The sequence below is a fragment of the Triticum dicoccoides genome, chromosome 1B (genome assembly GCF_002162155.2).
Source record: "Triticum dicoccoides isolate Atlit2015 ecotype Zavitan chromosome 1B, WEW_v2.0, whole genome shotgun sequence".
NCBI lineage: Eukaryota > Viridiplantae > Streptophyta > Magnoliopsida > Poales > Poaceae > Triticum > Triticum dicoccoides.
Window position 1 is genome coordinate 245590812 of NC_041381.1, and position 72089 is coordinate 245662900.

General features: G+C 49.5%; 1 pseudogene; it reads left to right on the forward strand.

Annotated features, from left to right (window-relative positions):
- The first annotated feature begins 29955 nt into the window (after positions 1 to 29955).
- On the forward strand, positions 29956 to 42038 carry LOC119350320 (annotated as a pseudogene).
- The last annotated feature ends 30051 nt before the right edge of the window (positions 42039 to 72089 follow it).

Genomic DNA, 72089 nt, shown 5'->3' on the forward strand with positions numbered 1-72089 from the left:
AACCTTGCGATATCCCAAATAAATGGAGACTTTGATGCCAAGGATCCAAAAATGGCAGCCTATCGCAACGCCGTCCTAAAAATTTCAGCTCGGTTCGAGGGGCTCGAATTTCACCATATAGCCCGGGATAACAACCAGGCAGCAGACGTATTGGCACGCATTGGCGCGAAGCGCGTGCCGTCCCTCCCAACATCTTCCTAGAGAGGCTGTTTAAGCCATCCGTACTATGGGAGGGGGACTCTAGAAATAACAACCCGGACCCAACCGCACTGCCCGACACCGAACATTCTGACACAATTGGTGGTTCTGCTAACGAAGTAACACCCTCAGCCCACGTAATAATGGCAGTCATCGCCCCGTGGATGAAACCATTCCTAGCCTACCTAACTAGGCAGGAACTTCCCGAGGACCAAAATGAGGCCCGCTGCATAGTGCAGCGATCTAAAGCCTACGAGGTCCACGAGGGAGAGCTTTATAAGAAAAGCACAACCGGAGTCCTTCAAAGGTGTATCTCCGAAGAGGAAGGGCGGAATCTTCTGGCCGGAATTCATGCCAGACTCGACGGGCACCAAGCCGCAGCCCGGGCCCTTATAGGCAAGGCCTTCCGTACAGGATTTTATTGGCCGACGGCCCGGGCGGACGCTTAGGACTTAGTCCAACGATGCGTCGGTTGCCAGATCTTTGCTAATCAAAGCCACATGCCACCCACCGCCCTCAAAACTATACCCATCACCTGGCCCTTCGCGGTCTGGGGGCTTGACATGGTTGGACCCCTTAAAGGAGGAACCCACAAGAAAAAATACCTACTGGTCATGGTGGATAAATTCACCAAATGTATAGAGGCCAAACCTGTTAAGACGGCCGAATCCGGACCAGTGATAGATTTCATATCAGGGGTCGTACACCGTTACGGCGTCCCCCACAGCATCATCACTGATAACGGCACGAACTTCACGGCCGATGAGGTCAAACTCTGGTGCAAAAACATGGGCATCAAGCTCGACTATGCTTCAGTCTATCACCCTCAAACTAACGGTCAAGTCGAGCGAGCAAATGGTCTAATCATGAGCGGCATCAAACCCAGAGTAGTGCGGTCCCTCAAGGAATCTAACACGCACTGGGTAGAGGAGCTCGACTCCGTACTCTGGGGGCTGCGGACCACGCCGAATCGCACTACCGGATTCACACCATTCTTTATGGTATACGGCGCAGAGGCAGTTTTGCCCTGCGATATAATTCATGACTCACCTCGTGTGTGCATGTACGAAGAAAGAGAAGCCAAGCTCGATCGGTAGGACAGTTTGGACGCCTTGGAGGAGGAGCGTGACGTGGCAAAAACCCGTTCCGCATTCTATCAACAGCAGGCTCGAAGATATCAAAGCAGAGAAGTACGGGCCAAAACTTACAATGTTGGTGAGTTAGTTCTACGCCTGCCGGACAAGAAAAAGGACAAACTCAATCCCAAATGGGAAGGTCCCTTCATCATCGACCAAGTCCTGACCGGCGGAGCGTACCGTCTGCGAAATGCATCGGATAACCGACTCGAGCCGAACCCATGGAACGCAGCCCGTCTCCAAAGATTCTACGCCTAGCGCCGGATTCTGAGTTCGTCTCCTTCCTCCGTCTATATTTTATATAGTAGCTGTCTTATATTTCTCCCCTTCTCCCTCCTTTTCTCTTACAGCCTTTGAAGGCTCGTTCGTGCTTTGTTCGCACACACTTGACGCGCTATCCGTGATCATTATACCTGGGGGCTTCTTTAACAGAAGCTTATTTATACGGGCTTCATGCCCAACACATGTGTCACACTTCTGCATGTACCTTTTATTCACCATTATATGCATCGATATGACTTAAGTTTTGGCCAAGCTGGGTTGCCTGGCTCCTGTGCTTACCCCTACGTTCCCGATTGTTCGGCTAGGTGGTAAAGGGAGCACCTCTGTGATTGTTACTGCCGGCTCAGCCGGATGTGTACCTCAGACTGGGTGAAGCCGAAAGCTAGTGTTCTTAAGGGAATATTTGGTCGGTGAACTAAAAGACGATTTCTTACCTATTTATTTATCTGCCCCCAGATGTTTTTCTTCTTTTTTCGCAGTCCGGACATGCACTTTAGGGCATGCCTCCCAGGGAAAGGAACCCCTAACGAAACTATTCTCCCTGGAAGATGTTTCTTACTAACCATGTAATATAACATAGCTAGTTGGGCACTTGTCTGATAAAGCACTAATGACCCCTACGCCTGGTCTCCACGCATGCCCCGGTTCTTATATAGCCGCGAGGGTATTCGGACACACTCCGGACTATTGGGTCCCGAGGTTGAAGCTAAAAGGTCCGCTATGACAAATGATCTACAATCCGGCTAGAAGGCATTTTACATGTCATCTTAAATTACATAGTCAATTCGACTGACTGTATTCCTCTTCAATGCCATCTAATAGGCTGTCTAGTTTACAGTCCTACTGGCAATACTTTGCGGCCAACTCTACTTGGCCGTACACTAAGCTCACAGGGATCTCCTTCCCATCGGGCCCCACAGGTCCGACCTCGGCCATGTGGTTTGGGTCAGCCTTCGTGTATCGCGTCTTATCCATGGCCTAGGCCTCCCTGGCGCCTTGATGGCAAGCCGATATCTTCCATAATCGGAAGCGCCGCCGCGCTCCCTGAAGCCTCTCTGCAAGCTCTCCTAGGCCTTCGGGCAGGGAGACAGATGGCCACAAGGCCTGGGCGACGCCTTTCATCACCTGCTGAACTCGTTCGTGCAGTTGTAAGAGCTCGGGAAGAAGGTCACCTGTAGAACCGGGCATTTCCTCTGCAGGACGACCTGTGAGCATATCTACAGACATAACTCTGTTAGTTGACTTCCTCACCGAACTCTTTTTTCAAAGTTCGTTCAAGCACTTACTAAACATGCCACGTCGAAGCCGCTGATTCTCCTTAACGGAGTCAGACAGATGGGCACGAACATCCCTTAGTTCCTCACCCAGCTGGGTGTTGGCATCTTGGAGATTATTTTTCTCCTGCCTCACCCTCGTAAGCACGTTCTTGCCGGCCTTTAACCAGCGCAAGAGCTGTTGCTTGTCCGGATCTATCCCGGCGCCATCTGCAATGCTATTGTCAGATTTATACACACGCTGCACCTCACAACAGACTTATCCTTTGAAACGTATATTACCAAAGGGGGTCTCTTTGGCTTCCCCTGTCGCGGCTAGTGCGGCCCCAAGTTGGGCTTTGCACTCTTCAAGCTCCTGGGACAGTTGGGTATTCTTTTCTGTAAGATCCTGCATAACAAATGATCCTTAAATCAGTTATTCTAACTATTTCAAGTCTTGGGGGCTACTGGCATACATAACTGTCAAATTTTCTCACCCGTATGTCTTTTACATACTGCTCCGTGGCTCTGGCTAGACCATCTTGAGCGGCACGGAGGTGCACATCTCCCGAAGTGAAGGCATTCAATGCCTCTTGGGAGAAAGATGTGTCACGAAGAACTGTCCGGCAGCGCCTATGATTCATGGCACTCTCCACCTCGGAGTTGGTGGCGGACAATCTTTCGGCATCCTCTGTCGGAGGAGCATCTGACGCACGCCTCGTGTTCGCCTCCTCTTCTAGGCCTGGCTTTGGAGCCTGGCTGGCAGATGCTCGATCGGCAACCTCTCCAGGTATAGTCCGGCGAGTGCTCTTTTTCCTGAAGAGAGCACGAGCGTTAGTATGCCTTACGGGAATCAAACCTGGGAATATGGTGACACGCCATACCGTTGCGCCGGTGTTTCGATCCGGACCACACTTCTTTTTAGCCCGCTGGGCCGTGCTGCCCCTTGTTGGCTAGCCGCCGCGGGCTCGGCCTTCCGCCTCAAGGGCACCCCCTGCGAAACACCATTGGTATACGGTGATCAAAAATAAGCACGGATGGGTCATTTTCAAAGTGTTGGGACTTCGGTCTCAATTACCTGTGAGGCTGGAAGTATTCCGGGGTAATCGGCCGTAATGGCGACCAAGGCATTATCGATGCTCAGTTGGTGAAATACCCCATCAATCAGCTCCACCGATATGTCTAGATCCTCTTGGGAGGCCGGATCGAGGAACCGTTCCGGATCCTCGGGTTGTGGAGGCAGGCTGTTTATATCCCTTATGGCCTGGCGAAGTTCCTGCGTCGAAATCGCAAAATGAGATACTTAACTATGGGAATATGGATTGTATGGGCAAAAAGAAATGTACGCTTACCCAGCTTGGAGGATTGTACATAGAAAATCTGTCCTGTGGATTGACGCGGAGAAATTCCTCCTCTTCTCCTTTGTACAATGCGGACAAGATCTTCGTCAGATCGGCAACCGATCCCGGCCCCTTACGGCCATGGCGGGTGCCATCATCCTCCCTGTTGAAATCCCACATGGGGTGGCCTCTATACTGGAGCGGCTGCACCCCCCGCATAATGCATGTGGCCATGACCCCGATCATGGTCAGTCCGGAATGAGCTAACAACCTTATTCGGCTCATCAGGTAAAGGACGTCCCTGTCATTTTCCCTCTAAGGGCTCCGTGGACGCCAGCTTAGGCGTTTCTTCAAAGGAGCATCATTGAACTCAGGGAGGCCGATCCGAACAGGGTCCGGCAGGGGGACATCTTCTATATAAAACCATTCCAAAGGCCAGTCTTCGGATGCCTTCTTCCGGGTTCCGGATAGATATCCGGTCCCAGCGATGCACCATAGTTCGGCTCCGCCCACTTGATATATTGACCCCTCTTGAGAACGGGGCACAAGGCAGAACAACTTCTTCCACAACACAAAATGAGCCTCGATGCCCAAAAACAGCTCGCAAAGGGCCACGAAGCCCGCAATATGCAAAATGGAGGCAGGCGTAAGGTTGTGCAGATGGAGGCCGTAGGACTCCAGGAGCCCCAGGAGAAAAGGACGAATTGGAAATCCGAGCCCTCTTAACAAATAAGGGTCAAGGCATACCCGCTCTCCTTTGGAGGGGCTGGGGACGCTCTCCGCCTGCTTTCCGCCCTTATAGGTGGCGAGTCCGGCTCGAACCGGAACCATGAAGGCTGGGGGAAGAAATCCCTTGGTTTGGAGCGTCACTAACTCGCTGTGCGGGACGGAGCATCTCTCCCAATCTCCAGTACGAGGGCTGGGAAGGCGAGAGGAGGAGCCGCGTCGACTGTCCATGATGGAATGGATTTCTGTCAGATGCGCTCTGATGAATGCTCGCGAAGGGAGGATGGTGTGATTCAGATCTAGATCCTCGTCTCTTTTATAGGCAGCTCATTTGCGTAGCTAGGGGGGTAAATGTAAAAATACCCTGGCTTTTCACATTCGTTCAACACGTGGAAGATGGCCATTATTGGGCGTGAAGCCAAGGAGCGCAATATTTACGAGAAGCCGGACGCTATTCAACAGGTACACAGGATTTGGAGAAGAACCCGCCTTGCAATGCCGAAGACAATCTACGAGCCGGACTCATCGCCATTGAAGCCTGGTTCGGGGGCTACTGAGGGAGTCCCGGATTAGGGGGTGTTCAGGTAGCCGAACTATCACCTTTGGCCGGACTCCTGGACTATGAAGATACAAGATTGAAGACTTCATCCCGTGTCCGGATGGGACTTTCCTTGGCGTGGAAGGCAAGCTTGGCGATACGGATATGTAGATCTCCTACCATTGTAACCGACTCGGTGTAACCCTAACCCTCTTCGGTGCCTATATAAACCGGAGGGTTTTAGTCCGTAGGACGAACAACAATCATACCATAGGCTAGCTTCTAGGGTTTAGCCTCTTTGATCTCGTGGTAGATCTACTCTTGTACTACCCATATCATCAATATTAATCAAGAAGGAGTAGGGTTTTACCTCCATCGAGAGGGCCCGAACCTGGGTAAAAACATTAGGTCCCTTGTCTCCTGTTACCATCCGCCTAGACGCACAGTTCGGGACCCCCTACCCGAGATCCGTCGTTTTTGACACCGACAACCACCCTCACCACGCCGAAGAAAAGAGCAACTCCGGACGCGTAGCCCACATGCACATGGCCGCCAGCGAGGCCCAAACCGCCACCGCCACAGTAGAATGGATCTCGGCAGGGGACGCCCCAATCTGCTCCGACCGGGAGCCACGACTGTCCACCACGCTGCCCCCACAACCATAGCGGCACAACAACCACCGATAGCCTATGGGGCCGCTGCCCTAGATTACTGGCTCCGCTGACACACATGGCGCCCAGGGTTGCCGGTGCGCATCAACCGAAGGCCAAACAAGAGAGAAGAGACGAGGCGATACCGCCACCACCGCACGCTGGACAAGCTTTGCTCGCCAGGTTCCTCCTGCAGCGGTCTGGGATGGGCGATGAAGATGGGTCGGGGGCGGCGGTGGCTAGGGTTCGCCCAAGCCGCCCCACTGGAGGCAGCGCGAGCGAGCGAAGGGAAAACTGATCTCTTTCATAGCATTGTCATCATAACCTTGCGAAATCACATATTTTGATAGGAACTATGGATCTTGTCCTTAACTTCATCGTGATCAACACACACCAGCCATCAACCTTATGTAAAGAGATGATCTTATTAATACTCTTCCTTTGCGACGCACGGGTGTGGAAAAAATTTGTATTCTGATCGCCTGCTCGAATAACTTGGACTCTAGATCTTGGTTTCGTCCATATCTCTTGTTGTCGAAGTGTCTCCTGTAGCTAAGCCGCAACAAATATTTCTTCTGTAGACGACCCTTACCAATGGGAATTATCCGATGCATCGGTGTTTTTGGTGCTACCGATGCACTGGTGTTTGTGGTGCTACCGGTGCACCGAACCTCCTAGCACATTTTAAAATGTTTCAAAACATGAAAAAAAATTGATCACACGCACACAACATTAATGTTTGTTGTCGCAAAATTTTAAATCAAAATTCAAAACATTGCTTGATATAGAAAAATGATAAATTTGGGTAATGGACCAAATCTAAAGCCACCTATTTAGTATTAATGTCACACCCTAGCTAGTCATGCATTAGAGTGTTGCATCATGTTTACTCTTTCATCAGAAACTTGAAATGGGGATGACAGAACCCCCAGTCCCCTCTGAAACCAACTAGGGTTACTAAAATAATTTTTCAATGAACCTGAAATGCCCTTCTAAAATGCCCATCATTTTTGCCTTGGTTCAGAACCTCTGCCAAAAGTGGTGCACATTTTCCTAGGCCATCCTAGGGTTTTTGATTTAAATCATAAATATTTGAATTTGGGCATTTAAAATAATATAAAATATTTAAATGCTCAAATATCTCCAAACTAAAGTGTTTCATGTTGGAAATAATCCAACTATGGGCCAGGAATAGTTTGGTGAATTTTTGAAGTTGCCTAGGTATTTTATTAAATTCAACAAAGTTGCAGATATATTAAATAAAAACAGAAACAGAAAAAAAGGGGAAAAACTTCCCTGTGCGGCCCAGCCAGCTGGCCGGCCCAGCAAGCCAGCCCAGCCCACCACCGCCGTCGTCCTCCTGGCGCCAGTCGGCCAGGCGTGTGGCCGGCGCGCGCGCACGGCCGGAGCGCCACGCCACCAGCCCGTCTGCCTGCCTCCCCCGCCAGCGCGACGCCGCGGCGCTTCTTCTCGGTGCCGCCCCGATCCCCTGGCCTTATCCCCCTCTCTCTCCCGTGCTGCTCTCTCCCTCTCTCTCTCACGGCCGAACACCACCGTCGCCGCCGTTCGCCATAGCCGCCGTCTCCGACCACCCCTCGCTCCCCCGACTAGCTCAGGAGCTCCGCCTCGACTCCCTCTTCCTCCCCACCGCTCCACAGCTCCCCGGAAGCCCTGCATCGCCGCCACGTCGCCGTTCCCCTCTTCGGGCTCCGACCACCGTCGCCGTCGATTCGCCGTCTCCAGCGCGTCCCCGAGCCCACTTCGACGCCCACTGCAACCGCGGTGAGCTACGCCACCGTTTCCCCCTCTCCTCCCCCTCGTTTCCCCACCGTAGCCTCCTCCCCACCACGGCTGAACCTCCGCCGTCGCCGAGCTCGTCGTCGACGCAGCTCCGGTGACCATTTGGTCACCCCGGCGAGTCCAACGAGTTCGCAAGACCCCGTAGAGCATCCCTAGCGCCTCGCTTCGCTCGACTTCGAGCTCCAACCCCGTTCCCGTGCACGACCGAACCCCGGCGGCCGCAGCCGAGCTCGCCGCCGTCGACTCCGGCCACCCCGACCCCAACGGACTCCGCCAAGAGCTGCGGTTTGTCCTCAGCTCCACTCTGGTGGTCTCCGCGGCCCCTCTGGTGGCCGAAATGGCCAAAACCACTCCCGCCGCCGCGTCGGGCTCGCCGGCGGCTAAACGCCGGCAGCCGACTTTGACTTTGACCACGGGTGGGCCCTGGTTGACTCCCCTGAGTCAATGACAGGTGGGGCCCAGCCCTGTTAATTAAACAGGATTAGTTTTAATTAAATTTTAATTAAAATAATCACCCTGACATGCGGGACCCACTGTCAGGTTTGACCCAGACCTGTTCCGTTGACCTGCTGACGTCACACTGACGTCAGGCTGACGCAGTAATTGATTTTCTGAATTTAAATTAAATCAGGAAATTCCAGAATATTATTTAAACTTCAAAAATTCATAACTTTTATTCTGTAACTCCAAATTGGACAAATTATATATGAAAAATGATCAGAAAAATCCAATCTATCCATCTGTACTATTTGCATGCATGATCAAACAAGTTAAATTGATGTTTTAAGCAGAACAAGGAAAAGCACTTTAAAAGACCATATTTGAACTTAAAATTTGAATCCTTGATTCAAATTTGTTCAAACCCCTCTGTTCTTAGTTGCATTAGCCCAACACACTCATATTGCCATGTTTCATGCATGCATCATATTGTTGCACATTGTTTGGTGATGGTTGTGTATCGATGTCCTTTGCGACAGGTTCTGCCCCCGAGGAGTACCGTGATTACCCTAACGAAGAACCATATCAGTGCATCGAACCATCAGGCAAGCAACCAACCATTTGATCATATCGATACAATCCCATGTTCTCGCTCCTGCTCTCTTTTACTGCATTAAGACAACGCGATTCAAACTGCTGTGTGCTACGGTAGTTGAACCCATTTCCTCTGCATGACCTGTCATTGCCACAGTAACTAGATGAAACCCACTAGCATGTGTAGGAGTTGCTTGAGCCATATGTATGTGTTGTTCCTACCTTGCTATGCCTGCTATGCTTAGAGTCGTGTCAGGTCTGGTTCATCGGGGTGATGGGCTGGAGTGAAATGATTATGTCGGTAATGAGAGTGGTGTGGTGAACACGATTTGGTAAAGGTATCGATGAGAGGCCATGTAGGAGTACATGGTGGGTTGTTTCATTGAAGCCGACCTTAAGTACTGAGATCTGTATGTGTGATTTAAGAATCAGCTACTACCATGCATTGGGCCCGAAACCAATGGACCCTCTCGGCTTCTTATTCACCCTAGTTCTCCGTCCAGGAGTTGCAAGTAGTTTCTGGTGTTTGTAGCCTACTGGAGGCCGTGGACAGCGCTGACCGTAGGGGTGGGCTGTGATGCGGTAGGTACGTGGCCGGGTGTACCGAATACCCGTTAGGTATCTCGGGAACCCTGTTCACATCGTTCGGGGCCGTATGGGAAACCTCGGCCGGACTCCCTGCGGATGGAACCTGAATAGGCGATAAACCTGGACTGGAGACTTAGGTGATTAGGTAGGTCGTGGCCGACACCCACGTTGGGCTTCCGCTTGAAGGTTGCCGAGTACATGTCGTGTAAACGACGGTAAGTGGTGAGAGCGTGTATGAAGAGGTACACCCCTGCAGGGTTAACATGATCTATTCGAATAGCCGCATCCGCGGTAAAGGACTACTTGGTTGCCTATACAGTTCATAGACAAGTAAATGGAAACTACTAAAAGCCTCAAGATAAGTGTGAGTGCCGAGGATGGCTCTTCCGTAGGAAGACGGAGGTGGATCCTCGGTAGTGTATTGAAGTGGTGAGTAGTGGACTCGTGTGCGCAAAACCATTTCAGTTGGAGTATCGTAGGATAGCCTAGCCAAGAGTCAAAGCTGGCTTGCTGCAATAACTCCACCAACCCTTCTTGATAATATGCATGTATGTAGGATCTGATGTAAGTCTTGCTGAGTACCTTTGTACTCATGTTGCTATAATCTACATTTTTACAGAAGACGCTGCAACCCCTTCTGATGGGTTCTATGTAGACGTTGACATCAACGAGTAGGCTAAAGACCCAGGTGGTGACCCTGAGCTTGCGAAGGACCACGTAGTATAGCTAGGCTTTCCAAGCCTCTTTTATTTTACTAGTTGTCTGTACTCAGACAAGTTACTTCCGCTGCTGGTTTGTATGACTGTATGACTTGTATGTGGGGTCGTGAGACCCGTACCTTTGTGTATGTTATGTATGGCTCACTGAGCCTTAAATAAAGTACTTGTGTCATATAGTCATGTTGTGATGCTTCGTTGTATTTGCACATATCGAGCATATTGTGTGTATGATTGAAATGCTTGGTATGTGTGGGATCTGACTATCTAGTTGTTTATCTTTAGTAGCCTCTCTTACCGGGAAATGTCTCCTAGTGTTACCGCTGAGCCATGGTAGCTTGCTACTGCTCTGGAACACTTAGGCTGGCCGGCATGTGTCCTTCTTCGTTCCTGTGTCTGTCCCTTCGGGGAAATGTCACGCTTTGAGTACCGGAGTCCTGTTAGCCCGCTACAGCCCGGTTTACCGGAGTCCTGCTAGCCCAGTGCTACAGCCCGGACCCACTTGCTGATGACCGACACGTTCGAAGCTGGGTCATGGATGCCTGTCCCTGTAAGTCTGTGCCACTTTGGGTTTACGACTAGTCATGTCAGCCCGGGCTCTTTATCATATGGATGCTAGCGACACTATCATATACGTGAGCCAAAAGGCGCAAACGGTCCCGGGCAAAGGTAAGGCGACAACCGTGGGGATACCGTGCGTGAGGCCGCAAAGTGATATGAGGTGTTACCGGCTAGATCGATGTGACATCGAGTCGGGTTCCTGACAGCGTTGGCATCAGAGCCGGACTGCCTGTAGGTTCTCCAAGCCAAACTGGTCGATGTTGAGTCTAGAAATTCTTTAGTTATATGTAGGGGAATTGTTTGTGGGTTGGAACGTAAGGCTCTTTTTACTCCTTTATCTTATGACATTCTGATCTGAGTCAGTCCATTCTTCCACCGGGGGTTAAGGAATTAGGATCTATTCTCTCTATCAGGATCACGTGTTACCAATCAGTAGTACCTTATAAGTTTGATGGATACAAGCCTAGTTCAGTTCTACTACCACATTATGTTGTTAGAATGGATTCAGAACTTTGATATGATGATGTTGAGTGGGTATGTAATCCTTTGTCAAATGTCTCAAAATCCTTCTTGAGCATTTACAGCTGTTATGCTGCCGAAATTTTGCTAGAAATTCTAATGCCCTTGCATTATGATTGTGCTTTCAGATGGCCACTCGCGACCTCAATCAAGTGGTTCGCCTGACTCGATGCCTAGATGTACCCGGCCATACTGCCAAGTTGGTCAGGGTAATGACTGAGGCTGGATACCGCTGGTATCCTGAGTACATGGTTGAAGAGCAATTCCGAGACTTTAATCAAAGCCAGTATCTCTGCACTGTCAGGATATTTCCATCTTATCCTGGATCCACCGAGCCTCTTCACTGCTCCTATGGACTCGGGGTTACTATTGAGATGGCTGTGCAGGACGCCGCCTACTCTATGATGACCATTATGCGAGTCAGATCTGGTATATTTCGGGACTCTGATTTCCGGTATATGCCAGGATCACTTCCGGGAGCACAAGGGTATCTCCAGGCTATCTATGCTGACCCCACTCAGGAGGATTCACGGACTCGCACCACTGCTGAGATGCTCGAGGATAAGGACCGTGAAAATCGGGCCTTAAGGTTAGAGCTCTTCAATACCCGTGCTGACCACTGGGCCACTTTGACTCGGTTCGCACCGGCGGTGCAAGCTGGATATTCAGATATGCGCGATCTCTATCCTGTGAGATCTGCTCTGCCAGACGTGATGGTTTGGCGTGATGTAGGAGGCATCACCCCACCTCGCGGTCCCCGCGGGCCACCGTTTGTTGGTCCAAGACCCCATCCTAGCCCCTATGGTCCACAAGCTCCGCGAGATCGTCTGTTTCCGGATGATCATGTTGAGCTTCCAGGCTATGGAGGTGACTTCTACGAGGACTACTACGGATCGGTCTGAGTTAGTGGTAGTATCACTAGTTCGCACTAGCTGTGTCGTCTATCGTCCCGCGTGACTCGTGGGATATGACCTAGTTTGTACTCCTTCCGGAGGTGTAGAAAAATAATGTATAGGAGCTTGGAATGCCTCCGATGAGATGTAATCCTCTTTTCACCGTAATAGTACTTTGTTTGGTCTTGTACTAAACCCTGTATGGTGTGTATGACGATGGAATAAAAGAAGCAGTTTCTGTATCTACCATGTCATACGGATGATCATCTTGCATTCCGAGTTATTCCTTACATTATGAATCCTATGTCGGAATTTTACCATCCTGACTAAATCATTGTCTTGTTTACCTAGGATGGTCAACACGCGCGCTAACCCTGCTTCCCAAGAGCAGGCCGAAGGCAGTGAAGCCAGGAATGAAAATCTGCCTCATCCTCCTTCACTAGCCGAGGTGATGATGGAAGCTGAGAGAAACAAGCGGGAGACAAACCGTTTGTTGGAGCGTATTGAACAGAATACCGCACACCATCAGAGGGCTAACGTGGTGTCACTCAGTGATTTCATCAAATTGCATCCACCCACGTTCCACCACTCCGTCGAGCCTCTCGACGCTGATGACTGGCTTCGCAGTATCTCTCACAAACTGCGTTCCGCGCTGGTAGCGGAGGCTGACAAGGTCACCTTTGCTGCATATCATCTTGAAGGCCCCGCTAGTCTATGGTGGGAGAATTATGGAGCTATGCGCCCAGCGGGCCATGTCACTACTTGGGCTGAGTTCAGCGAGGCTTTCCGTGAACATCACATTCCGGAGGGTCTCATGGACCGTAAACGTGAAGAATTTTGCAGTTTCACCCAAGGCCGACTTTCTGTGGATGCCTATAGCAGGGAGTTTGGTAATCTCGCTCGATATGCAACTGAGGAAGTGTCTACTGACGCCAAGAAGCAAGCAAGGTTCCGTAAGGGCCTTAGTCCTGAGCTTCGCCGCGACCTCCGTCTGCATGAGTGCACATCTTTTTCGAAACTTGTCAACAAAGCCATCAGTGCTGAAACTGGTCAGACTGACTATGACGCAACACGCAAGCATGGACGTGACACGGGTTCCTCATCCGGTGCTGGTCCTCAGAAGCACCGCGTGTGGGTGCCCAACACCGCCCTGCCACCCAGGTTCACACCGAGGCCATCTTTCCAGGCGCCTCGCCCTGTACAACAGTCTGCTCCAGCCAAGCCCTATGGGGGTCCAACCAATAATGTTCCTCCACGTACCAGTTCCGTGACTTGTTTCAAGTGTGGGGAATCTGGTCACTATATGCGTGAATGCCCCCAGACCAACCCCAATCAATCTGCTAAAGCTGTTGGCCGTGGCAAGCCGACAGGAAAAGTATTCCACGCCAAGCCGGTCACCGCTTCACGTGGCCATGTCAACTGTGTCTCTGCCGAAGAAGCTCAAGAGGATCCCAACGTCGTTCTCGGTACGCTTCTTGTTAATTGCCACCCGGCATCTGTCCTTTTCGATACAGGAGCCTCTCATTCCTTTATATCTGAAAATTATGCTCGTTTGCATAACATTGCATTCTGTGACATGCCATCCACTATGGAAATCTCTACCCCTGGGTCTAGATGGCAGACCTCTAGGGTAAGTTATGGAAATGAGATCCAAGTCGACAGACTTGTTTTCCTTGCGTCTTTGATAGCCCTTAAATCTTCAGATATTAATATCATTCTGGGTATGGACTGGATGTCAGCTCATCATGCCCAAATTGATTGCTTCTCTAGGACTGTTCAACTCACCCATCCTTCGGGGAAGATAGTCAATGTCTTGACCCGAATAGCCAAGCGACAATTATATTCTCTTAACGCCAGCCCTTTGCCAGACCTTGAGGACGTTCCGGTAGTCCGTGACTTCCCGGATGTCTTTCCAGAGGAATTGCCAGGTGTTCCACCTGACAGGGATGTTGAGTTCGTAATAGATCTCATTCCAGGAACCGTTCCGATTGCTAGAAGACCCTATAAGATGGCACCCTTAGAACTAGCCGAGCTTAAGAAACAACTCGATGAATCCTTGAAAAAGGGTTTCATCCGCCCTAGTTCATCTCCGTGGGCTTGCCCCGTCCTATTCGTTAAGAAAAAGGATGGTACGGACCGGATGGTTGTAGATTACCGACCTGTCAATTTGGTCACAATCAAGAACAAATATCCACTTCCCAGGATCAACGACCTGTATGATCAGCTCGCTGGATCCTCAGTCTTCTCCAAGATGGATTTGAGGTTGGGCTACCATCAAATCAAAATCAGAAACGGGGACATTCCTAAAACGGCCTTTGTTACTCGCTATGGCCAATACGAGTACACCGTTATGTCCTTCGGATTAACCAACGCTCCAGCCACCTTTTCTCGGTTAATGAACTCAATCTTCATGGAGTATTTGGATAAATTCGTCGTGGTTTATCTCGATGATATACTCATCTACTCCAAGAACGAGGAAGAACATGCCGAACATCTAAGGCTAGTATTGAAGAAACTTCGAGAGCATCGCCTTTATGCCAAATTCTCTAAATGTGAATTCTGGTTGTCAGAAGTGACCTATCTGGGTCATGTAATATCTGGTAAAGGTATTGCTGTTAACCCTGAGCGAGTTCAAGCCGTCCTTGATTGGACTCCGCCCGAATCAGTCAAGCAAGTTCGGAGTTTTCTAGGCTTAGCGAGCTATTGCCGTCGCTTTGTCGAGAACTTCTCCAAGGTTGCTAAACCTCTAACTGAACTTCTCAAGAAAGATAAGAAGTTCGAATGGACTCCACAATGTGAGCACAGCTTTCAGGAACTGAAAAGACGCCTGACCTCTGCTCCCGTACTGGTACCGCCAGACTTCTCCAAGGACTTTGTTATCTACTGCGACGCCTCGCGACAAGGACTAGGTTGCATTCTCATGCAAGATCGACACGTAATTGCTTACGCTTCACGGCAATTGCACCCACATGAGGAGAATTATCCCACTCATGACCTAGAGCTTGCAGCCGTAGTCTATGCACTTAAGACCTGGCGACATTATCTCCTCGGTAATCGTTGCGAAATATTCACTGATCACCAAAGTCTGAAGTATATTTTCACCCAACCGGATCTGAATCTCAGGCAGAGACGTTGGGTTGAATTGATCACAGACTTCGACTTAGGGATAACCTATACCCCAGGGAAAGCCAACGTCATGGCTGATGCGCTAAGTCGTAAATCTTATTGTAACAACCTGATGTTACAACAAAGTCAACCGCTTCTCCATGAGGAATTTCGGAAGCTTAACCTTCACATTGTACCTCAAGGTTTTCTCTCCACCTTGGTGGCAAAACCTACCCTTACGGATCAAATTATCAACGCACAGAAGGTGATTAGGTAGGTCGTGGACTGGAGGCTTAGGTGATTAGGTAGGTCGTGGCCGACACCCACGTTGGGCTTCCGCTTGAAGGTTGCCGAGTACATGTCGTGTAAACGACGGTAAGTGGTGAGAGCGTGTATGAAGAAGTACCCCCTGCAGGGTTAACATGATCTATTCGAATAGCCGCGTCCGCGGTAAAGGACTACTTGGTTGCCTATACAGTTCATAGACAAGTAAATGGAAACTACTAAAAGCCTCAAGATAAGTGTGAGTGCCGAGGATGGCTCCTCCGTAGGAGGACGGAGGTGGATCCTCGGTAGTGTATTGAATTGGTGAGTAGTGGACTCGTGTGCGCAAAACCATTTCAGTTGGAGTATCGTAGGATAGCCTAGCCAAGAGTCAAAGCTGGCTTGCTGCAATAACTCCACCAACCCTTCTTGATACTATGCATGTATGTAGGATCTGATGTAAGTCTTGCTGAGTACCTTTGTACTCATGTTGCTATAATCTACATTTTTACAGAAGACGCTGCAACCCCTTCTGATGGGTTCTATGTAGACGTTGACATCAACGAGTAGGCTAAAGACCCAGGTGGTGACCCTGAGCTTGTGAAGGACCACATAGTATAGCCAGAGGCTTTCCAAGCCTCTTTTATTTTACTAGTTGTCTGTACTCAGACAAGTTACTTCCGCTGCTGGCTTGTATGATTGTATGACTTGTATGTTGGGTCGTGAGACCCGTACCTTTGTGTGTATGTTATGTATGGCTCACTGAGCCTTAAATAAAGTACTTGTGTCATAGAGTCATGTTGTGATGCTTCGTTGTATCTGCACATATCGAGCATATTGTGTGTATGATTGAAATGCTTGGTATGTGTGGGATCTGACTATCTAGTTGTTTATCTTTAGTAGCCTCTCTTACCGGGAAATGTCTCCTAGTGTTACCGCTAAGCCATGGTAGCTTGCTACTGCTCTGGAACACTTAGGCTGGCCGGCATGTGTCCTTCTTCGTTCCTGTGTCTGTCCCTTCGGGGAAATGTCACGCTTTGAGTACCGGAGTCCTGTTAGCCCGCTACAGCCCGGTTTACCGGAGTCCTGCTAGCCCAGTGCTACAGCCCGGACCCACTTGCTGATGACCGACACGTTCGAAGCTGGGTCATGGATGCCTGTCCCTGTAAGTCTGTGCCACTTTGGGTTTACGACTAGTCATGTCAGCCCGGGCTCTTTATCATATGGATGCTAGCGACACTATCATATACGTGAGCCAAAAGGCGCAAACGGTCCCGGGAAAAGGTAAGACGACACCCGTGGGGATACCGTGCGTGAGGCCGCAAAGTGATATGAGGCGTTACCAGCTAGATCGATGTGACATCGAGTCGGGGTCCTGACAGCGTTGGCATCAGAGCCGGGCTGCCTGTAGGTTCTCCAAGCCAAACTGGTCGATGTTGAGTCTAGAAATTCTTTAGTTATATGTAGGGGAATTGTTTGTGGGTTGGAACGTAAGGCTCTTTTTACTCCTTATACCTTATGACTTTCTGATCTGAGTCAGTCCATTCTTCCACCGGGGGTTAAGGAATTAGGATCTGTTCTCTCTATCAGGATCACGAGTTACTAATCAGTAGTACCTTATAAGTTTGATGGTTACCAGCCTAGTTCAGTTCTACTACCACATTATGTTGCCAGAATGGTTTCAGAACTTTGATATGGTGATGTTGAGTGTGTACGAAATCCTTTGTCAAATGTCTCAAATCCTTTTTGAGCATTTACAGCTGTTATGCTGCCGAAATTTTGCTAGAAATTCTAATGCCTTTGCATTATGATTGTGCTTTCAGATGTCCACTCGCGACCTCAATCAAGTGGTTCGCCTGACTCGATGCCTAGATGTACCCGGCCATACTGCTAAGTTGGTCAGGGTAATGACTGAGGCTGGATATCGCTGGTATCTCGAGTACACGGTCGAAGAGCAATTCCGAGACTTTAATCAAAGCCAGTATCTCTGCACTGTCAGGATATTTCCATCTTATCCTGGATCCACCGAGCCTCTTCACTGCTCTTATGGACTCGGGGTTACCATTGAGATGGCTGTGCAGGACGCCGCCTACTCTATGATGACCATTATGCGGGTCAGATCTGGCCTATTTCGGGACTCTGATTTCCGGTATATGCCAGGATCACTTCCGGGAGCACAAGGGTATCTCCAGGCTATCTATGCTGACCCCACCCAGGAGGATTCACGGACTCGCACCACTGCTGAGATGCTCGAGGATAAGGACCGTGAAAATCGGGCCTTGAGGTTAGAGCTCTTCAATACCCGTGCTGACCACTGGGCCACTTTGACTCGGTTCGCACCGGCGGTGCAAGCTGGATATTCAGATATGCGCGATCTCTATCCTGTGAGATCCGCTCTGCTAGACGTGATGGTTTGGCGTGATGTAGGAGGCATCACCCCACCTCGCGGTCCCCGCAGGCCACCGTTTGTTGGTCCAAGGCCTCATCCTAGCCCCTATGGTCCACAAGCTTCGCGAGATCGTCTGTTTCCGGATGATCATGTTGAACTTCCAGGCTATGGAGGTGACTTCTACGAGGACTACTACGGATCGGTCTGAATTAGTGGTAGTATCACTAGTTCGCACTAGCTGTGTCGTCTATCGTCCCGCGTGACTTGTGGGATATGACCTAGTTTGTACTCTTCCGGAGGTGTAGAAAAATAATGTATAGGAGCTTGGAATGCCTCCGATGAGATGTAATCCTCTTTTCACCGTAATAGTACTTTGTTTGGTCTTGTACTAAACCCTGTATGGTGTGTATGACGATGGAATAAAAGAAGCAGTTTCTGTATCTACCATGTCATACGGATGATCATCTTGCATTCCGAGTTATTCCTTACATTATGAATCCTATGTCGGAATTTTACCATCCTGACTAAATCATTGTCTTGTTTACCTAGGATGGTCAACACGCGCGCTAACCCTGCTTCCCAAGAGCAGGCCGAAGGCAGTGAAGCCAGGAATGAAAATCTGCCTCATCCTCCTTCACTAGCCGAGGTGATGATGGAAGCTGAGAGAAACAAGCGGGAGACAAACCGTTTGTTGGAGCGTATTGAACAGAATACAACACACCATCAGAGGGCTAACGTGGTGTCACTCAGTGATTTTATCAAATTGCATCCACCCACGTTCCACCACTCCGTCGAGCCTCTCGACGCTGATGACTGGCTTCGCAGTATCTCTCACAAACTGCGTTCCGCGCTGGTAGCGGAGGCTGACAAGGTCACCTTTGCTGCATATCATCTTGAAGGCCCCGCCAGTCTATGGTGGGAGAATTATGGAGCTATGCGCCCGGCGGGCCATGTCACTACTTGGGCTGAGTTCAGTGAGGCTTTCCGTGAACATCACATTCCGGAGGGTCTCATGGACCGTAAACGTGAAGAATTTTGCAGTTTCACCCAAGGCCGACTGTCTGTGGATGCTTACAGCAGGGAGTTTGGTAACCTCGCACGATATGCAACCGAGGAAGTTTCTACTGACGCCAAGAAGCAAGCAAGGTTCCGTAAGGGCCTTAGTCCTGAGCTTCGCCGCGACCTCCGTCTGCATGAGTGCACATCTTTTCGAAACTTGTCAACAAAGCCATCAGTGCTGAAACTGGTCAGACTGACTATGACGCAACACGCAAGCATGGACGTGACACGGGTTCCTCATCCGGTGCTGGTCCTCAGAAGCGCCGCGTGTGGGTGCCCAACACCGCCCTGCCACCCAGGTTCACACCGAGGCCATCTTTCCAGGCGCCTCGCCCTGTACAACAGTCTGCTCCAGCCAAGCCCTATGGGGGTCCAACCAATAATGTTCCTCCACGTACCAGTTCCGTGACTTGTTTCAAGTGTGGGGAATCTGGTCACTATATGCGTGAATGCCCCCAGACCAACCCCAATCAATCTGCTAAAGCTGTTGGCCGTGGCAAGCCGACAGGAAAAGTATTCCACGCCAAGCCGGTCACCGCTTCACGTGGCCATGTCAACTGTGTCTCTGCCGAAGAAGCTCAAGAGGATCCCAACGTCGTTCTCGGTACGCTTCTTGTTAATTGCCACCCGGCATCTGTCCTTTTCGATACAGGAGCCTCTCATTCCTTTATATCTGAAAATTATGCTCGTTTGCATAACATTGCATTCTGTGACATGCCATCCACTATGGAAATCTCTACCCCTGGGTCTAGATGGCAGACCTCTAGGGTAAGTTATGGAAATGAGATCCAAGTCGACAGACTTGTTTTCCTTGCGTCTTTGATAGCCCTTAAATCTTCAGATATTAATATCATTCTGGGTATGGACTGGATGTCAGCTCATCATGCCCAAATTGATTGCTTCTCTAGGACTGTTCAACTCACCCATCCTTCGGGGAAGATAGTCAATGTCTTGACCCGAATAGCCAAGCGACAATTATATTCTCTTAACGCCAGCCCTTTGCCAGACCTTGAGGACGTTCCGGTAGTCCGTGACTTCCCGGATGTCTTTCCAGAGGAATTGCCAGGTGTTCCACCTGACAGAGATGTTGAGTTCGTAATAGACCTCATTCCAGGAACCGTTCCGATTGCTAGAAGACCTTATAAGATGGCACCACTAGAACTAGCCGAGCTTAAGAAACAACTCAATGAGTCCTTGAAAAAGGGTTTCATCCGCCCTAGTTCATCTCCGTGGGCTTGCCCCGTCCTATTCGTCAAGAAGAAGGATGGTACGGACCGGATGGTTGTAGATTACCGACCTGTCAACTTGGTCACAATCAAGAACAAATACCCGCTTCCCAGGATCAACGACCTGTATGATCAGCTCGCTGGATCCTCAGTCTTCTCCAAGATGGATTTGAGGTTGGGCTACCATCAAATCAAAATCAGAAACGGGGACATTCCTAAAACGGCCTTTGTTACTCGTTATGGCCAATACGAGTACACCGTCATGTCCTTCGGTTTAACCAACGCTCCAGCCACCTTTTCTCGGTTAATGAACTCAATCTTCATGGAGTATTTGGATAAGTTCGTCGTAGTTTATCTCGATGATATACTCATCTACTCCAAGAACGAGGAAGAACATGCCGAACATCTAAGGCTAGTGTTGAAGAAACTTCGAGAGCATCGCCTTTATGCCATATTTTCTAAATGTGAATTCTGGTTGTCAGAAGTGACCTATCTGGGTCATGTAATATCTGGTAAAGGTATTGCTGTTAACCCTGAGCGAGTTCAAGCCGTTCTTAATTGGACTCCACCTGAATCAGTCAAGCAAGTTCGGAGTTTTCTAGGCTTAGCGAGCTATTGTCGTCGCTTTGTCGAGAACTTCTCCAAGGTTGCCAAACCTCTAACCGAACTCCTCAAGAAAGATAAGAAGTTCGAATGGACTCCACAATGTGAGCACAGCTTTCAGGAACTGAAAATACGCCTGACTTCTGCTCCCGTGCTGGTACCGCCAGACTTCTCCAAGGACTTTGTTATCTACTGCGACGCCTCGCGACAAGGACTAGGTTGCATTCTCATGCAAGATCGACACATAATTGCCTACGCTTCACGGCAATTGCACCCACATGAGGAGAATTATCCTACTCATGATCTAGAGCTTGCAGCCGTAGTCTATGCACTTAAGACCTGGCGACATTACCTCCTCGGTAATCGTTGCGAAATATTCACTGATCACCAAAGTCTGAAGTATATTTTCACCCAACCGGATTTGAATCTCAGGCAGAGACGTTGGGTTGAATTGATCACCGACTTTGACTTAGGAATAACCTACACCCCAGGGAAAGCCAACGTCATGGCTGACGCGCTAAGTCGTAAATCTTATTGTAACAACCTGATGTTACAACAAAGTCAACCGCTTCTCCATGAGGAATTTCGGAAGCTTAACCTTCATATTGTTCCTCAAGGTTTTCTCTCCACCTTGGTGGCAAAACCTACCCTTACGGATCAAATTATCAAAGCACAGAAGGTAGATCCGGGAATCTCCCGCATCAAGAGGAACATTCAGAAAGGAATTGCGAATTGTTTCTCCATTAATGATCAAGGAGTCGTATACTTCGGGAATCGACTAGTAGTTCCCAAAGTGCGCAACCTAAGGCGATTAATCCTTAAGGAAGCTCATGAATCTCCTCTCACCATTCATCCCGGTAGCACTAAAATGTATCAGGACCTACGCCAGAGGTTCTGGTGGACTAGGATGAAGAGAGAAATTGCTCAGTATATTGCTAACTGCGACGTCTGTCGTCGTGTAAAAGCAGAGCACCAATGGCCTGCTGGCACCCTTCAACCCTTAGCTATTCCTGAATGGAAATGGGATAAAATTGGTATGGATTTCATTACCGGTTTTCCCAGGACCAAGAGAGGGAATAATGCTATTTTCGTCGTGGTCGATCGTCTTTCCAAAGTAGCCCACTTCTTACCTGTTCGTGAGAGTATAACCGCTAGTCAGCTGGCAGATTTGTACATCTCCCGAATAGTGTCTCTTCATGGTGTTCCTTTGGAAATAAACTCGGATCGAGGAAGTCTTTTCACCTCTCGATTTTGGGAAAGTTTCCAAAATGCTATGGGAACCCGTCTCTCCTTTAGCACCGCCTTCCACCCTCAGTCGAGTGGTCAAGTGGAACGCGTCAACCAAATTCTAGAAGACATGCTTCGAGCCTCTGTTATCTCATTCGGAATGGACTGGGAGAAGTGCCTTCCATTTGCCGAATTCGCTTACAACAACAGCTATCAATCTAGCTTGGGTAAAGCCCCTTTTGAAGTTCTCTATGAACGACGGTGTCGAACACCCCTTAACTGGTCAGAGACCGGGGAAAGACAATTCTTTGGCCCGGACATGATTCAGGAAGCAGAAGAACAAGTTCGCATCGTTCGTGAAAAGTTGAAAACAGCCCAATCTCGTCAAAAGAGTCAATATGACCGAAAACATAAGGCTATGACTTTCGAGGTTGACGAGAAGGCTTATCTTCGGGTCACCCCTCTGAAGGGAACCCATCGTTTCGGTATCAAAGGCAAATTGGCTCCTCGTTACATTGGACCTTTTCGCATTCTTGCCAAACGAGGAGAAGTTGCCTACCAGTTGGAACTACCTCCGCAACTCTCCAGAGTTCACGATGTCTTCCACGTTTCTCAACTCAGGCGTTGCTTCTCGGATCCTATCCGTGAAGTGGACCACGAAACGCTTGATCTCCAGGATAATCTTACATATCGAGAGTACCCCATTCGTATCCTCGATCAGGCCGAGCGTACCACTCGACGCCAGAACATCAAGTTCCTCAAAGTTCAATGGTCGCACCATTCTGAGGATGAAGCAACTTGGGAAAGGGAGGATCGTCTTCGACTCGAGTATCCCGCCTTCTTCCTGAAGGAACCCAAATCTCGGGACGAGATTCTTTTGAGTGGGGGTGAGTTGTCACACCCTAGCTAGTCATGCATTAGAGTGTTGCATCATGTTTACTCTTTCATCAGAAACTTGAAATGGGGATGACAGAACCCCCAGTCCCCTCTGAAACCAACTAGGGTTACTAAAATAATTTTTCAATGTACCTGAAATGCCCTTCTAAAATGCCCATCATTTTTGCCTTGGTTCAGAACCTCTGCCAAAAGTGGTGCACATTTTCCTAGGCCATCCTAGGGTTTTTGATTTAAATCATAAATATTTGAATTTGGGCATTTAAAATAATATAAAATATTTAAATGCTCAAATATCTCCAAACTAAAGTGTTTCATGTTGGAAATAATCCAACTATGGGCCAGGAATAGTTTGGTGAATTTTTGAAGTTGCCTAGGTATTTTATTAAATTCAACAAAGTTGCAGATATATTAAATAAAAACAGAAACAGAAAAAAAGGGGAAAAACTTCCCTGTGCGGCCCAGCCAGCTGGCCGGCCCAGCAAGCCAGGTCCCCTCTTCGGGCTCCGACCACCGTCGCCGTCGATTCGCCGTCTCCAGCGCATCCCCGAGCCCACTTCGACGCCCACTGCAACCGCGGTGAGCTATGCCACCGTTTCCCCCTCTCCTCCCCCTCGTTTCCCCACCGTAGCCTCCTCCCCACCACGGCCGAACCTCCGCCGTCGCCAAGCTCGCCGTCGACGCAGCTCCGGTGACCATTTGGTCACCCCGGCGAGTCCAACGAGTTCGCAAGACCCCGTAGAGCATCCCTAGCGCCTCGCTTCGCTCGACTTCGAGCTCCAACCCCGTTCCCGTGCACGACCGAACCCCGGCGGCCGCAACCGAGCTCGCCGCCGTCGACTCCGGCCACCCCGACCCCAACGGACCCCGTCAAGAGCTGCGGTTTGTCCTCAGCTCCACTCCGGTGGTCTCCGCGGCCCCTCTGGTGGCCGAAATGGCCAAAACCACTCCCGCCGCCGCGTCGGGCTCGCCGGCGGCTAAACGCCGGCAGCCGACTTTGACTTTGACCACGGGTGGGCCCTGGTTGACTCCCCTGAGTCAATGACAGGTGGGGCCCAGCCCTGTTAATTAAACAGGATTAGTTTTAATTAAATTTTAATTAAAATAATCACCCTGACATGCGGGACCCACTGTCAGGTTTGACCCAGACCTATTCCGTTGACCTGCTGACATCACACTGACGTCAGGCTGACGCAGTAATTGATTTTCTGAATTTAAATTAAATCAGGAAATTCCAGAATATTATTTAAACTTCAAAAATTCATAACTTTTATTCTGTAACTCCAAATTGGACAAATTATATATGAAAAATGATCAGAAAAATCCAATCTATCCATCTGTACTATTTTCATGCATGATTAAAAGAAGTTAAATTGATGTTTTAAGCAGAACAAGGAAAAGCACTTTAAAAGACCATATTTGAACTTAAAATTTGAATCCTTGATTCAAATTTGTTCAAACCCCTCTGTTCTTAGTTGCATTAGCCCAACACACTCATATTGCCATGTTTCATGCATGCATCATATTGTTGCACATTGTTTGGTGATGGTTGTGTATCGATGTCCTTTGCGACAGGTTCTGCCCCCGAGGAGTACCGTGATTACCCTAACGAAGAACCATATCAGTGCATCGAACCATCAGGCAAGCAACCAACCATTTGATCATATCGATACAATCCCATGTTCTCGCTCCTGCTCTCTTTTACTGCATTAAGACAACGCGATTCAAACTGCTGTGTGCTACGGTAGTTGAACCCATTTCCTCTGCATGACCTGTCATTGCCACAGTAACTAGATGAAACCCACTAGCATGTGTAGGAGTTGATTGAGCCATATGTATGTGTTGTTCCTACCTTGCTATGCCTGCTATGCTTAGAGTCGTGTCAGGTCTGGTTCATCTGGGTGATGGGCTAGAGTGAAATGATTATGTCGGTAATAAGAGTGGTATGGTGAACACGATTTGGTAAAGGTATCGATGAGAGGCCATGTAGGAGTACATGGTGGGTTGTTTCATTGAAGCCGACCTTAAGCACTGAGATCTGTATGCGTGATTTAAGATACAGCTACTACCATGCATTGGGCCCTGAAATATGACCCCGCTCGACTTCTTATTCACCCTAGCTCTCTGTCCAGGAGTTGCAAGTAGTTTCTGGTGTTTGTAGCCTACTGGAGGCCGTGGACAGCGCTGACCGTAGGGGTGGGCTGTGATGCGGTAGGTACGTGGCCGGGTGTACCGAATACCCGTTAGGTATCTCGGGAACCCTGTTCACATCGTTCGGGGCCGTATGGGAAACCCCGGCCGGACTCCCTGCGGATGGAACCTGAATAAGCGATATACCTGGACTAGAGGCTTAAGTGTTTAGGTAGGTCATGGTCTACACCCACGTCGGCTTTCGCTTGAAGTCTGCCGAGCACATGTCGTGTGCAGACGCTAAGTGGTGGAAACATGTATGAAGAAGTACACCCCTGCAGGGTTATCATAATCTATTCGAATAGCCGCGTCCGCGGTAAAGGACTACTTGGTTGCCTATACAGTTCATAGACAAGTAAATGGAAACTGTTAAAAGCCTCAAGATAAGTGTGAGTGCCGAGGATGGCTCTTCCGTAGGAAGACGGAGGTGGATCCTCGGTAGTGTATTGAAGTGGTGAGTAGTGGACTCGTGTGCGCAAAACCATTTCAAGTTGGAGTATCGTAGGATAGCCTAGCCAAGAGTCAAAGCTGGCTTGCTGCAATAACTCCACCAACCCTTCTTGATACTATGCATGTATGTAGGATCTGATGTAAGTCTTGCTGAGTACCTTTGTACTCATGTTGCTATAATCTACATTTTTACAGAAGACGCTGCAAGCCCTTCTGATGGGTTCTATGTAGACGTTGACATCAACGAGTAGGCTAAAGACCCAGGTGGTGACCCTGAGCTTGTGAAGGACCACGTAGTATAGCTAGGCTTTCCAAGCCTCTTTTATTTTACTAGTTGTCTGTACTCAGACAAGTTACTTCCGCTGCTGGTTTGTATGACTGTATGACTTGTATGTGGGGTCGTGAGACCCGTACCTTTGTGTATGTTATGTATGGCTCCCTGAGCCTTAAATAAAGTACTTGTGTCATAGAGTCATGTTGTGATGCTTCGTTGTATTTGCACATATCGAGCATATTGTGTGTATGATTGAAATGCTTGGTATGTGTGGGATCTGACTATCTAGTTGTTTATCTTTAGTAGCCTCTCTTACCGGGAAATGTCTCCTAGTGTTACCGCTGAGCCATGGTAGCTTGCTACTGCTCTGGAGCACTTAGGCTGGCCGGCATGTGTCCTTCTTCGTTCCTGTGTCTGTCCCTTCGGGGAAATGTCACGCTTTGAGTACCGGAGTCCTGTTAGCCCGCTACAGCCCGGTTTACCGGAGTCCTGCTAGCCCAGTGCTACAGCCCGGACCCACTTGCTGATGACCGACACGTTCGAAGCTGGGTCATGGATGCCTGTCCCTGTAAGTCTATGCCACTTTGGGTTTACGACTAGTCATGTCAGCCCGGGCTCTTTATCATATGGATGCTAGCGACACTTTCATATACGCGAGCCAAAAGGCGCAAACGGTCCCGGGAAAAGGTAAGACGACACCCGTGGGGATACCGTGCGTGAGGCCGCAAAGTGATATGAGGTGTTACCAGCTAGATCGATGTGACATCGAGTCGGGGTCCTGACAGCGTTGGTAGCTTTAGTTGCATTAGCCCAACACACTCATATTGCCATGTTTCATGCATGCATCATATTGTTGCACATTGTTTGGTGATGCCTGTGTATCGTTATCCTTTACGACAGGATCTGTCCCCGAGGAGTACCGTGACTACCCTAACGAAGAACCGTATCCGTGCATCGAACCATCAGGCAAGCAACCAACCATTTGATCATATCGATACAATCCCATGTTCTCGCTCCTGCTCTCTTTTACTGCATTAAGACAACGCGATTCAAACTGCTGTGTGCTACGGTAGTTGAACCCATTTCCTCTGCATGACCTGTCATTGCCACAGTAACTAGATGAAACCCACTAGCATGTGTAGGAGTTGATTGAGCCATATGTATGTGTTGTTCCTACCTTGCTATGCCTGCTATGCTTAGAGTCGTGTCAGGTCTGGTTCATCTAGGTGATGGGCTAGAGTGAAACGATTATGTCGGTAATGAGAGTGGTGTGGTGAACACGATTTGGTAAAGGTATCGATGAGAGGCCATGTAGGAGTACATGGTGGGTTGTTTCATTGAAGCCGACCTTAAGCACTGAGATCTGTATGTGTGATTTAAGAATCAGCTACTACCATGCATTGGGCCCGAAACCAATGGACCCTCTCGACTTCTTATTCACCCTAGTTCTCCGTCCAGGAGTTGCAAGTAGTTTCTGGTGTTTGTAGCCTACTGGAGGCCGTGGACAGCGCTGACCGTAGGGGTGGGCTGTGATGCGGTAGGTACGTGGCCGGGTGTACCGAATACCCGTTAGGTATCTCGGGAACCCTGTTCACATCGTTCGGGGCCGTATGGGAAACCTCGGCCGGACTCCCTGCGGATGGAACCTGAATAGGCAATAAACCTGGACTGGAGGCTTAGGTGATTAGGTAGGTCGTGGCCGACACCCACGTTGGGCTTCCGCTTGAAGGTTGCCGAGTACATGTCGTGTAAACGACGGTAAGTGGTGAGAGCGTGTATGAAGAAGTACCCCCTGCAGGGTTAACATGATCTATTCGAATAGCCGCGTCCGCGGTAAAGGACTACTTGGTTGCCTATACAGTTCATAGACAAGTAAATGGAAACTACTAAAAGCCTCAAGATAAGTGTGAGTGCCGAGGATGGCTCTTCCGTAGGAAGACGGAGGTGGATCCTCGGTAGTGTATTGAATTGGTGAGTAGTGGACTCGTGTGCGCAAAACCATTTCAGTTGGAGTATCATAGGATAGCCTAGCCAAGAGTCAAAGCTGGCTTGCTGCAATAACTCCACCAACCCTTCTTGATACTATGCATGTATGTAGGATCTGATGTAAGTCTTGCTGAGTACCTTTGTACTCATGTTGCTATAATCTACATTTTTTACAGAAGACGCTGCAACCCCTTCTGATGGGTTCTATGTAGACGTTGACATCAACGAGTAGGCTAAAGACCCAGGTGGTGACCCTGAGCTTGTGAAGGACCACGTAGTATAGCTAGGCTTTCCAAGCCTCTTTTATTTTACTAGTTGTCTGTACTCAGACAAGTTACTTCCGCTGCTGGTTTGTATGACTGTATGACTTGTATGTGGGGTCGTGAGACCCATACCTTTGTGTATGTTATGTATGGCTCACTGAGCCTTAAATAAAGTACTTGTGTCATAGAGTCATGTTGTGATGCTTCGTTGTATTTGCACATATCGAGCATATTGTGTGTATGATTGAAATGCTTGGTATGTGTGGGATCTGACTATCTAGTTGTTTATCTTTAGTAGCCTCTCTTACCGGGAAATGTCTCCGAGTGTTACCGCTGAGCCATGGTAGCTTGCTACTGCTCTGGAACACTTAGGCTGGCCGGCATGTGTCCTTCTTCGTTCCTGTGTCTGTCCCTTCGGGGAAATGTCACGCTTTGAGTACCGGAGTCCTGTTAGCCCGCTACAGCCCGGTTTACCGGAGTCCTGCTAGCCCAGTGCTACAGCCCGGACCCACTTGCTGATGACCGACACGTTCGAAGTTGGGTCATGGATGCCTGTCCCTGTAAGTCTGTGCCACTTTGGGTTTACGACTAGTCATGTCAGCCCGGGCTTTTTATCATATGGATGCTAGCGACACTATCATATACGTGAGCCAAAAGGCGCAAACGGTCCCGGGAAAAGGTAAGACGACACCCGTGGGGATACCGTGCGTGAGGCCGCAAAGTGATATGAGGTGTTACCAGCTAGATCAATATGATATCGAGTCGGGGTCCTGACAATTAATTTTGGAACAACGCTAACGCCCACACGTGTGGTGGGAGCCAAACCCGCCCACATGCCATATAACACACATACTGCGCCACCGTCACCACATGCATGCATGCGGGAATCTTTTTGGATTTTCAATTTTTAAAATGTTTTAAAAAATCTGATTGAAGATCCGTTTTCACCATTAAATCCCTCGCGACGAGATCTTCGAAACTAGATCTCATATCAATATATCTCGACGAACTTGTTTGGGTTAAAAGTTGTCATGTCTATTGCATATGAATTGCCATGATGTTTACACTGAAGTTGTCGTGATATGTTTCAGCTATTTTCTTCTACATTTAAAAGTAAATTTTAACATATTATAAAACGGGGAATTAAGAAACTAGACTTGTCATGAACCATAAACTAACATTGCCATGATACATGCACTTAAAATTGACATGGTTCATACAGAAAATAATTTTCATGGTCAAAATACTAGAATTGTCATCATAAAAAAACTAAAATTGCCATGCTCTACAAACTACAATTGCCACATGGCAACTTTAGTTTAAGTACTATGGCAACTATAGTGTAAACATCATGGCAACTTTTGGGAAAAAAAATCGTCCAAACATATCAATATGGGGGTTTAGTTTTGAAGCACTCGTCGAGACGAATTTAATGGTGAAAACGAATTTTTAATTCGATGTTTTAATTAGGAGATAAAACATTTTTAAGCCGAAAACCAAAAAAAATCCTGCTGATGTCATCTGTTCATACGTGGCAAAATGAGTGATGATGAAGGCGTGTGGGCGATGTGCAAGATGCCACATGTGTGGACGTTTGTTTTTTCGTTAATTTTGCACTTTTTTGTATCTCAAGAAAATACCGGCCACGCCCGGATCTACAGGGAAGAGGGGACGGCCAGGATACAAATCAAACCGACCCAAAGTCCACCGAGGGGCTCCGTTCCGGGAGAAATTCCCAAGGGCAGCGCGCGCGGGAAACCCCAAACCCACCGCACCAGCGTGCGCTCGACAAAATGCCGCCGCCGCCACGACAGGACTTCCCGGCGTTCCCTTTCACGCCGTACCCGATCCAGACGGAGTTCATGTCCTTCCTTTACAATGCCCTCTTCTCCGGGCCCCGCGCCCTCGCCCTCCTCGAAAACCCCAATCTCTGCCGCCTTCCCCTCACCCCCTCACAAGCCACCGGTAAGACCCTAATCATTCAGCTCCCCCCGCGTTGTCGCAGGCACCGGAAAGACCCCCAGCATCATCTGCAGTGCACTCCAGTGGCTCCTTAACCACCGCGACGCCGCCTCGCGGGGCCACTCTGAACGGGCCAATGGCTCCGCCCCTGCCGCCGTCAGCGGCGAAGAAGAAGAGCCCGACTGGATGCGGGATTTCACGCCTGCAGCCGCTGCCCCCTAAGGGCATCTTCAATGGTTGTAAGATAGTTGTTGGTAGACTTTGCCACATAGAATTTTTGATGATGTGTCATGCAATAAATGAGAAAAGAGAGGAAGGTTGTATGTACATGAACCAACACCCCTTACACAAGCTCCAATGTAGAATGAGAGAGCACTTTATTTATTATCTCACATTCTATTGGGCAAACTAGATACAGCCCATTGGAGATGTTGTATGTTATAAGGTGTTGGTTGATGACATGGCATATTTTACCAACGAGATAACATATAAACTGTTGGAGATGCCCTAACAAGGACGTCAGGAAGAAGTCGGAGACTCACCCGTACAGGAGTCATGGAACGAAGAAAGTGGGTGGTTCGGAGAAATCTGAGGGAATTCGGGAGAATGACGGCGAGGAGAAATTTTTGCTTGACGAGTACGAGAGCGATGACGGGGAGGGCACAGGATGGCAGGCCGGGAAGCGGGCACATTGTGGTGGTGCTAGTAGTAGTAGTGAGAGCTAGGATGATGAGGACAAAGAGGAAGAAGAGGAGGCGACTCCCAAGGTGTATTTCACTAGCCGCACGCATTCGCAGCTCTCGCGGTTTGTCCGGGAGCTCAAAAGGACGAATTTCTCAGGGAAGCTCAGGACAGTGTGCTTGGGGTCCAGAAAGAGCTTGTGTATTAACATGGGTGAGTGGATTATGTGGTTATCTTTGTTCATCTATTTTTGGGGCTGGGATTGTGCTTAGTTCATCTGTGGTGTGTTTGCTTGCAGATGTTCAGAAGCTCGGGAGTGCAAACCGGATCAACAAGAGGTGCTTGGAACTGCTAAAGAACAAGAAGAGCAACAAAATTAAGGCATGTGTCAATTACGTCAAATTAATTTGCAATGCTCAGCTGCTCTGTTAGATACATTATCTTTGATTGACTTCTGCACCCAAATTTGGCTGTTTCTTGCACGTTTAGGGCCTATCATACTCATGAGGTACTAATATTGTTTCCTGACAATAATTTCTTCCAAGATTTCGAGATGAACATTAGTTTTGTCAGTTCTCAGTGGAAGTAGAACTAGATATATATTTTTTTGAAAAGGGGATTACCCCGGACTAAATTGGTAGTAGAACTAGATATGCATTGAGTTATTTTTACCCATACTTGCATTCAGTGTGATTGCACAGGAAAGCGTATGGTTATCACTTGTCATATTTGTATGTGCTGGGTTGTTAAATACCATTAGTATGCTGCCAATTTATAACTTTATTATTAACTGCTAGTAAGTTTTTACGGCTGCAAATATTCAGGTCGAGCATGATAACAAGAAGGGGCGCCAAACAAAGGCCTCTTGTCAGTACCCAAGGTTAGGAAACAGAAGTCTGCAGAAATAGTTCAGGAGTGAAGTGTCCGACCATGGTGCATTGGACATTGAGGATTTGGCACAACTTGGAAGGAAGATTGGAACATGTCCCTACGGTGCACGTGACATGGTCCGCTCAGCTGACCTTGTAGTACTTTTTTATCAGTCTTTGTTGCTGAAGTCTGCTAGAGAGTTACTTGGCCTTAATATGAAGAACAGTGTTGTCATCATAGATGAGGCTCACAACTTAGCAGACTCCCTTACTAGCATGTACAACTCAAAGGTCGAATCTTCTCAGGTGAGTATGTTTTTGTTCTGAGTTCTAGATTCCTAACCTCTGTTGGAAACTGCACTGTGACACATCTCATTCCACACACTATACATAATTAGTCTGACTGTATAATGGTACTCTAGCTTCATAATCTCGTTTGCTTTGCACATTCAATAGTGTTATCCAAGATCCGAACATGTGTTGTATGTATGTTTACTGTATATAAGGAGACCTAAGCAAAGAGAGTTTTCTGGTAGAGAGCTTGACTTGACTCAGTTGTGTTGTTGTGGCAGACAACAGGATACTAAAAATGATATTTATTGGTCCATTTTTAAAATTTCCTTTACCAAGCAAAACATAATTAGCAAATGAACTGAGACTGTTTTCTTCCAATTGTGGAAACTAACATAATTTTCTGATTCTCCATTTTGTTAGTTGAGGGCAGTCCTTTCCCACATGGAGTCATGTCTCTATAGATTTTAGAATGTTCTGGGAGCTGGAAATCGACGTTACATCCAGACCTTGACAGTTCTAACACGGTCATTCCTACGATGTTGGATAAGTAATGAAGATTGTTCCTCCGCTGTGACCTCTATGACTATAAGTAAGTTCTTATTCTCCCTTGATATTGATAACATAAACATAGTAAAACTTTGTCAGTATCTGAAGGAAAGCAATATAGTCCACAAGGTGAAATATTTCTTCCACTACATTTCCACTCAGCCTTGTTGTGCGTAGAATCTATATCCATTGACTAATTATATGCAGGTTAGTGGATACGCCAACAAATTATTTATCACCGAAAAATAGTGTGGGCAATTTGAATCATGGACAGCAACATGGTGAAGGAAGCAGTATAACAAGCTTTCAGGCTTTGACTGACCTTTTACGCTCTCTACTGTACTGCAATGACGATGGAAGAATCATAGTTGCACGGCACAAGCTTGGTGGGCAACCTGAAGATGCATATATTAAATTCGTGATGCTTTGTGCAGAGAAAACATTATCTGAGGTGATGTTCCTTGCTCCATATGTTGCTTGGAGATAAGAGTTGTCCTATTTCACGTAAGTATTTATAGATATTTCCTCTTGTCGGTTACAGATGACGCACATGGTGTTATTCTGGATGGTGGAACCCTCCAGCCTATTGAAGAAACAAGGTTGCGCCTGTTTCGAGGCTTATTGCCTAGTGATATAAAATTCTTCTCATGCAACCATATTGTTCCCCCTGAGAGTATTCTTCCTATAGCTGTTACACGTGGGCCTTCAGGCAAGAAATTTGATTTCAGCCACAGTTCAAGGAGCTCTCTCTTTTCTTTTTAGAACGAAGACGCTAGAGGCGTCCGGCTTTAAATTAATAAAGCCCACAACTTAGGCAGCGTTTACAGAAGAGTCTAAGGACAAACGGAACGAGCGCGGAGGCTCAGGTCACACGGGCGCGAAGGCACATGAGTTTTGCGGCAGGCCAGAGGCCACAGGCAGTCCATGGCGAGTCTATTACAGGCCAAAGGCCAAGAGCATAGAGCACGCAGGCTCGCTCGCGAGGCAAAATAACCACTTCACGACGTAGAAGTGGCGGTTGGCTCCCTAGCCAAAATGTAGACTTGGCGAAGACGGTCTTGAGCTTGCTTCATTCTCTCAGCATCCTTGTGCCTCGCCAACGGACTCCACTGCTTCAGAAGAATGTTGCATTTGTAAAGAATATTAGCAGGGTGTGATGGGAAGATTCCCTCTATTGCTAGTTTGTTCCTGGTGAGCCACAAAGCTCAAGCCAAGGCGCCTAGGCAGCTCCAAAGCACGCGCTTGCTGCCGCCAGTCATCGATGCAACTATGGCCGCAAGGTCTCCAGCCGAGTGCGGGTCCCAAGTGGTGTTGGTGGCCTCACGGACTGCACTCCAGGCAAAACGCGCTAGAGAGAAGTGGAAGAACACGTGATTCGCATCCTCCATGGTGTTGCAAATTGCGCATAAGCCGGAAGACGGGCCGTTGCGTTTGGCAACATTAGCCGAAGTGGGGAGTCTATTGCGGAAGAGTTGCCAAAAGAACACCTTGATCTTAAGCGGAATACGCGCATTCCACAGGCCCGTCGGCATCGGGAAGGCCGGGCCCTGGCCCTAGCACAACCTGCGCTACAGAGACTTGACCGTGAACTTGCCGGACGGGTTGAGAGGCCAGGTGGCCATGTCGGCGGAAGTGGACAGCGTCACCGATTGAATAAGAGCAAGCAAATCCTCTAAGTGAGCTTGTTCTGGACCCATTAGCTCTCGACGGAAATGGATCGCCGGAGGGCTAGAGGCAAGTGCCGTCGCTACCGTCTGCTCCGGCTTGACAGCCAGGACGTACAGGTCCTGAAATTGGGCCCAGAGGGGCTGCCCTCCTACCCACAGATCGAGCCAGAAGCGGGCCGAGCGGCCGTTGCCACTGGCGAATTTGGCACCAAGTGCAAAAGCTGGGAGAACCGCTTGTAAATCATTCCAGAAGGGTGAGCCCCGCGCCCTACCTTCGAAGAAGTTCCCGTTCGGGAAATATTTAGCGCGTAACAGATTAGCCCACAGGCCCGTCGCCCCTGCGACAGCTTCCAAATCCACTTGCACATAAGTGCAATGTTTAGCATCCGGGTGTTTGTGATCCCTAGCCCCCCTAGGTCCTTGGGACGACACATCGCATCCCATCTGACCATGTGGTACTTGCGTTTTGGTCCCGCCCCTTCCCAAAAGAATCGGGACCTAGGTGTGTCCATCTTGGCATGAACGCCTTCTGCCAGGAGGAACAACCCCATCATGAACTGCGGCAGCGAGGATATGCTCGCACTCGTTAGTATTAGTCTAGCTGCGAAGGACAGGAACTTCCCCCTCCACGGACACACCCGCCCTCCCACCTTGGTCCAAAGCGGAGCCCATCCGTCTATCGAGATATGTTTGGCATCCAACGGGAGGCCCAGGTAGGAAAACGGGAGTTTGCCTAGTTTGCAGTTGAGCTGGCTCGCGATACGACTGCTCTCGGACGGATCGAGCCCCATGGGCATCACTTCACATTTGTGAAAGTTGATCTTGAGCCCCGACATGAGTTCAAAGCTAATCAACAACGCTTTGATCGTGGCCACGCTGTGTAGGTCCGGTTGGAACAACAAAAGCATATCGTCCGCATATTGTAAGTGCAAAATCCCCCCTGGGATGAGGTGCCCCAACACCCCTTTGATATGACATGCCTCCGTTGCTTTACGTAGCAAGGCCGCAATTGCATCTGCCACGAAGTTGAACAAGAGCGGTGACATGGGATCACCCTGGCGTAAGCCACGCTTGTTCCTGAAGAAGTGCCCTACTTCTCCGTTCACCGAGACCGCAGTTTGGCCCCCCGAGACTAACTGCATGACTCTGTGAACCCACATCAACGAGAAGCCTCGGCTAGTGAGAATTTGTCTAAGGAAATCCCAGTTGACGCGGTCGTAAGCCTTTTCGAAGTCGAGTTTGAGTAAAATCGCCGGTTCGTGCGTGCGTCTAAGTTCGTAAAGTGTCTCTTGCAATGCTAACGGTCCCTCCAAAATGTTTCTACCGCGGATGAAAGCAGATTGGGATCGGCTGATGGTGCGATGGGCGAACGGAGTAAGCCTAGTGGCACACCCTTTGGCGCAGATTTTGAAAGGCACATTAATGAGTGCAATTGGCCTGTATTGGTGGATGTTATCCGCACCAGGCACTTTCGGGATTAACGAGAGCACTCTGTAGTTTAACCTAGCTATATCCACAAAACCACGCATGAAGCCATTGCACACCTCGAAGATGGGGTCGCGCAACAGTGACCAAAAGTGTTTGAACATTGCCACCGGCCACCCGTCGGGCCCCGGGGCCGTGTCTGTTTTCATGCTCTGCATTGCATCGAATTTCCTTGGGGAGAAACGCAAGCCCCAGCTCTTCGTTCTCTGACTCTAAGACTTTTTGTGCTGGAAGCCAAACGTCCTCGCGCAGCCGCGCGCGTTGTGGCTTGTCAGTCCCCATCAAGCTGATGTAAAAGTCGTAGATGTGTTTGCTAATCTCCGATTGCTGGAGAAGGAGCCCCTACTCTGTCTGCAGTCTAAGGATTAGGCATTTCCTGCGGCGACCATTCGCATACGTGTGGAAATAGCCAGTGTTCGCATCGCCCTTGAGCGTCCACTTGAGGCCTCCCCTACGCCTCCAATATTCCTCCTCCGATCGAAGCAACGCTCCGACTTGCCCTTCTAAGGCATATCGGTGCGCCCATTCTTGCTCCGAGAAAGGGCGCGAGTCTGCTTGGGTATCGAGGAGTGCAATCTCATCGAGAAGTCGCGCCCTCAATACTTTGTCGTCACGCCCCTGGTTCGCACCCCATCCCTTGAGGCTTGCGCGAAGGCGCCCCCCGACCGCGGTCCAAAACTCCATAGGGCCGCGCTGCTGGCCCGTGGCTTGAACACACCTCAGCCATCTTTCCCTAAAGATAGTGTCAAAGTCAGGGACCTCGAACCACGTCTTTTCGAAGAAGAAACGTGGGCTGCGACGGATCCTATCTTCCCCTGAAGATAAGATAAGTGGAGCATGATCCGAGCCGATCCTTGTTTCTGCAAGGAGCGAACTTAGTGGAAACACCACTTCCCATTCCGGAGACATGAAAACGCGATCCAAAATGGATCGCATCGGGGCTAGTTGCTTGTTGGTCCAAGTGTACCTTGCCCCAGTCCTTGTCACTTCCCTAAGTGACATCGACGCAATTGCGTTATTAAACATGGCCACCCTTGGCCAGTTGATATTATCATTGTTTTTGTCCTTACCCGAACGGATGAGGTTGAAGTCGCCACCCACCAGTAGAGGGATTTGGGTTGCGGCTACTGCCAACACCTTGGCTTCGAGTTCTCCCAGAAACTCAGCCGAGCGTGAGTGATCTGCTGGTCCGTAGACTTGCATGATCACGAGATCGCGAAGCGAGGCTCTCACGCGTATATTGGCAGCGATAAAAAAGGTGCCGACCTCCCAGAACAACACCTCATAAATGGCACTACAGAAGCCAAGCAACATGCCACCCGAATGGCTGTTTGCCGGACTGTGTTGCCACATAAAACGCTCAAGGGGATCTATGGCTAAGATATCTTGGTGGCGAAATTCAGATTTAATGGTTTCCTGGAGCCCTACGATATCTATCCCTTCTTTTCTGATGTAATCTCTAAGTTGGGTGCGCCGCCCCGAGTGGCCGAAGCCACGGATGTTCCAAATAAGCACCCGCATCTAGATGACGCGGTTTCGCAGGCGCACACCCCTGGAGGTGATCGCCTTGGCCACGCGCCTCACCTTCCCGCAGCGAGGCGAGGGAGGAGCGGCCACCCCTGTTGCTGTCTCCCCTTCGGGCCGGAGCATTAGCGACGTCGAGGGCTCATCCTCGTCAGCCAAACGCTCCGCGTGTTGAGCAGCCGCCGCTACGAGTGCCGCCTGTGCCATCTCCTTTGCGCGCACCAGCGAGATGAGCTCGCGAACCCCGCCATCCCCCATCGGTTCAACCCCACTCTCTACCAACACCTCGCCCAGATGATCGTCCGAAAAAGAGTCCAGGATCGAAAAACGGGGCAGTGGATTACCTGAGGTTTCCAGATTCTTCTGTGCTTGGAGGAGTTGGGCGCGTTGGAGCGAAGGCATGTTCCCTTTGGTGCCCTTGGCCCGCGCACTGACTCGCACAGGAGCCACCTGCCCATCCGCGACGGCCTTGGAACGCTTGGCCTTCGGGAATGTCGCCGTTGGGGCCGAGCTGGGCACAGCCAACGCCATCACCGCCTGACGAGGCATCGCCGGCGTGCCCTGGAGCTCCGCTACACGCCCGGCCTCCGTGCTGACCTTGCGCACAACCACCTTCTTGAGCTGCTTCACCGCGCCGAGCTTGTTGGAGCTGCGGCCTCCTTGAGACGGAGAGCGTGAGGCGAGAGGCAGCGAGTCCACGGACACCGCGATAGGAGTGCTTGCCTCTCCCAGCGGCTCCTCCAACTGGCCCGCACCGGCCTCCGCCACCGACCGCACCGGGGGGGACGTGACCGAGCCCAAGTTTGAGCCATACTGGTTCGGGATGGAAAGCTCCAGCTCCATGGACCTCCCCGCCAGAGGCAGCTCCAACGAAGGAAGCGACGCCCGATTCGCCGCCCCACCCTTGTCATTGATGCCCAACTTCTCCCACGCCGCCGTGTCAATGGAATCATCCCCCATGCTAGCATCAGCCTCCTTGTCGTCATCCATGGTGCCATCACGCCCCGCCCCGTCCGGACCCTTGCCGTGGTTAGGAGAAGGAGGATTTGGGACAGGCAAGGCGGGCGCCGTGATTTGCTCCGGGGGGAGCTCGGGCTCGATGCTGATGTTGAAGCCCTCGCCGTTGAACCAGATCTGGACCAGTCCGCGCAGCTTGCGTGGGTTGCGGTAGGCGAAACGCATACGAACTGGCCCCGGGCGGATGAGAGACTCCTCGTCTATCAGCAAGGGACGGCCGAGCATGGTGGTGGCCGCCATGAGCAGGTCGGAGCGCCTCTGCTTGGGGGGACTCCTCCCAGTTTGACCCACACCTCTGGCATCGCCATTCCTTTGGGAGCATCGAGGACTGCATCACGAATATCCACCATGAGGTTGTTGAGGGAGAGGAAAAGTTTGCCGCTTCGTGTTGCCATCCTGAGCATCGCCGGGAAGACCACCGAGAACGCCCCGCCCTCCATGGGTGAGATCTGCCAGTCCCACTCGCCCTCAAAGAGGTGTGGCAGCTCCACTTGGAGGATCTTGTGCGTGAGCGCGCTGGAAGGCATGGAGAGCACCACCGCATTGGCCCCTAGCTGGATCTGTGGCTCCTCCCTCAAATCTTCCGGGTACTGGAGGCAGAAGAAACCCTCGCCGGAGATGGCGTGCCCCATGGTTTGGAGGAGCAGAGGCTTGCCGCGGGTTGGGCACTGCGCCGACGTGTGCCCCTCCTTGGTGCACACCACGCACAAGGGCTTGAAGGTGCACAGGTTCTGGAAGTGGCCTGTGCGACCGCATCTGAAGCACTCCGGGCCGTCGGCTTCTTCGATTGGGATTGGCTCCTCCTCCGTGCCCTTGGACGAGCCCGGCGCCTCAGATCTGGGCGGGAGGGGCAGCTTGGAGGCCGCCGCCCCCGCGGGCTTGGATTTCTTCTTCGCATGGGGTTCGCCACCCCGGTTGCTGCCCGTCGCAGGTTGCAGCCCCTTGTGCTTGAGCTCGAGGCCACGTTGCTTGTACTCCTTCTTCTTCTTCTTCTTCTTCTTCTTTCTTTCCTGCTCCTTGAGCCACCACGTGGGCGGCTGGCCCCAACCACCCTCGTCGTCGGCCCGGCCGCGGTTGCTGTCCCGCGGCGGCTCCATGGGAGGCTTTTCCCCTCTACGGTCCTGCTTAGAGCCCATCGCCACTACTTCCGCAAAGGAGCGCCGCAGTGGAGGAGGGAGTGGAGTGGGTGAGAGGAACCGGGCGAAATGACCGAAGCGCCGCACCTCCGCAGCGGTGGCTGGGAAACCTAGCGAGGGATTTAGGGTTCCGCGGGGAATCCAGAGCCATTTATGTAACCGCTCAGGGCTGGGCGACATGGGCTGGGATGCCCCCTGTGGGCGGGCTGGGCCCTGGAAACGGGCACACTTCCCTGCTCCCAGGCACGTCATGAGACTGGGCTCCAGCCCGCTGCAGCCCCGCAGAAGGGCCGGTCGCCTCCCTTGTGGGCTGGCCTGTCCGAGCCACTGGCGGATCCACCCCAACCCTAGGGCGCACCACTCCCAGCTCCGTCTGCGCCGCCGCCGCCGCCACGGGGAACGCCGGCGCCGGACGCGGCAGGTCCAGCGCGTGCTGCAGGAGCAGCCCCGCATCAGCAGCGGCTAGGTTGCCACGTCCCTCGCGTCCCCACGAAGAGCACGGCGCCCTACGCACGGCCGTTGCGACCCGCCTCGAGCCACGGCCACCGGGCGCAAAAGCACGCCGGCGCCGGCCTTGAAAGAGCCCCCAAGCTCCTCGGCCCGCGACACGAAGTCGCCAATGGAGCAGGCTGCACGGCCGCCCGCCCCAGACTCCCCCTCGTTGCCTATCTCCGCCTCCTCATCGCCGCCAGACTCGTCCTCCGCCAGAGCCCAAAAGCGGCTCCCTGACCACTTTGCCACGCCCAGGGGAGGCGCGGCCGTCCGCCTGGGAGCTGGGGAGCGAGCCGCCGACCATCCCCCCACCAAGCCTACCGCCGAGACCGGAGCGCCGTCGCCGTGGTCGTCGGGGGTGAGGCCCTGCGCAGAAACGCCGCCACCATCGCGAGAGACGACTGCGTCGCCTGTCCGTACAGGAGCCGTTGGGAGCGCCATCTTCCACCAAATATTATTCCCTTCTGCATGCCTTTAGCTCCAAGGAGCTCTCTTAACATGGTCTGTATACCTCGAGTCATTTCTCCTTTACTCTTGCTACTCTAATATTTGCTGAGAATTCAATTTCATTAGTTTATCTTGCAAGGGGCACTGCTTTGTGCTTTCTGATTAATATATACTCCCGATGTTCCTAAATATAAGTCTTTTTAGGGATTTGAATAGGGACTACATACGGTGAATATAGACGTATTTCAGAGGGTAGATTCATTCATTTTGCTCTGTATGTAGTCCATATTAGAATCTCTAAAAAGACTTATATTTAGGAACGGAGGGAGTAAATACCAATGTATACACATTTTTAACAAAATAATTAGGACCTAATGTTTATTGCAGTACTCATTGTGTGATTTGTCTATAGAAGTAATCCAGGATTGTACCACTCTGTGTTAAAGTATATTTGCAACTTTTAATCCATGCGACCCTCTTTGTTTCTTAATATTCTTTGCTGTTAGAACTTGCTAAACTACACATGCTTAATTGCCCTGGTTTATTTGGTTGTATTTCATTATGAAATGTAAATGCCGGCCTTCTAAATGAGTGGATGAATTGCTGTGTCCAAACTCTTTACCAACAGCCAAGTTTTGTTCTATAAAACATACCATGCTAACTTATAGGTTATATTTGCTCGTGTTAATAATTTTTTTGGTAATATGCTCTACTCAAATGCACGTTATTTTTGTGCCTATACTTATCTGCTTATCTTTGCAGATCGAAGATCTTGGACCTTTTCTTTGCAATATAGTGACAATAGTACCAAAAGGAATAGTAATATTTTCTCTTCCTATGAATATGAAAAGCAAGTTTATGATGCATTGATGGCTTCAGGCACAATTTCTAAGATTTCTAAGAAGAAACACGTGTTCAGAGAGCCAAGAAGCAGTGTTGATGTTGAGGTGATACTCAACAAATACAAGGAGGCAATTCAATCCTGCAGCAAAGGTTAAGGAGACACTAGTGTTAACGGGGCACTTTTATTGGCTGTTGTCGGTGGGAAGATATCTGAAGGTATAAACTTCAGTGATGGTATGGGTCGTTGTGTTCTGATGGTTGGATTGCCGTATCCAAGTCCAGATGATATGGAACTGATGGAGACAATAAAACACATCGGAAACTATTCTACCTCATCTGTGATTCGAGATGATAGCCCTTCAACGGAAACGATGAATGCAGGCTTGAGCCTAGCTTTGATGTACTAAGGAAGAGCGGTAAAAGTGGCCGAGAGTACTATGAGAACTTATGCATGAAAGCTGTGAATCAGTCTATCGGTAAGCTGATGTGTCATCTTAATTCTTAAAACTATTTTGCTTTAGTTCTATTCTTAAATGATGAACTAATTTGCTTGCAGGTAGAGAAATCAGGCATGTAAATGACTATGTTGCAATGCTGTTGGTTGACTCATGTTATGCAAACACCTCATCAAGCAGGGGTTTCTCTTGCCCCGTTGAAAAGCTACCCCAGTGGATAAGGACACGACTAACTTGCGGTCAAAACTATGGGGAAGTTCATAGATTGTTGCTTCAGTTTTTCAAAATCAACAAACAAATACATTGAAATATTACAGATGTTGCTACATTTAATGAAGCCAAGCCCGTACAGGCTTGCGCAAACGTAATGCATTTTTGTTTGGCTGATATCAGTGCAATGTGCATATGTGTAGCTGCCTACTGATGACCAACTGTTCGAAGGTACTGTTAGCACTTGAAATCCTATGTTATCGGTGGCTGATATCAGTTATTGAAGATATGTGCACACTTGTTTTCCCACACTCATATCCGTGAAGCACCACACCATAGTTAAATTCCCTAAGGCTTTATTCGGTTCCACGGGAACCAAACCTCCTAATCCATATGTACAGCTAGTCTGTCCGGTTAGAGTGTTAGACCCAGCAAACCTCTCACTACTGGCCTTTGTACATTGGAGCACCAAATCTACTAAATGTCACACGTAATTAACTTGCTACAAAAATCATCCATGCACCAAATTAACCAAACCTCACACGATAAGCTTTCTAGAAGTTGATAATTTACAAGGAAAAAAGATCCAACACAAACAACACAACATGCACTTTGAATATTTAGAAGTCGACCCGAATCAACAATTGTTGTTGTATAATTATTACTTTCCCGAGCTTGCTCAAGTTTCCGCCGTACCAAACTAACGACACTCATCCTGCACATTGGCAATGAAGGACAATTAGTCCACATCAAAGGACTAATATGAGTATTATACATGAACAAAGAAATAATGTAAATATGAGCAGTCTTTTTTTTGGCAATCAATTCAAGTGGGCGAAGAAATACCGACAAGATATATATTAACCAGCTAGCAAAGAAAGGTCACAAAATACTCATGCATTGAGTTCAAAATTTCATGAATCAAATGCCCCAACAACATATCATCCATATCCGCCAAACATATCACAGCTATATGGTAAAAACTAAAAACATAGCTACATTTTGAGCCTATGAGAAGATTGCACAAAACAATCACATGAGTAAGGTCATCATGCTTCTGTAAGTTCTTCATCTGGAAAATATTAAAACATAAATATATTTTGTTATTGTTGTATGATAGTTCTAACAGACTGACCATTCATTCATTTTTTTAAGATCATTGTTTTTTAAGTTGGGAGGTTCATGTGAGCCGTCAAGATGATGATTTCTTGCATGCCCTTTCTTGGTGTTTAGATAGATAAGCACTCAATAAACCTCACAGGAAATAAACAATCTTGCTACACAGGAAACATGATATGCAAATGACAAATTCAGTGTTAACTATTTAGATACGCAATGGTGTTTCACACTACTACTATCCATACATTTAAGTATGAGCGGTTGCACAATTGAAAAGCAAAAAGGGACAAGCTTGAATAAGCAGTAACACAACTGAACTTGAATGAGTGTTGAGTTATTTATTCCATTTCTGCTCTTAGCCACATTATGTGGGAAATTACATCCACGTACTCTAAGAAATCAGAGGAGTCAAAGAAATATGCAAAATACGGTGAGGTTGATATGGCTAGTCCTCACATCTAGCAAGTGACAAGTGGTGAAAAACCTCACGGTGTGTCAGTGTCAAGCTGACTAAGTATGCATGTGACTGCAAGAGGTGGGACATGTCAACAGTACCATTCCACCATGCAATAGTTGTAACACAGAAGATAAAGCTACACCATGAAGATTTTGTGCATCCTTTCTTCAAGAAGGGACTTTACATTGCAGCCTACAAGCACATCATATACCATGTGCCAAGTCCTGAATTTTGGCCAAACACACAAACATGGGACATATCACCACTTGTATTCAGAGATCAGAAAAGGAAAATAACTACTAGGAAGAAGGGATGGTTTGAGGTGCCAGCTCCAAGAGACACATCCAGGATGGGCACTATGACATGCAGCAAACACAAGAAACAAGGCACATGTTTGAAGCCACAACTATAGATGAGAAAGAACAATGTCGGCATTCTGGAAACGGGGGTACCTAGACTTGCCTGCCTGCGGCCCACAACGTGGTTCCATCGACGGCCTGGTACGGCCTGGCTTCTACATCGACAACGCAAGACCCTCGCGAGGGGCCAAGCCTCGCAAGGCGGACGACACCAAGACCTCCAAAGGGAGCAGCCTCCTCAGGCTGGCTCCCGAGGAGCGGAGATTTCTATGCAAGGCTCACCTCGTGAGGTTCGGGTGACGTGATACATGACGACCAAGGCCGGGCGCCAGCGGGTGCAGTGTACCAGTTTCCTCTTTGGTGCAAAGGAGGCAAGCAACAGGTGCAGAGTCCCGAGGAAGCAGCCAAAGGTTTCCATTCCCGTAAGACAAGACCAAGACCGCCAGGACGGTAGGACGGAGGTCATCACCGAGCCCATCACGGCGTCATGACCAGAGGCTTTTGCAAGCGAAGACCACTTTAGTCAGGATAATATGTACTAGTTGTCTCCTTTTAAATTTGGCCGTTGTGGGATCCCTTCCCGCCTTCATTTGGGAAGAGGACCAAGGCCACTATAAATAGGACCTAGCCACCATCATGGACGGGGGGACAATGGATCAAGTCGAACAAATCCATTCCACCCTCACCAGCTCACTTGAGCTCAAGAACACACCTCCTGAGGTTGTTTACCACTGTACTAGTTCATCCTCAGCCCCAGGAGGCAAATCCACCACAAAGGAGTAGGGTTTTACACCGCAAGGTGGCCCAAACCTGGTTAAACTGTTGTGTCCCCTTCCCTTCGACTTCGTCATGCTAGGCTGTGAGATTTGCGAGCAGGCAGACTGGGAAGGTTGAGATCTCTGCATGCACTCCAGAGTTCGAACCTCTCAAGGGAACCCGAAATCCAACATTTGGCGCGCTGGTAGGGGTGCGTCGGAGCCTCTCTTCCATCGGTCGATTCGCCGCTGCTCCACCACTTCCATTGCTGACACGCGTCGAGCTCGTGCTGAGCATCGGGCCGCCCTCGCCGCCCGCGTCGTTTAGACAGCACTGGCGGGCGACGGCTACCCTCGCTGACCCCCGTCACCATTGGCAAACTCCGCCATGGGCCTTGTGGGACACGAGCAACATGCCTCTTCGCTGCACCCTTCCGTGTGCCGCGACGGGCGCACCGCTACTCCGTTGCTGACTCCGGCTGCTTCGTCCTCCCACGCTCGTCGTGGCCCGGCGAACGCGCAGGCCGCGTTGCTCATGGCACGCGAGCTCCTATGCTACCGCCCGGTCGACGACCTCTACGAGGACTGGCTCGACCGCATCGCCGAGCTCGTCAGCGCCGCTGGAGATTCTGCCACGCCGTCTCGCTTGCTGACTCAACCACCGCTTGTCGCGGGAGATGTAGCTCACGGGGCGCCTCCGCCACCTCCCAGGTAGGACGCCATCATCGAGCCAAGGCGGGAGGCCCCCCGGCGTGATCCACAATGCCAGGCGCCCGCGTGCGATGAGGCAAGCTGCCAGGCGGTCCAGCGGCCAAAAGAAGATGCGCGTGCGCTCCCGGTGCCGCCACGTGAAGACCGCGCGCCGCCTATGGTGGCGGTGTGCGAGCGTCAAGACCAGGCTCCACCTCCATGGCGAGCTCCTGTGACCACAACAGGGTGTTGTGCGTTCACTCTGGAGCTGCGCATCGTCGTCTGGCCGGGGAAGTTCAAGCCCGACCAGCCCCCACGCTACAACGGGACCCTCGACCCTACTGAGTTCCTGCAGCTCTACGAGCTGAGCATCGAGGCGGCTAGCAGCGACGAGAAGGTCATGGCGAACTGGTTCCCCATGGCCCTCAAGGACGGCGCGCGCTCGTGGCTCCTGAACCTCCCCGCGGGATCAATCTCCTCTTGGGACGAAATGTGGGAGCGCTTCATCGCCAACTCCCAGGGAACTCGCGACCACCCGCCGGCCGACCTGCAACGCATCAAGCAGCAGCCAGGGGAGACCCTACAGAAGTACATCCAGTGCTTCAACAACGTTCGCCTCAAGATTCCCAAGGTGTCGGAAAAAGCCATCATCTCGGTGTTCACTGATGGTGTCCGCGACATCAAGATGAAGGAGGAGCTTGCCATACACAAAGACCTGTGCATGGCCTTGGAGATGCTCAACATGGCAACCAAGTGTGCGAGAGCTGAGGAGGGACGCCTCTCCCTCCTCGAGCTCCTTGACGCAGACCCAGAAGACAAGAAGGCCAAGGTCAAGGACGTGAAGCGCAAGGGACCGGCCGTACTCGCAGTTGAGCCAGAGATGAAGCGTGGGTGCAATCACCCAGAGTCATCCAAGGGCAGCCGCCCCTACTGCGTCTTCCACAACATGCACAACCACAACACCAACGACTGCCAGGAGCTTAGGGCCATCAACAACAGGTGCCTCGGTCGTTGCCCAGAGCACAATGATCGAGGCTATGATCGCGGAGGAGGCCGAGGTGGAGGAGGTTGAGACGGCCGCGACCATCGTCAGGAGTGGCACGACCAGCCTCGAGAGGACTGCTGGCAGGGCTAGCCTCGTGAGGGCGCCTGGAGGGATCATCCTCACGAGGACCATCCTCAGGGAAACACTGGTCTCCCCCCGCTGCCGCTGCCACCAAGAAGGAACGAGAACCACCACCAGGACGAGGGGGCTGGGAGCTTCCAGGAGCCTCGTGCCATCTCCTGCATCTTGGGCCGCTCCCAAGCTCCATCCTTCCATCGCATCTTCAAGCAGTTCAGGCGTGAGGTGAATGCAATCCTCCCCAAGCTCGAGGCAACGCGCCCGCTCAGGTGGTCAAAGTATGCCATCACCTTCGACTCCTCCGACCAGCTCAAGTGCGCGGCCACAGCCGGCGCCTCCCAATGCTCTGCTCGCCCATCATCAGCAGCGTACTCGTCACCAAGACACTCATCGATGGCGGCACAGGGCTCAATGTTCTCACTGTCCAGACGTTCAACAGGCTCCAAGTGCCATACGACCAGCATCAGCCTATCAAGAATTTCTCAGGAGTGACCAACGGTTCCACCACCCCGTTGGAGCAAGTCCGCCTCCCTGTCACCTTCGAAAAGCGCGACAACTACCGCACCGAGCTCATCGACTTCGACATCGCCAACATCCGTCTCCCATACAACGCCATCCTCGGGTACCCAGCCCTGGCCAAGTTCATGGCGGTCACCCACCATGGCTACAATGTCCTCAAGATGCCAGGAAACTGCGGCATCATCACGGTCGCTTGCGAAGAAAAGGACGCGGTGTGCTCTCTCGAGAGCGCCTACTAGGCTACAGCGGTCGAGAACCCAGACGGCGAGGGTGCTCCCTACCCTCCAAAGGCTGTTCCCAAGAAGAAGTAGCAGCTGCTCAACTAAGGATCTCAGGAGGGTGGGGCGTCCGGCGATGCCGCCTCAAGCCTTGCGTCAGCGGACAGGGCACCTTCCCCTCTCACATAGGAAAGCGCCCATGACACCCCTCTCAGGTTGGGCTCGGGGGCTCTTGTCTAGAGGGCCTCTGACCTAGCCAACGTCACAAGGGAGGCGCTTGGGCACCATGCGCGAGGCATCAGGCGCTCAGGAGTTCATCACCAAGGTAGTCAAGGAGATCCAAGAGGCAAGAGCTACGCGGGCCAGTCGCCGCCCACCACCCGGCGCGGCTCCCTGCCCACGTGAGGACGGAGAGCTGCGCGTCTGTGTTGACATCCCTGGGCTCAACAGGGCCGCGTCTCAGGAGCTCTTCTGGCAGTCCCGTGTTAGCCGATGCGAGGGTTCCCCTCACAGCTATGTTCGCATGCCCTTTGGTTTGCTGAACGCGGCTGCCGCATCCCAGCACCACATGCGGGGCGTCCTGGTAGCTCAAGAGGCCAGGCGCGGAGTGGTCCAGGAGGAGATGGCGATGGATCCTCACGAGCCCCTAGACCTCCAGAGCCTCCCGAGGCTCAGGGCCAAGGCGTCTCATGAGGATCCATCGCATAAGAAGACTGGCCACGGTGCTTGTGCTCTGGTCCGTCCCTGCAGCATCGATACCAATGACTAAGCTTTGTCTGGCGGGCCGGTCCCGTTCATGTCACCTCCTGGGGTCGTTGGTGTTCTGCCTTCTCATGCGATAACCTCAGGAGATTCACTCGGTGCAGGGTGGCTAACCATCTCGCAGGATGTTCCCAATCAAGTTCAAGCGCAAGCCACCTTGAGGAAGGGCCTCATGAGTCCCACGCTGGCTCACGGGTGCCCAGACACACCTCCTCTAGCCCTGCTGTGCAAGCCACGTGTCAGGGCGGGGTTGTACATGCCCTGGGAGCTCTCCTTAGAGGGAGACCCCACCCATGTACCAGTGGAAGCACCATGCTCCATGCTGGCAGTCGACATTGTCGAGGAACGGCTATGCCCATGCAAGAGCGGAAGCGCCATGCTCCGCGCTGGTGATAAACAACTGAGGGTAGCCTCACGGCTGCTGCAACCTCAGGTGAGCTCCAGGCTCAATGCTTAGCCTCACCTCCCTCAGGAGAGTAGCGCGAGGGGGTTGGGCATGGGGGCTATGCTCAGCTCACGCCTTGCGTACGCCACCCACCAGGTCCCACGGACCTGATCTTCGTGCACCACTCCCGAGCGAAACCCCGACGAGGACAGGTATGATGGTCTGTTCATACGTCAAGGGGGACTCCTGAGCATCACGACTCAGGAGCCTAACTGGTCATGTAGCCTCTCACCCCTTGGCCTCGTCGTGGTTATTCGGACGACCCAACAGCAGCTGAGGTATGCCCGGGGCCGGGCCCTGCCGACGCAAAACGCCAAGACTTGCTCCCACACCTCCTTTCCGAGGGCTGTTCGTACGTCAAGGGGGACTCTTGAGCATCACGACTCAGGAGCCTAACTGGTCATGCAACCCCTCTCCCCTTGTCCTCGTTCTGGTTATCCGAATGACCCAACGGCGGCTGAGGTATGCGCAGGGCTGGGCCCTGCTGACGCAGAACACCAAGACTTGCTCCCACACCTCCTTTCTGAGGGTTGTTCGTATGTCAAGGGGGACTCCTGAGCATCAGGACTTAGGAGCCTAACTGGTCACATAGCCCCTCACCCCTTCGCCTAGTCCTGGTTACCCAAACGACCCAACGACGGCTGAGGTATGTGCGGGGTTGGGCCCTGCCGACGCAGAACACTAAAGCAAACGGAAAGGAGGTCGCGGAGACAAAGCAAATTATTACAAGCATAATGTCTCTTAAAAGTACCAAGCATAAAGTTCTTACGCCTCCATGAGGCCCGTACATGATGCATAAACAGGGGAAGCAACATCATCAAGCCTCTTCTTCAGCCTTGGGCGCCATCATCGCTCGCGAGAGGAGCCCCGTCGTCGATGACGTCGCTGCTGTCCTTGTCATCAGCCCTAGCCACAGGCTCGACGGCGAGGAACTTCTTCAGCAGGGCCTCCACCTAATCCTTAACGGCCTCACCAGCGGCAGTGGAGGACCCGGGTCCACAGGCTCGAGCAAGGCACCGAAGTTGAAGCTGCGATCTAGGAGATAGAGGTGGATGAAGACGCGCGTCATGGCCGAGGAAGAAAGCGTGCGGGCTCTCCCTTCACCATGGGGCCTACTCCGGCGGTGACACCCTCGAGTGCCATGACGAGCTGAGGGAGCAGCACGGCAGGACCCTACTCTGGGTCGCCATCGGCACCTTGTGCTCACCCTATAGAGGTCCCGCAATGCCTCGCGGGACCTCACCTTGAGGGAGACGAAGGTGTCGCGCCACGCGGCAGCCACCTCCTCGGCATGAGCAAGAAGCCTCTCCCAAGCCTCCAGCCGAGCCTTCTCGTCGGAAACAAGCTTGGTATGGGATGCCTGGGCGACCTCCACCTCCTTCAACTTCTCCAGGCGGTCGTGCTCAGTGACCTGCTCTCCGGTTGCCTGTGCCAGCTCGGCATCACGATCAGCAACCGCAACTTCCCGAGCCTTTAGCTTCTCATCCTGCACCTCGAGCTGACGGGCCTGGGTGGCCTGCTGATCGCGGAGGGTCTTCAGCTCGGCCTCCACCGCACAGCAGCGCTCCTCGGCACCCTTGGCCTCCTTCAGCGCCACGTCGCGGGTGGCTGCGGCTAAGCTAGCCACCCTCTGGCCCTCCTCTGCGGATGCCGCGGCTTGGCCCTAGGCCGCCCTAATAGACGCATCAGCCCGGAGCCATCCCGAGACCAACTCCAGGCGCCCTGACGCCCTGCGTCGGTTTGGGTCCTGAAGATCATCTCGGAGCTAGTTCAGCGCGTAGAGGGCCTCGTCCAGAGCACCGGGCGCGATAGAAGAACCACGCCCCGGCGGCGTGGTAGACGAGAGAGGAGATGGCGCCGGCGTCAAGACTGGCAGAGTGGTAGCATCTTAGAGGGTCGGGGGCTCCGGAGCCCTCGGGCCCTCAGTAGGCGAGCTGAGGGCGAGTGCTTCTGAGGCTGGGCCCCATAGCCTTGGAAGGGCACATCGCTGCAGGAGCGTGAGGGGCAGTCCTGTCCTTCTGGGCCAGAGCCGCAGCGACCACAGCAGGGCGCTTGGTCTCGGCAGCTCCAGCGTCCTCCTTCTTCCTCTTCGCCGCCGGCTGCATCCTGGCATCAGGATGAAGATATTGCGTACTGCATCAAAATTGAGGAGCAAAGGCAAGAAGATGCACTTACTGGTCCTCGACGATGTATTTCCTCCTACCCAGGAGCGCCAACTTCCCGAACGCAAGCGACGCTGTGCTTTCAGGGGTGGGTGAGTGTGCGGCCGGTGTTGCGCTGGTTGCCGGCAGTGAAGCAGGGGTGCCACCCAGGGGAATCAGCGCCGACCTGTCCCTCTTTGGGACCCCACGCTTCTACCTCTTCGGAGTGGTCCACCCGGACCTCGTGGTCACCACGGAGGAGCACGTCGACTCCCTGACTGGGTGTGCGCCGGCGTCATCGTCATCAGAGAAGGCACAAAGGAGCTCGCTCTGCCGCAGGGGAGAGGACTCCCCCTTCCCGTCCAAGGTGGCCTCTGAGGAATGGTCGCCGGAGGACACATTCACCAGGGAGCCTACTAGTAGGGAAGGCTCTGGTGGCACGAGCCCATGCTCGTTGAAGACAGGCATGGTTGCGGCTATCTTCTCCCCGTCCTCATGACAGTACAGCGGGAGATGGGTGTCCGGGGGGCCACCCTGGTCCTTCCCGAGCAAGGTGCGCATAATCTTGCCCAGCTCCTCGCCGGACAAGTTGTCAGGGCGCAACCAGAGATATTCGTCCGCGTCCGCAAATTTCCACAGGGGGTGTGAGTGCGCCAGGAGCGGCGCGAGGCGTTGCGTCATGAACTCTCGGACGATCATGGCCCCCATCAGCGTGTCCGCCTTCAGCTCGGCCGTCATCTTCTCCAGCAGCGGCTCCACGCAGGAATTGGTGAGCTTCTCGTGAGCCCATCCTTCCCGGGGGGTCGGTAACTTGGTCGGCAGCTCCAGCCAAGCGTGGGAGCGCTTGGCGTCCAGGAAGATCCACTTGTTCCGAAAGTCCTCCACCTTCTTCCTGGCATGAGAGATCATGTTGCTGCCGTTGGCCGTGATGAAGCCAGTGTTGGGGAACGTTGCAGAAAATTAAAATTTTTCCTACGGTTTCACCAAGATCCATCTATGAGTTCATCTAAGCAACGAGTCAAGGGAGAGAGTTTGCATCTACATACCACTTGTAGATCACGAGCGGAAGCTTGTCAAGGGGATGGTGATGATGGAGTCGTACTCGAACGTGATTCGGATCACCGATGTCCAAGTGCTGAACGGACAACACCTCCGCGTTCAACACACGTACGGGACGGGAGACGTCTCCTCCGTCTTGATCCAGCAAGGAGGAAGGAGAGGTTGAGGAAGGCAGCTCCAAGGGCAGCACGACGGCGTGGTGCAGTTGGTGCAGCAGTATTCCGACAGAGCTTCGCCGAGCACGTACGGAGGAGGAGAGGTGTTGGGGAGGGGAGGGGCTGCGCCTTGACTTGTGTTGTGTTGCAGCCCTCCCCTCACCCCTCTATATATAGGGGAAGGGGCAAGGGGGGCCGGCCCTCTAGGGAAAACCCTAGGGGGGGCGGCGGCCAAGGGGTGGGGGGCTTGCCCCCCAAGCAAGGGGGGTGCGCCCCCTTTAGGGTTTCCCCCCCAACCCTAGGCGCATGGGCCCAAGGGGGGGGGGCGCCAAGCCCACTAGGGGCTGGCTGCTATCTCTACGCAGCCCAAGTGCCCCCCCGGGAGGGGTGGTCCCTCCCGGTGGACCCCCGGAACCTTTCCGGTGGTCCCGGTACAATACCGGTATGACCCCGAAACTTTCCGGTGCCCGTTTAACAACTTCCCATATATAAAACTTTACCTCCAGACCTTTCCGGAACTCCTCGTGACGTCCGGGATCTCATCCGGGACTCCGAACAACATTCGGTAATCACATACTTGTCTTCCTGATAACCCTAGCGTCACCGAACCTTAAGTGTGTAGACCCTACGGGTTCGGGAGACATGCAGACATGACCGAGACTCTCCGGTCAATAACCAACAGTGGGATCTGGATACCCATGTTGGCTCCTACAAGCTCCTCGATGAAGTCATCGGATGAACCACGATGTCGAGGATTCGATCAAACCCCATATACAATTCCCTTTGTCAATCGGTACGTTACTTGCCCGAGACTCGATCGTCGGTATCCCAATACCTTGTTCAGTCTCGTTACCGGCAAGTCACTTTACTCGTACCGCAATGCATGATCCCGTGGCCAACACCTTGGTCACCTTGAGCTCATTATGATGATGCATTACCGAGTGGGCCCAGAGATACCTCTCCATCATACGGAGTGACAAATCCCAGTCTCGATCCGTGTCAACCCAATAGACACTTTAGGAGATACCTGTAGTGCACCTTTATAGTCACCCAGTTACGTTGTGACGTTTGATACACCCAAAGCATTCCTACGGTATCCAGGAGTTACACAATCTCATGGTCGAAGGAAGAGATACTTGACATTGGAAAAGCTCTAGGAAACGAACTAACCGACCTTTGTGCTATGCTTAGGATTGGGTCTTGTCCATCACATCATTCTCCTAATGATATGATCCCGTTATCAACGACATCCAATGTCCATAGCCAGGAAACCATGACTATCTGTTGATCACAACGAGCTAGTCAACTAGAGGCTTACTAGGGACATATTGTGGTCTATGTATTCACATGTGTATTACGATTTCCGGATAATACAGTTATAGCATGAATAAAAGACTATTATCATGAACAAAGAAATATAATAATAACACTTGTATTATTGCCTCTAGGGCATATTTCCAACAGCCAGCACACCCGGAGTACTGGACGATGTTTGTCCGGAGGTAGAAGAAGTGGCGGAACAGCACGACGGAGGGCATCACCCCCACGAATGCCTCGCTATAGAGGGCAAAGATTGATAGGAGAAGGATGGAGTTGGGATGAAGATGGAGGGCATGGAGCCCATAATGGCGGAGGATGGCATAGAAGAAGCTAGAGAAATGAGGAACCAGCCGGGCAAGGACGCTGTACAGAAAGAAGGGGTAGAAGGTGCGGCCCAGGGATTCCGGCTTGGCGGAGCCAACCTGGAGCATCGTCTCTCCCCCTCGTTACTGCTGTCCGTCGTTAATTGGAGAGCAGTGGCGAGGTGCTTCTCTTCTGTGATGGTGGACGCGCTTAGGGCTGGCTCGAACCAAGGAGCCGAGCGCGCGGTCGGGGCTGGAGATTTCACCTCGTCGGTGGCCATCGGGCGCGAGCTTGGCAGAGAGGGTCGACAGATCAGGAGGTTTTTTCGGTGCAGAGGGAGAAGGGGATCTGGAACAAGACGAAAGAAAGGCAATGAAGGCTTAGCGGCAGATGCCAACCTTTTTGTCAGCCAGGAACGGTTGCCGAGGCAGCATGGGGAAGCGAAAACGCCCACGTCCTATCAATCGCCACGCATCACCCAAGGCCGCAGGAGGTTAGGGCCCGCGGCACTCCGCTGTTGCCCTTTGGCTTCACCTCGAAGCCATGTCCGAGCGCGCCTTAGGCCCGGGTGCTACTGTCGGCGTTCTGGGAATGGGGGTACCCAGACTTGCCTGCCTGTGGCCCACTGCGTGGCTCCATCGATGGCCTGGTACGGCCCGACTTTGACATCAACAACTCAAGACCCTCGTGAGGGGCCAAGCCTCACAAGGCGGACGACACCAAGACCTACAAAGGTTGCAGCCTCCTCAGGCTGGCTCCCAAGGAGCAAAGATTTCTATGCAAGGCTCACCTCATGAGGTTTGGGTGATGTGAGCCATGACGACCAAGGCCAGGTGGGCGCCAGCAGGCGCAGTGTACCAGTTTCCTCTTTGGTGCAAAGGAGGCAAGCAGCAGGCGCGGAGTCCCGAGGAAGCAGACAAAGGTTTCCATTCACGTGCAACAAGACCAAGACCGCTAGGACGGCAGGATGAAGGTCATCACCGAGCCCACCACGGCGTCACGACCAGAGGCTTTTAGAGGCGAAGTCCACTTTAACAAGGATAAGATGTACTTGTTGTCTCCCTTCAAATTTGGCCGCTGTGGGATCCCTTCCCGCCTTCATTTGGGAAGAAGACCAAGGCCACTATAAATAGGACCTATCCACCATCAAGGACGGGGGGACGATGGATCAAGTCGACCGAATCCATTCCACCCTCATCAGCTCACTTTAGCTTAAGAACACACCTCCTGAGGTTGTTCACCACTATACTAGTTTATCCTTAGCCCCACGAGGCAAATCCACCACAAAGCAGGAGTAGGGTTTTACACTGCAAGGTGGCCCAAACCTGGGTAACTGATGTGTCCCCTTCCACTACTAGGGAAATGCCTATACACATGAGCTTAGTAGTAGCGCTGGTTATGGGTCCAGTGCTACTGCCACTTAATAGTGGCGCTGGTTGACAACACACGCTACATGTACCAAAGTAGCAGTAGCGATGGGCCCCCTGGCAGCGCTACTACTAAGTGGTCCCATGGCCACCGGCAGAGGCTACACGTAGTAGTAGCGGCTGGTTGGAACCAGCACTACTGCTAGAGATGTAGCAGTAGCGCTGGGCCACCAGCCAGCGCTATGGCTAATGATATCTTATCCTCTCCCCCGCCGGCCCGATTGATCACTCTCCCTCCCATACTCCCTTCTCGTCCAACCCCCGCGCGCTGCCACTGCCTGCCGTCGCCCGGTAGCTCTCCCTCCCTCCCTTCTCCTTTCATCCCTCCGTTCCTCTGACCCTGCCTCTCCCTCCATCCCCTGCCCTTCTCCCTCCCTGCTCCCTCCCTTCATCCCTCGCCCTTCTCCCTCCCAGGCCTCTCCCTCTGACCCTCTCCCTCCCTCTGATCCCTCCTGCATTGCATAGATAGATGGATAGATAGATGAATGGATAGATAGATAGTTAGATGGTTAGAACAATGGTTTTTTTGGATATATTGCGTAGATAGACAAACGGATGGATAGATGGATGGATGGATAGATGTTAGGTTTAGAACTAGGGATTTTTAGGAAATGTATAGGTCTTTTCATTTTTAGGGTTAGAACAAGGTTTTACCAATTTTTAGAGTTGGAACTAGGTTTTGACAAATGGATGGATATATGGGCAGTACAAATTATTATGGTTAGAACTAGGTTTTATAAGTTTAGGAGAAAGTTTTAGACATAGGGTTTCACTAAGTCCTAGGATGATGATAATAATGTTTTTGTTTATATTTTGTTTTTGCAGAAATAAAGGAGCCCCTGCATCATCCCCGCCGTCATCCCCGTTACCGGGCCCCTCCGACCTTGAGGTGAGACCAGCCACCCCATGCTCAAATTGGAGAACTACTCCTATTTTGAATGCTCAAATTGGAGAGCACTATTTTGAATACTATTTTGTTTTTGCAGCCAAATCTCCATGTCGTCGCCACCGTTGTCCCCGTGACAGGCCCCCTCCGACCTCGAGGTGAGAGTAGTCCAATATCCATGTCAATATGAGTCCTATAAGATATTTTGAAATGTTTTGTTCATATTTTCAACCATTGAAATGCAATGACCATCAAGTTTGAATGCAAATATGATATGTCCTCCAAGCGGCCTATGTTTTGCCGGAGTGTTGATTAATTTCTGTTCCGGCAAATTTCAAGCGCTCGATATGTCCTTTTTTAGCAAAGGTCATGCCGGATTTTTTCGTGAATTTTGGCATGACTTGTGCTAGAATATGTAGGAAATATCGAGTGGCCTTGATTTTCTAGAAAGATAATTAAAGGACATTTCAGGTTGACTTTAAGTCTATTGAGGCTCCATATATACATGAAAATCAAAAAATGGGTGAGGGAGAAAGTCTACACCATATATGAGAGAGGAAGAAACCCGACTATTGTCGTGGGGGTCGTTTATCCTTCCTCTCCTTGTGCTAGACCTTTGTTAGGCACTAGGGGAAGGAGGAGTAATGACCGTCACTAACGGTCAAAAAATCAGTGAGGGAGTGTGTCCACCATATATGAGAGAACGAAGAAGAATGCCGACTGTTGTCGTGGGGGCCGCTTCTCCTTCGTTCCCGTGTGCTAGACATTTTTGTTTAATGCACTCAGGGACGAAGCTAGGAGCGGCCATCACCAACGGTCGAATATATATACCATGTGAGCTGAGAGTTTTCAAAAAAAAGACTCGACGGACCGATAGTCAACCCATGCTGAAGAATAATGATCTAATTTAGTTTTTGTAGTACATATATTGAATTTAGAAGTTTAATCTTTGAATTATGAACATAGGAAATGTCGTCGGACGAAAGTCCCGCGGAGTGCTCTTGGTGCGGTGACAACTGGGGTTTCTACGATAGGCCTCACTTGGTAGAAGGTCGGCGCTTCAGCATTAAGCTTGAGGAGGCCTTCGATTGTGAAACGGTACGCTACGACACAAAGTTTTTTTTTGTAATTAAGCACGACTTCTACTACTTCAACGTGTAATTTTCGTATTTTACAATTCGACTAGCTTATCCCATGCCATGCAACACGCTATGTCTTGGAGAGGATGGGTTTTGAAGATCATGAAAGGAATGAAACAAAGAAAATTCACCTAAGGACCCATCATGGTATGGATTTTGAGGTAAATCTATACAATTCTGAGAGTTTATCCAATTTTGGTGGCCCGGATTGGGAAGCACTTTGCAAGATGTATGATTTTCAAGAGGGTATTCTTGTCACCATGGATCTTGGTGATCCTGACATCTAGGTAGACAATTTGGACATTTGGGTCCTTGTTGAAACGTTTCCAATTCTACCACTATGTGAGTTTCTCTAACTTAGTTATTAAGTAATTTATATTGTTTATTTCAAAATAGTTGACAGCTTATTTCCATTGTTAGCTTATTTTCATTCTTCAAAGAATGTGCGGAAGATGGTAGACAGAACCTACTACACCGATGGCTCTGAGTTAACTTATTAGGAGAAAAATCATCTGCTCGCATTTTGTACTGATCTTGAGAATTACAATATCTATTATCAAACTCCTCCACATTATGGTCAATATGTGCCACTAGTGCACATGTTGAACTATGCTAACATCCATGGAGATCTCATGGTAAGATTTTTTTAGTATTACGACATCTGTGCATCTTTAGCATAAATTCTTCTAAAACTGAACTACATTGCTAACTACAAAGTTATTATTATGTTTTTCAACAGATAATCCCGTAGGAGTGTGTGCCTCATCTGTTTTTCAGAAAGGTCGCCTTGATGTTTTGAATATACAACCAGGTCATCCTATGAATCACTCTTGTTCATATCGGATTTCTAAAAGCAATGAAGACATGACAATCAAAGATTGGAAAAAATGTATGGTCACTCGTAAGGAGGTACTTGGAAGCAACATTAGGCAAAGTGCAAGAATTGAAGACAGGATAATCTCCATTCTCCATAATGGAGAGTCAGGGCCTATCTTGTTTTATGCTATTTTACCTAAGAGAAGGTAGTAGGTTCTAGCGAATACTCATGATCATGTGCGATCATGTGCTAAGAACAACTAAGTAGGATTGGTTAGATGACTGTGATCATGATGTGGTATCGAGTAGAAGTTGTATGATTGATGATGATTAGTAGGACTTGTTATTATAATACCAATGATGAGTTATTTATTATTATGATCGATGATGCATGATGCTAAGTTGTTATATGAGCATGATGAGTTATTATATATATCAGTAGGTGAAATGAACATGGAATAGATTCAAGTGGAGGCAGCATGTGGTGCACATCGAAGTACTACTAATCCAAACTAGATCAAGTTTCGATTAGTAGTACTTTCGACATGCACCACATGTTGCCTCCACTTGAATCTAGTCCACATTCATTTCACCCACTGTTATATATAATAACTAATCATGGTCATAAAATCATATGATGAAAGTAATGTATATAAAACCACAACGTAAATAAGCTGTATTTTCAAAAAATACAGGAAAAGTTGGTATAGCAGTAGTGCTGGCATTCCAGCGCTACTGCTAACAGTTAGCTGTAGCACCTTAGTGGTAGCGCTTGTACAAGCCCTACAGCTAGCTAAAAAATAAGCGCTACTACTAGGGTTTTCCCTAGTAGTGTTCCCTTCGAGTTTGTCGTGCTAAGCCGTGATATTTGCGAGTAGGCAGACTGGGAGGTTGAGATTTCCGCGCACACCCCAGAGTTCGGACCTCTCAAGGGTTTGCAGAACCCGAAATCCGACAAACAAGCACAAGGTTACCTAGTCAATTTGTGAGGTGCCTAAAAGTGCTAGTTATCGACTAGGGGGGTGAATAGGAAATTTTTACGGAAGTCTTCAAAACACAATGGCTTGGAAGACAAACAGGTAAACTGAGCCCATATAGTAAGCAGCGGAATGAAGACTACGCTAGGCAAGCATTAGTCAAGCATACAATACAGGGAAAGCACGAAGACTAACAGCAACTAGGTAGACAAGATCAGTATGGAAGATAGTACAAAGCTAAATAGATATAAGCCTTCACACAATGAAGTCAAACGAATTAGGTAGGCAAGCAATGAGTTCATGCAGGCAAACTGTAAAGTAAGGAGAGAAAGGGATAGAACCAGTTGCTTGGTGAAGACAAGGATTTGGTAGACCAGTTCCAGTTGTTGTGACAACTGTACGTCTGGTTAGGGAGGCTGAGATTGAACTCAGAAGACTATGTCTTCACCTTATTCCCCTTGAGCTTAGGACACCCAGTCCTCACCCAATCACTCTGGTAAGTCTTCGAGGTAGACTTCCAAACCTTCACAGAGTTCGTTCACCGGCAATCCACCATGACTCTTGGATGCTCAGAATGCGATGCCTAACCGGCTGGAGGATTCACATTCCTCAAGTGCAATAAGTCTTCGGATCATGCAGACAGAAAGACTTCAGTGATGCCTAACACTCTTTGGCTCTGGGTGTTTTGGGCTTTGTCCTCACAAGGATCTCTCTCTCAAATGCTTCAGAGGTGGGTTGCTCTCAAACGACAAAAGTCGTGCACTAACTCTGAGCATCCACCAATTTATGGTGTAGGGGTCGGCTATTTATAGCCAGGAGGCAACCCGACCTGATATGTCTGGAATGACACTGGGTCACTAAGGAACTGACACGTGTCCATTTGTCAGAGTTCAAACACACGCGGTAGCTTAGCTTGGGCTACACGCAAAGGTGACTCGTCCAGCTCTGGATAAGGTTTTCTCTCATTGTCTTCGCTCGAAGACATAGGATTTGGTTGAGCATCACTTCAGTCACTCTGACTTTGTTCACATGGACCCCACTTAAAAGTACGGTGGTTCCTATGACTCAATTAGGAAGAAAGGAAACTACGAAACAACTATGTCTTCGCACTCCATAGTCTTCAAGTGAATATCTTCATGTTTCATAATCTTCGTCGTGGATGTCTTCACGAACCACCATTGTCTTCAATGTCTTCACACATTTTTACAGGTCATCTCTTGTAGGTAAACCGAATTAGTCCCTCAACCATGTTTGTCGTCAATACTCCAAAACCAACTAGGGGTGGTACTAGATGCACTTACAATCTCCCCCTTTTTGGTGATTGATGACAAACTGGTTGAAGTTTTCAACGGGGATAAAAGTATGTGAAATTTCACTTTTGTGAGCATTGTTTTCATATATAAAAAGAGGCTCCCCCTGAAGATGTGCATATAAGTAGTTTGCTTTTGAATACAAATGCACATGGTAGGTTTTGCTTTGTGGAGGCCATCTTCAAAGTGTGAAGTCAATTCATCATGCATATAAAAAGGCAATGAAGATAATGATATGCATAATGGAAAATGGACGTCTGCAGAATGACTTCATGCGGATTTTATCATCGCATCACAAAGTGGTAGCAAGAGTAGCATACGACCATCAAGTTTAAGTGTTACAACTCAAAAGCCAAAAGTTTCAGAACGAGAGTTGTAAGAACTTCGCGAAAATTAAGCAACCACCCATATGGACCCGCTTGCAGACTATCAACTCATATGCTTCTACCCCTTTTGTCAGTAATGGCCAAAAAGGTTTGAAGACATAGAGAATCTATTCGTTCCTAGTTGGAGATGAAGTTGGAGCAGCAGGGTCGATGTTGGAGTTTGGTGGTGCGGAAGGGCCTGCGCAGCATTGTCATGTAGTGTAGTTAAAGCCGGAGAAGTGGCATCGTCTTCTTCATCGAGAACTCTCGTAACAACAGTTGCAGCCAAAGATGAGCACTCGGAATCTTCAATGGAGGGAGTGCGACACCAACTTGCATTTTGAGGAGGCCTGGAGTCAAACTTGAAATTCTCAATGAATCCATCCACGCGAAGATTATCTTCAGCGCAGAGCAAGGTGAGACTCTTCCAGGACCGCTGACAAGCTTCACGGGGTACAAATGAGTTCTTGGTGGCCAAGTTGCGAATGTGATTGACATCCACCAAGATACTTTGCATCTAACACTTCAGCCAGTTATGATGTCTGTCCTACTTTTGATGTAAAGCCACCAGAAGCTCACGGTCATTAAGAACATGAGGACGCTTCTGAGGCCTTTGAGCTATGGTGCTTGTAGTGGCTTCAGTATTGGCATGATGTGGTATGTGCAGGTTGCCAGCCAGAGGATAAGCAGGAGTTGTAGCATTGGGCACATGAACACCTTTAATGGGCTATGTGAAGCTCTGGAATTCAGCATTCTGAAGGTGGAGGGGCTTCTTCGCAGGCTCGGGGTAGATGGCTTCAATAGACATATCAACTTCAGGCAGAAAGACAATATGGTTGCGCGCTAAAGGCTGATAGTCAATAGTTGAATGAAGCTTAATCAGGCACATCACCCATGGAGCATAGAATTTGAGACCAAACAGATCTATCCCAGAAGCAGCAAGTTGTCTGATGAAGAAATCTTGAGTGTTGAATCTGATGCCATTGATGATATAGAATACCAAAGTCTTCATGGAGCCTTCAAGTTTGGCTTCCGAAGAATTGCCTTTGATGGGCCAGAGAGTATGCCTCAGAATATGATACACTGTGCGTGGCAGGTACTCAAGGTCCTTAACAAAGAACTCCTTTGGGTATTCAGCATCTTGGGGCAATGCCTTCATCATGCTAAGCATTTGGCTCATATTTGGCTCTGGCTTCTGAAATATGCTCTACAGTTCATTCTGATGAAGCGAACAACCAGGTTCGTATAACTCACGGAGTGGGAAGGGAAGTAAGCTCGATGATATCCTGAGCTTTGGCTTCGTGATGAACATCACCTGTCATCCACTCAAGGATCCAAGTCTTCGGATCCCTATTGTAGCCTCAAATGTGTAGGGTGGCATTGAACTGCAAGAGAAGCTCTTCATTCCAATGTTCCTTGTCAGTCACAAAAGCCAAAAGAACAACATTTCAAAAGTAGTCAAGGGCTTCTTCAAGACATGGCAACCCAGCCATAACATCACAATTCAAACGTTTGTGCGGAAAAATATGGTCTTGATTGTATAGAATGCAGGAGTAATAGCTTCGCTGTTGATGGCTCCAAAATTTGTCAAAGGAGATCTTTGGCTTCGTGTAAGGGTTCTTGGCGTTGTCAAGGAAAGTATTGTGCTCTCTGAAGCTGAGCACACTGAATGAGCCTTGTGTAGTGACAACACTTGGAAGCCTTGGTAGACGTGGCTTAGGCTTCTGAACTTGAGGCCTCTGCTCCTCATGATAATCATACTGGGGCCCTGGAGCAGCAGGAGGAACCATAATTGGCCATCTGACTGTGACAAGCTAGCCTTCACGATTGGAAGCCCTTTCCATGGTATGAGGCCAAGGTGGAGAAACAACTCCATTAGTGGGGATTGGGGACACGGTGGCTTCAGCATTCACATTTGCTTCAGGCTCCACATTGTCTTCAGCCATGACTGGGTCATTAGCTTCAGTGGCGCTGTTTGTGGCAGCCTCAATGTTTTCAACCTCCATCTATTCAACGACAGGAGGGTCTGGCATGATCACATTCTCTTCAAGAATGACTTGATCAGTAGCAGGGGGTGTGGCTTATCTTTCTTCTTCGGCTAACGCAGCCGGAATGTCTTCTGTAGCTTTAGCTTCAGACTCTTGAGTAGTCGCAGAAGGATTTGCGTCAGGGAACACTTGACGTGCCACTGAGCTAGATTGTTGTGAATCTTCTTTTGGGATGTTCGACATGGAGACTGGTGGCCTGAGGCCTTTGCGAAGCCTGCGAAACACTGGCGACGCCTTTGGATATGGAGTGGTATCCATGTAGTTGTCATCATCAAGCACCGAAGAGGTGACTTCAGAAGGTAGAGTGCAGGGTGTTTCATCTTGTACTGGGGTGTCTTCTTGTTGGCGCTCATCCCATGAGTCATCTTGAGCAATTCGCGTCAATGGATGACCAATGCTAATATATTCACTGCTCGCTGGAGCAGGCGATGATACCAACTGGGCTCGAGCTGAGGAAGGACTTCATCATCATGTACATTGTCTTCATGACCAATGTCTTCAGCTGAGTTGGGGTCAACAGCTGGAACTTCTGTAGACTGTGGAGCCTCTGTAGGGGCAAGCTCATGGACGACGAAACGACGCTCGTGATTAGCAGAGGCAGGGTAGGCAACAGAAATGGGTTCAACTATGAGGGGCTCTGGGGCAGCAACACGCTCTTTCCTTGAAGACTTAGAGCCCTTTGTGTTCAACTTCTTCTTTGAGGGAGCATCATCAGATGTATCCTTGTGCTTCCTCTTCCTGGCTTCGGCTTCAACTTTCCTTGTCTTCTTGAGTTCTGAAGCAGCAGAGGGGACCATTGGCTTCGAGCTAGTCATGCTGGCAGGAAAGACAATGCTGGGTTTTCCCTGCCTTGGAGCATCAGGATTGGCTTCGACATGCTTCTTGCTTTTCTTGGCAGCCATTCTGGGGTCAATGCCAGGACGCCCAAGAGCTTTCCTCTTTTCAGCTTCATTGTGTGCTTGCACATATTTCTATGCATAAGCCTTCATGCATTCTTGAGAGCCTTTGGCTTCTTCACACTTCTTGTGAAATTCAGCCTTGAGGTCACGCAACATCTTCTTGAAAATCTGCACATCAGCCACACTAAGCTTGTGCATGTGCTTCTTGAAATGCGCCTTCTCATAATCAATCTTTTTTTTGAGCTTGACGATTTTCCGAGCCAAGGCCAATTTATCAGGAATGGCTCCGTGAAACGTGACGGGTTGTCAATGCTGATGCTCTGGTCGTCAAACCATTCATCGATGAAGTTATTCAATATGTCAACATCAAAGAGGGGCAGATCACTGAAGATCTCCACCTCATGCATGCTCTTGATCAGCATCTCTAGAGCTTCATCACCAAGATCTTCATCACTTGACAGATCAATGGTGTCTTCCTCGTTGCGCAGAATGGCAGCAGGTGTGAGGGGTTGCCTAGAAACCTTCTTGGGCAATGGCTTCTTGGTCCTCTTGGACACACGAGACAATTCTTCAGATTGCACACTAGATTCAGGAGGTGCAATTTTTAGAGGCTTCTTCGTCGAAGATTTTGGAGCAGCAGGAGCACAGGGCTTTGAAGCTTTAGCCTTTTTCTTCTGTTTCGATGGTGATGGAGCATCTTCAGAGTCTGCTTCTTCAGTAGATTGCTCTAGTGCGGCCCTCTGAGCAGCAATGTGGGACAGAATCCCATCAAAGGTCGCGAAGGGACCAATTCTGTTCTCATTGGCTTCACGTGTACCATCTGACCTTGGTGTAGATGGGCCAGGGTTGAAGTCGAGGCCAAACTCCTTCTTGTCCTTGGCAGCTAAATCCTTTGCAAACTGAAGGTTGCGCTTGAAGAGATTGTCGTCACGACACCATAAGAGAGATGATGGGTCGGCATTTTCAGGCTGAGGTCCTCGGACCATGCAAGGATAGAACTCCTGAGCAATGGCTTCAGCCTTTGTCTTCGGTACCAAGTTTTTGTATAGACAATCACCCCATGGGCGCTTGATGGCATTCTTCTCAGCGTATTCAGGTGTCACAAATATGTACTTGAACCACTGCTATGCCCAATATCTTCGGATCCATTGTATCCGGTTCTTGCGCCGTGTGTAGCTTTCTTCAAGGTCAGACTTGTAGAGTTCATATAGATCCGGGGGCAGGCCCAATGCTGTATTGCCTCGGCGTTGCCTGCCACCTTTCCGTGCAGATTTCTGAGAAGCCATAATATTCAGACAGACAGGCTTCAGAATAGTGAAAGTCTTCCGTGTACTTTTCAGACAAGAACTGGCTTCAGGAGATTCAATGTGGAACTGTAAGAATTCTGCAAATGAATGCAGACTATGAGAACCAAGGGATTCTCCCACGGACATGTACCTATGACAGCATTAGAGATGCGAGGGAAGGGGAAGAGGTCATATGCATTCTCAGAAGATTTTGAAGATAAATCTGTTTAGAAGACGTTGACCTCACAGTGCGAAGACATTCACTTATTGAAGGAACTTGGTTCCAGATTTGTACGAATCCACCAATAGGTACAAGTGAGGAATCTAACTAGTTTTGACGCATAAGTGAACATACTTTGCAATACATGAGATTCAGAAAGAGACAGATCCAGATTTGGAAGTGTATAAACCACATTTGGTTGAAGTGGATGGAGTTGACAGATCAAAAAGACTATAAAAAGTGAGATTTAATTACCATAGACGAACTGCTAGACGAGGCAGAAGGGAGGCCGAGCAGTCCAATCTATCGCACCCTAACTTGGCGGCGGAAGATACCTACGGCGGTGGGGGAGAAGACGAGGTTCGGGTTGGCGTAAGGACGACGTCGAAGAAGTTGCGGCAACTAAGTGCTTCATCTCCGGCATCGATGCGAGCTAGCGGTGGTGTTAGGGTTTGAGCGAGTTGGCGAGGTGGGAGAAGAGATATTGACCTTGAGGGGGCTAGTATTTATAAGAAGGAGGAGGGTGGTGCAGCGCAATTATGCAGGTGCCCTTGGTGGTTCACATCTGAAGGACACGTGGCATGCATGCAACTTATCAGGAGTTGATCTATGTTCCCGCGCACGCCTGGATTGTCGGGTGGTCGTTCCGGCTTCTCCGGTTTTCATTCAAAGGATAAGACAATAAAAGAAGTTTTAAAAGTGTGTCTCTATATCTTCTATTGACAAGGACACAGAGAAGATATTCGTCAAGTGTCAACAGAATGCATATGACTTAGACAGAAAGAATTTTAGGGAGTAGCACATAAGGGATTAGGGTCTAATCACATTCACTTAGTTCAGAAACATAGCAATGATACAATATAGCTATAAGTGAATGCTGTAGAGGACAGAACACACACACACACACACACACACACACACACACACACACATATATATATATATATATATATATATATATATATAAATTGAACATAAATCAATATTGCGAAGTCAAATAAAACGATGTTGAAGACAATCCAAATGCGAAGATAATACAGTCATGACACCAAATGAAAATCTTCAAGAAGGTGTGGTGGTGGCGTCACCCACTGTATAGGAAGTATTAGACCCAGACACGACGCACAATTATCGTGCCGCTCTAAAGTCAAATTCCACATTAATGTATTCACACTTAGAGAGCAAGTCTTCATTGATTGAAGAAATACGTTATTTCTTGTGTTGCACATCTAAGTCATCAACATGCATAAGCGTTAGGATGTGTGTCCATTCACTAGACAGTTGAGGATTCTAAGATAGTTAGCTCACATCGCAGCTTGCAAAACCTCTTCTCATCCAAGGTCTTAGTGAAGATATCTACCAGATGCTCTTCAGTGTTGACATGAATGATATCAATGTCTTCCTTGTTGACATGATCTCTGAGAAAGTGATGACGAATCTCAATGTGCTTTGTCTTTGAGTGCTGAACTGGATTCTTGGAAAGCTTGATGGCACTTTCATTATCACCAAAGAGTGGCACATTCTTCGTGTTGATGACATAGTCCTTGAGAGTTTGCTTCATGCATATAAGCTAAGCATAGCAAGATCCAGCAACAATGTATTCAGATTCAACAGTGGAGAGTGATACACAGTTCTGCTTCTTTGAAGACCAACAGAAAAGAGATCGTTCAAGAAAGTGACATGTGCCTAATGCGGACTTGCGATCAACCTTGTCACCAGCATAATCAGCATCAGAATATCCAACCAGATCAAATGATGAGCCCTTTGGATACCATAATCCTAGTGTTGGGGTGTGAGCAAGTATCGAAGAATTGCCGTGACGCGATTCCTTTGGTGCCTCTTGGAATCGGGAACACATGCAAACGTTAAGCATAATATCAGGCCTAGATGCACATAAATATAGCAAAGAACCAATCATGGAGCGGTATACCTTTTGATCGAACTCTTTAGCATTGTCGTCATGGCCGAGATGACTTTTGGTTGGCATTGGCGTCATGTACCCTTTGCAGTTTTGCATTCCAAACTTTTTCAGGCAATCTTTGAGGTATATTTCTTGCGATATGTAGATGCCATTGTGCTGTTGATGGATTTGAATACCAAGGAAGAATTTCAGCTCCCCTGTCATGGACATCTGATATTGCTCTTGCATCATGTATCCAAACTCGTCACTGTATCTTTTATCCGTGCAGCCGAAGATAATGTCATCCACATATATTTGACACACAAACAATTCACCATCATATGTCTTTGTGAAGAGAGTGGGATCTAGTGAACCAGGTTTGAAGCCTTTGCTCTTCAGGAATTCCTTGAGTGTGTCATACCAAGCTCGAGGTGCTTGTTTGAGGCCATACAGTGCCTTGTTGAGCTTGTACACCATATCAGGATGCTTAGGATCTTCAAAACCAGGAGGTTGAGCGACATACACTTCTTCTTTGATTTTGCCGTTGAGAAAGGCACTCTTCACATCCATTTGGTACAGAAGAATGTTGTGATGGTTAGCATAGGCCAGCAATATGTGAATGGCTTCAAGCCTAGTCACAGGAGCAAAGGTTTCATCAAAGTCAATTCCTCCCACTTGTGTGTAACCTTGAGCAACGAGGAGAGTCTTGTTTATCACAACTTGTCCAAGTTCATCTTGCTTGTTGCCATAGATCCATTTCATGCCAATGACATTATGCTGGTAAGGATCACGATGTTTGATAAGCTGCCAGACATTATTCAGCTCAAACTGTTGAAGCTCTTCTTGCATAGCTTGAATCCATTCAGGTTCCATGAAGGCTTCTTCAACTTTCTTGGGTTCAGATATAGATATGAAAGCAAAGTGACAACAAAAGTTTGCTAGTTGTGTAGCTCTGGATCGAGTGAGAGGACCAAGGGCATTGATGCTATCAATGATCTTCTCAATCTGGACTTCATTTGCAACTCGAGGATGAGCTGGACCAAGATTTTGATCAGACTGGCTATTGTCTTCATCTTCAGCATTGGCTTCAGACTGAGCATTGTCTTCAGGTTGATTAGGTGCAGAAATGATGACCTCATCCTCATCCTGTTCCTCGGTGGGTATGATTTCTCCAGTACCCATCAGCTTAATAGCTTCACCTGGTGTAACTTCATCTAGCACATTAGACAGGTGCTCTCTTCACGAGCCATTAGTCTCATCGAACCGCACATCTACAGTTTCAACCACTTTATAGTGAAAGAGGTTGAAGACTCTGTAGGTGTGTGAGTCCTTTTCGTAACCAAGCATAAAACCTTCATGTGCTTTCGGTGTGAATTTAGACGTGTGATGTGGATCCTTGATCCAGCACCTAGCACCAAAGACTTTGAAGTAACAGACGTTTGGCTTCTTACCATTCAGAAGTTCATAAGATGTATTTTTGAAGAACTTGTGAAGATATACTCTGTTGATGATGTGCCATGCAGTATCAATGGCTTCAGGCCAGAATTTTCTTGGAGTCTTGTACTCATCGAGCATCATCTGTGCCCTCTCAATGAGTGTTCTGTTCTTGCGCTCCACGACGCCATTCTGCTAAGGTGTGTAGGGAGCAGAGAACTCCTGAGTGATGCCCAAGGTATCAAGATAAATGTCGCGACCTACGTTCTTGAACTCAGTGCCATTATTAGTCCGGATGTGCTTGATCTTGATGCCATAATTCGCCATGGCCCGATATGCGAAGCGTCTGAAGACATCCTGCACTTCAGTCTTATAGAGAATTATGTGCACCCATGTTTATCTTGAGTATTCATCAACAATAACGAAGCCATAGAGATGTGAAGTAGTAGTAAGGGTAGAGTAGTGAGTAGGGCCAAATAGGTCCATGTGAAGTAGCTCGAAGGGACGTGAGGTAGTCATGATTGTCTTCGAGGGATGGTTGGCTCTAGTCATCTTTCCAGCTTCACAGGCACCACATAGATGATCCTTCTTGAACTTGATGACCTTGATGCCAATGATGTGCTTCTTCTTCGCCAGAGTGTACAGGTTCCTCATGCCCGCATGTCCTAGCCATCGATGCCATAGCCAGCATTCTGAAGCCTTTGCTAGAAGACATACGGCAAGCTGTGGTCCTACTAAGAAATCGACCATATACAGGTCACCTCTTTGATAGCCTTCGAAGACTAGAGATTTGTCAGATTCCATTAGCACAAGAGAACGATATTTTCCAAATATCACAATCATGTTCAGATCACAGAGCATTGACACAGACATTAAGTTGTATCCAAGGGATTCAACAAGAATCACTTTATCCATGTGCTGCTCCTTTGAGATAGCAACTCTACCAAGACCCAACACCTTTCTTTTACCAGTGTAACGAATGTGATATGGCTCTTGGTAGATGGAGTTAGGGTTGGATCCATAAGAAGACTTCGATCACCAGTCATGTGGTTGGTGCAGCCGCTATCCATGATCCATTCAGTGGCTTTCGGAGTTGTATCCTACAGTGGAGTTAGCGGGATAGGCTTCACTAAGAGTATTGTGAAGCAGAAACATGTAGCAAACAATCATATTATCAAAGTTAAAATTCTGGTTAGGCATGATAGGATGCTCCTCAAGGAACCCTGGGACCAAATACATGATAAGACCGTTGGAGCATTTTATCTTGCGTCCCACAAGATGTTTTAGGTCCCCACCATTGTCGTCAGAAGATTTTCCTTTCCGGCTGGAGACCTTTCCCTGCAAGAGAACTTAATTCTTCTTAACCACCCACATCTTAAGGGGTGGATTAGAAGCAATGAGTCTAAGTGCAGCATCTGAGAACTTTGGCTTGGGAGCCCTAGCAAATAGCTTCGCAGGAGGAGAATAGTACGCATAAGAATATGCTGAAAACTTCTTAGTTTGGTGAACATAGCGGTTAGAGGAAACATGCTCATATTCATGAGTCTCATAACAGTTCTCCTGCAAAACATTGGTGTTAGGATGACCATGAGTGGTCTTTGTCTGTATGAAGCCTTTGGTCCATATGACGCCTTTGGTATGGGGTTTGTCTTCTTCCCAGGTGGTGTCATGATGACATTCACTAGAACTTCTCAAGATAGCTTTTGGGCACCCAGATCTTCTTCTGGGGTGATCCATTCCTACAGTTAGTAACAATGTACCTGGCAAACACTTCACCATTCTGATTCTTAAACAATTCATAATTTGCATCAAAGGATTCATCAATGACAATTGGGTTAGCACAAGTGAATCCAGATAAAGTGGATGGGTCCACTGAAGGATCCTTAGTAGCAACCCAGGTGGTTTTGGGTTACTGCTCAGGCGTCAAATATGAACCATCAACGTTCATTTTCCTTTCGAACCCAACACCCTCTTTCCTAGTGTTTGGGTTCAGAATCTGTTTCTTGAGGACATCGCACAAGGTTTGATGCCCTTTGAGGCTTTTGTACATGCTAGTCTCAAGCAGTGTCTTCAACCTAGCATTCTCATCAGCAATAGTTGTGGCATCCTCGGTAGAGGGGTTAGTTACCACATCAGCAGTTGAAGACATTGCAACATCAGAAGCAGTAGAACATTCAGCAACAGAGACAATATTATCGCGCTCAAGACACTTTAAGCAAGGTGGAACAAATTCTACCTGAGCGGAACTGATCTGTTGGGTGAGTAGTGAATCATTCTGTTTTTGAAGATCTTCATGAGACGCTCTCAGTTTATGAAGATCCTACTTCCTTTGAAGATAATTGTAGGAAAGCTTCTCATGAGAGGTTGAGAGAGTTTCATGACAACTTTCAAGTTCTTCATACTTAACATGAAGACTTTTAATATCTTTGATTAAGGACTGAGTTCGATTCATTTCCGCGTTCAACAGATCATCGCTTTTGTCTAGCAGCTTTTGAATATGTTCCATAGCAGTTTGTTGCTCAGTTGCAATTTTAGCAAGTGTCTTATAGCTAGGTTTGGATTCACATTCAGAGTCATCTTCACTAGAGGTTTGGAAACAGGAATTGCGTGAAGTTACCTTGGCACCGCGTGCCATGAAGCAGTAGGTTGGAGCAGAGTCGTCATCATCATCATCATCAGCTTTGGCATCAACATTCTGACCATTGTCTTTAGCGTTGAAGATTGACTTGGCGACGAACGATCACGCCAGAGCCAGACTTGCCACACCTGAATCAGACTCCTCCTGAGACTCCACCTCCACCTCCTCAAAGGCAGACTCGTCCTCTAAATCCATTTCCTTGCCAATAAATGCACGAGCCTTGCTTGATGAGTGTCGGTGTCAAATCTGGCATATCTCGTAGTAGGGGTCCTAAGCTAGGCGTCTTGGAGCGATGGTAACATGGACACAGGATTTTACCCATGTTCGGGCTCTCTTGAAGAGATAATACCCTATGTCCTACTTTTGATTGTATTCATATGGGGATAGTACAGAGTACATATGTCTACCATGAGATGGTAATAGTGAATATCAGATTGTCTATTGACTAGCCTGGCCTCGGTTTATATAAGACACCGGAGGCCTAGGGTTTAGGAGAGTCCTTGTCTTAGGCGCCAAGTCTTGTAGAGTCTTCCTTGTATGCGGCAGGGGTTGTCTGAACTGGCCCATGAGTATACGGCCATGGGGGTCCTCGGCCCAATCCAACTGATCGGGAGACGACGTGGTGAGTACCTCCTAGTTCAGGACACCGTCAGTAGCCCCTGAACCGGTCTTCAAGTTGGGGACGCTCCTTGATTCTTCCGAACTATTCTTCAGCTTCGGTCGTCAGTCTTGAAAATTGGTTGAACAAATCTTTCCATCTTCGACCTTGAGGATCGCCAAAGTGAATCCGAAGAGTTTACACGTCGGGTATCCGAGGAGCCCCTTTAAGTTTCCGACCTTTATCAATGCCTTGTTATTTTTATGCCACACCTCAGGTTTGAAGTTGTTCCCGGGAGGCAGTGTCCTCTCGTGTCCGAGCTCCAACGCCGGACTGCATTCGAGGTATCTTTTGCAACCGAGCACCAACGCCGGACCGCTTCCGAGCTCCAACGTCGGAATGTATCCGAGCTCCACCACCGAAATGTATCCGAGCTCCACCGCTGGACTATGTACGAGATCCAACGCCGGACTGTATCCAAGCTCCAACGCCGAACTATGTCCAAGGTGTCATGGATTACCTTGGTTCAAAAAAGTTGAAGGAGTTTAGCCGAGCTTAATGCCGGAAATTCCCTCTACGGAGCCAGCCACTGGCATCCGAGCTTTATGCCGGCTGCTTCCGGGGTGTCTATTGTAGTCGAGCACCAACGCCGGACTGTATCCGAGGTGGTGCACCACCTCGGCCATGGGCTGATTTTTATGAATTTAATTCTGAATTATGCAATGTAATCTCTGCCGAGATGTACAGCCAGTAGCCCTCAAGGTGCGTGTTGGCCTAATATCCGGGATGCACCTGAAGGAAAAAATCAAACCGCCGACCCTAGTAGCCCCTGAGACTCAGGTCGATTCATAAAATCAACATGAGGATCAATTCCCAGCTCGGCAGCATACTTAGGAATAGAAAGGCGGTGTGCAAAGTCCTCGAGACTCGG